General features: G+C 48.2%; 1 long non-coding RNA gene across 3 annotated transcripts; it reads right to left on the reverse strand.

The window, feature by feature from the left end:
- Positions 1 to 16450: 16450 nt before the first annotated feature.
- Positions 16451 to 36300, reverse strand: LOC105605025 (uncharacterized). Of its 3 annotated transcripts, XR_009598479.1 has the most exons (6): positions 30482 to 36300; positions 29421 to 30139; positions 28894 to 29012; positions 28711 to 28757; positions 24107 to 24172; positions 16451 to 22479 (listed from the first exon to the last, which is right to left on the reverse strand). It is a non-coding gene; the product is annotated as an uncharacterized LOC105605025 (long non-coding RNA). The 3 variants fall into 3 exon arrangements; XR_006058060.2 differs by lacking the exon at positions 28894 to 29012 and having other exon boundaries at positions 30070 to 30139; XR_009598478.1 differs by having other exon boundaries at positions 29421 to 36300.
- Positions 36301 to 72089: the final 35789 nt, after the last annotated feature.

Raw genomic sequence — 72089 nt, forward strand, 5'->3', positions numbered from 1 at the left:
TTAACATTTTAACGTACTTGACAGGGCCAAATAAAACATATCCATGCTGGAATCTGGTCCATGAGCCACCATCTTGAAACCTCTACTTCAGCAACCAGTTACTTCCCTCTGGTGAATGGGAGGTCTGGACCTCTCTCCTCCTGGAGAGAGGAGAGCTTTCCAACCATCTGCCTCCTGGTTTCTTCCCTCCCACTGCGTTTCTCTCCACAACCCTTGCCACAGGCACCGTCCTCATCTTCTCCTCTGTATCCTATCTCCTTATTAAACTTTGAGCCCCTTGACAAGCATGGATTATGCACCCCTGAATCTAGAGCAACTAAGGAAAGGTCCCAAAAGAACGGGCTCAAACAGTGATTGCTGAATGAATGAATAAATATCAGGAACTTTAAAACCTCTCTGATTTTTCCCTTTCTCTTCCTCTAACTCAACAGTCCCTATTTCAAAACTAGAAACATTCTTATACTCCAAACTTCTGTCCCCTCCATTCCCTTCACCGCATCCACAGCTTCCAAAACATATCAACACCAAGGAGGGTTAGAAATAGAAGGGACATACAGTCTGTGGCAGCCATGATTCAGAGGCAGGAAGCAAAGTCTGGCAGGAAGAAAGGATTTTCACAAGGCCAGACCATGGTCCGAGCTGAACCTTCAGTCTAGAGTGGGGCAGGGTGATATGGATGCCCCTGACATGTCCATCCTGGGCCCTCCTGCCCTCCCTGCCTCTCCAAGGACACTGCTTATGCTCTGGACACCAACCCTCCCTCCTGCATCCCAATCTGGGGACAGGCCTGAAGCAGTCCAAGTAGCCCAGATCCGACTTCCTCAGCAGAAGACCTGACAGCCACCATCACCCCCAACGTGCACTTGGCTCGAGATGCACCAGGAAAGCTATTTATGTACTATAAAACAGAAATTACTGTTTAGAATATGAAGTTAATGGATCTTATTAAAATGTCTTTTGGAGCCAGGTTTCATGGCCGTTCTACGTCTGCTGTTGGGCCCACCTGGGGACACTGATGCTTGTAGCCCAGCGCTTGGCTGAGGCCAGGGCTGTGACCCGCCCCATTCGAGGGCCGCTGCTTGCTGACATGGTGATAGTCAGGCTGCCATCTGGATGCAAGAAAGAGATTCACAGAAAGAGCACTTTTGTGCTGAGTGCTAACCGGCTTTCCTTCTTCCCTCCTTCTTCAAGGTGCAGACCCAATGGGAAATGGATGCAGGCGAGTACAGAGGTCAAGAATGTGGGCTTTGGAGTAAGACAGACCTGGATTAGAGTCCAGTCTCTGGTGTTTACTAATGTGTGACCTTGTACCAGCCTTTCTATCTCTCTCTGCTTTGGCTTCCTTCACTACAAAATGGGGATATGTGAGAAGAATATAAACCAATCAAGTTCCAGGTACTCACTGAAAGATCTCCCGTACTTTAGATCATTTAATCCTCATAGACATCACCAGATGGACAACACCAAAATCAGATCGATTGTATCCTTTGCAGCCAAAGATGGAAAACCTCTATACAGTCAGCAAGAACAAGACTGGGAGCTGACTCTGGCTCAGATCATGAACTCCTTATTGCCAAATTCAGACTTAAATTGAAGAAAGTGGGGAAAACCACTACACCACTCAGGTGTGACCTAAATCAGACCCCTTATGATTATACAGTGGAAGTGAGAAATAGATTTAAGGGACTAGATCTGATAGACAAGAGTGCTTTGTGAACTATGGACAGAGGTTCATGACATTGTACATGAGACAGGGATCAAGACCATCCCCAAGAAAAAGAAATGCAAAACAGCAAAATGGTTGTCTGAGGAGGCCTTACAAATAGCTGTGAAAAACTAAAGAAGCAAAAAGCAAAAGAAAAAAGGAAAGATATCCCATTTGAATGCAGAGTTCCAAAGAATAGCAAGAAGAGATAAGAAAGCCTTCCTCAGGGATCGAAGCAGAGAAATAGAGGAAAACAATAGAATGGGAAAGACTAGAGATCTCTTCAAGAAAAATAGAGATATCAAGGGAACATTTCATGCAAAGATGAGCTCAATTAAGGACAGAAATGATATGGACCTAACAGAAGCAGAAGATATTAAGAAGAGGTGGCAAGAATACACAGAAGAACTGTACAAAAAGATCTTCATGACCCAGATAATCACAATGGTGTGATCACTCATCTAGAGCCAGATATCCTGAAATGTGAAGTCAAATTGGCCTTAGGAAGCATCACTACGAACACAACTAATGGAGGTGATGGAATTCCAGTTGAGCTATTTCAAATACTAAAAGATGATGCTGTGAAAGTGCTGCACTCAATTTGCCAGCTAATTTGGAAAACTCAGCAGTGGCACAGGACTGGAAAAGGTCAGTTTTCATTCCAATCTCAAAGAAAGGCAATGCCAAAGAATGTTCAAATGACCACACAATTGCACTCATCTCACATGCTAGTAAAGTAATGCTCAAAATTCTCCAAGCCAGACTTCAGCAATACGTGAACCGTGAACTTCCAGATGTTCAAGCTGGTTTTTAGAAGAGGCAGAGGAACCAGAGATCAAATTGCCAACATCCTCTGGATCATGGAAAAGCAAGAGAGTTCCAGAAAAACATCTATTTCTGCTTTATTGACTATGCCAAAGCCTTTGACTGTGTGGATCACAATAAACTGCGGAAAATTCTGAAAGAGATGGGAATACCAAACCACTTGACCTGCCTCTTGAGAAACGTATATGCAAGTCAGGAAGCAAGAGTTAGAACTGGGCATGGAACAACAGACTGGTTCCAAATCAGGAATGGAATAGGTCAAGGCTGTATATTGTCACCCTGTTTATTTAACTTCTATGCAGAGTACATCATGAGAAACACTGGCTGGAAGAAGCACAAGCTGGAATCAAGATTGCCGGGAGAAATATCAATAACCTCAGATACGCAGATGACACCACCCTTATGGCAAAAAGTGAAGAATTAAAGAACCTCTTGATGAAAGTGAAAGAGGAGAGTGAAAAAGTTGGCTTAAAGCTCAACGTTCAGAAAACGAAGATCATGGCATCTGGTCCCATCACTTCATGGCAAATAGATGGGGAAACAGTGTCAGACTTTATTTTTGGGGGCTCCAAAATCACTGCAGATGGTGATTGCAGCCATGAAATTAAAAGACACTTACTCCTTGGAAGAAAAGTTATGACAAACCTAGACAGCATATTCAAAAGCAGAGACATTACTTTTTCCACAAAGGTCCATCTAGTCAAGGTTATGGTTTTTTCCAGTGGTCATATATGGATGTGAGAGTTGGACTACAAAGAAAGCTGAGTGCTGAAAAATTGATGCTTTTGAACTGTGGTGTTGGAAAAGACTCTTGAGAGTCCCTTGGACTGCAAGGAGATCCAACCAGTCCATCCTAAAGGAGATCAGTCCTGAGTGTTCATTGGAAAGATTGATGTTGAAGCTGAAATGCCAATACTTGGGCCACCTGCTGCGAAGAGCTGACTCATTTGAAAAAACTCTGATGCTGGGAGGGATTAGGGGCAGGAGGAGAAGGGGACAACAGAGGATGAGATGGTTGGATGGCATCGCCAAGTCAATGGACATGGGTTTGGGTGGACTCTGGCAGTTGGTGATGGACAGGGTGGCCTGGCGTGCTGCGGTTCATGGGGTTGCAAAGCGTTGGACACGACTGAGCGACTGAACTGAACTGAACCCTCATAACAACTCTACGTGATATGTACACTAATAGACTGTAGACTATAATAATAACAGTCTCCATTCTACCAATATGGAAACTGAGTCACAGAGAGGCAAACTGAGTTATGCAAAGTGATACAGCCAGTAAATGCTGGAACTGTTACGCAGACATAGGTACACATAACTCTGAAACCCATGTTCACCTTAACTTTAACAGCTTATTGGTCAGAGACATAATACATCTTTTGTTACGCAAACGTTATTGACTGGAGATGTTTTAATATTCACCTACATAACAAGCCGCCAGCCACAGGCATTAGCTTCTGCAAAATCCCCCAGTTATTAAGAAACTTAAGAGGACATGAACATGATGCAAAGCTCAGAAAGCATCAAAGACAGAGCAGAGCGTCCTTCTCACTATCCTGTGCCTTCAACCATCCTCTGCTTCAAAACTATTTTTCTACATCTCCTATTTTAACTTCAAGAGTTTCTTTAAGCATGTACAAGAAATATGATCACAAATCTTACCCCTCCCTTATACATGTTGTCCTGCATCTTGTTATTTTTATTTTTAAATAATTTAAGACTCACTTAGAAGTTCCAAAATAGTACAGAGAATTCCAATATACCCTTCACCCAACTTCTCCCAAAGATAATATCTTAAATAACCATAGTACAACTATCAAACCAGGAATTTGGCAGTGACATAATACAATTAAACCTATTGGGGTCTCCCTAGGTTTAGGAGTCATATTTTTTATGTCTTGGTAAATAGCTCTATGGGGTTTCATCACATATGTAGATCTGTGTGACCACCACCTCAGGCAGCATTCAGAACTGTTTCATTACCACAAACAACTTCCACAAAACACCAGTTTATATTTACACATGCCTCCCAACCCGAGCTGCTGGCAACCACTGAGCTGTTCTTGGTCACTACGTTTCGTCACTTCAGTAATAATGAATAATACACAGGGATTATAGCCAACATTTTTTAATGCCTAAAATGGGGTTTGATGTTTAAAAACTGTGAATCACTATTTTGTACATCTGAAACTCATAAGTCAGACAGTTGGTCAGTTCAGTCACTCACTTATGTCTGACTCTTTGAGACCCCATGGACTGCAGCACCCACGCCTCCCTGTCCATCACCAACTCCCGGAATTTACTCAGACTCATGTCCATTGAGTTAGTGATGCCATCCAACCATCTCATTCTCTGTCATCCCCTTCTCCTCCCACCTTCAGTCTTTCCCAGCATCAGGGTCTTTTCCAATGAGTTGGTTCCTCACATCAGGTGGCCAAAGTATTGGAGCTTCAGCTTTAGCATCAGTCCTTCCAATGAATATTCAGGACTGATTTCCTTTAGGATGGACTGGTTTGATTTCCTTGCAGTCCAAGGGACTCTCAGGAGTCTTCTCCAACACCACAGTTCAAAAGCATCAATTCTTCGGTGCTCAGCTTTCTTTATGGCCCAACTCTCACATCCATACATGACCACTGGAGAAACAGACCTTCGTCAGCAAAGTAATGTCTCTGCTTTTTAACATGCTGTCTAGGTTGGTCGTAGCTTTTCTTCCAAGGACCAAGCATCTTTTAATTTCATGGTTGCAGTCACCATCTGCAGTGAGTTTGGAGCCCCAAAAAATAAAGTCAGCCGCTGTTTCCCCATCTATTTCCCATTAAGTGATGGGACCAGATGCCATGATCTTGGTTTTCTGAATGTTGAGCTTTAAGCCAACTTTTTTACTCTCCTCTTTCACTTTCATCAAGAGGTTCTTTAGTTTTTCTTCACTTTTTGCCATAAGGGTGGTGTCATCTGCATATCTGAGGTTATTGATATTTCTCCCAGCAATCTTGATTCCAGCTTGTGCTTCATCCAGCCCAGCATTTCACATGATGTACTCTGCGTAGAAGTTAAATAAGCAGGGTGACAATATACAACCTTGACATACTCCTTTCCCAATTAGGAACCAGTCTGTTGTTCCATGTTCAGTTCTGACTGTTGCTTTTTGATCTGCATAGAGATTTCACTTTTATGCATTGGAGAAGGAAATGGCAACCCACTTCAGTGTTCTTGCCTGGAGAATCCCAGGGACGGGGGCCTGGTGGGCTACCATCTATGGGGTCACACAGAGTCCAACACGACTGAAGCGACTTAGCAGCAGCAGCAGCAGCAGAGATTTCTCAGGAGGCATGTTAGGTGGTCTGGTATTCCAATCTCTTGAAGAATTTTCCACAGTTTATTGTGATCCACACAGTCAAAGCTTTGGCATAGTCAATAAAGCAGAAGTAGATGTTTTTCTGGAACTCTTGCTTTTTCAAAGACCCAACGAATGTTGGCAATTTGATCAACTGGCAATTATAAATCAACCTTACCTTAATAAAAGTTGTTTAAAAAGAATAATAAATAACAAATGGAATGCATAGTATGTGCCTTTTGAATTTGGCTTTTTTAAATTCAAGATAAAGCACCCACCACGTTGCATTTATCAGTGGTTCACTCTTTTCCGTTGCTGAGCAGTATTTCATTGGGTGAATGCGGCACAGCTTATCCATTCACTTGTTGGAAGGCCTTTGGGTTGTTTTTACTTGTAACCATTACAATTAGAGCTGTTTGCACATTTGTGTATAAGTTTCTATATGAGCATAAGTTTTCATTTTTCTTGGGTAAATACACAGGGGGAGAACAGCTGGGTCATAAAGATCATACATGTTTGACTTTGTAAGAAACTGCAAAATTATGTTCCGGATCTGGTGTTCTAGTTTTCCTTCCTACATGTGTGTGGTGGTACCTCACAGCACATATCTTACTTTTTTAACTTTAAAGAGCTTGACTCTCTTTCTGTATCAGCACAGAAAGCTCCTTTTTTCTTTCTGCAGCTGCATCCTACTTCCTTTGGTGTATATATCCTTACAGACATTCACTAAAATGTATTTAACTGATCCCTTTCTGATTGATATTTGGGTATCTCCAATCTTTGTATTTCAGTTATTTAAGCCACAAACTCTCAACCACCACATTTAACTGCCTTTGCAAGTATCAAATGCTCTAGGCATGTACATCCCATGTTTTTCAGCAAAGGATTCTTCCCTGCTGGCTCAGACTGTAAAGCGTCTGCCTGCGATCCCTTGGAGAAGGAAATGGCAACCCACTCCAGTATTCTTACCTGAAGAATGCTATGGACAGATGAGCCTGGGTGGGCTGCAGTCCATGAGTCACAAAGAGCCAGACACGACTGAGTGGCTATCACACAAGCCACAAACTCTCAACCACCCTATTTAACTGCCTTTGCAAGTATCAAATGCCCTAGGCATATATGTCCCATGTCTTTCAGAAAGGATTCTATGAGTGATTCTTTTGATTATAAGTGAAAGAAACCTAAATCTATCTTAATTTGAAAGAGGTGGAAGTGATTGGATCACAGAGAGCAGGACTGAGCAATGAAACGCAGGAACAGTGGGGTCAGGACCCTCAGCACCAGATGGCACCTGATCTTGCTCCCCCTCCCCTGTTTATCCTTGCTTGTGTCTGGATCTTTCCCCCTCCCTTCACTGGACAGCAAGCACGGCCACTGACAACCTCCCCCATGCTGTGGGGAAACCGCTCGCTGCTCTTTGCCAGATCTAAATCAAAGGTGTCAGAGAAGGGTTCTGGTCCATCTGGGGAGGAGGTTCCCTTTAAACACCACCAAGGCCATCTCAGGTAGGTAAGATAGCTCCTGATAGTCCCTCCTGTGTGTGCAAAGGTTGGAAAATGAATCCCAAGATTCAGAGATTTCTCCTCTCTTAGGATTGACCATATCAGATTCTTTCCCATATCTCCCAACACAAATAGCCACGCTCAGCACACATTACATGCTAAAGGCATGAGGCTCATTCAGAACAAGATATGTGTCAATCAATCACAGTTTCTAGTAAATTGCCTCTTATTTCTTCGCATGCTGGGGAACCCACCATTTAAAATAATACCGTTAAATTCCTCTACGAAGCTGGCTTTCTTCACCTAAATGCTCACAGCAGGATTTGCTTAAAGTGGGGCATGCCTGTAATCTCAGTTCCTGGGGGAAACCTTTGATTTTCCTGACAACCCACTGAGATAGGCGAGGATGTTACGAGGGCAAATGGTTAATGGATGTGAAAGCTTTCTGTGACCTGTAAGTGGTACAGAAATGTAGGACCTCACCATGACTATTATGATTATCCTTATTTCATCTCTTCTTTGAAGAGCTTTACACTGTAATTTTGGAAGTGGAATTGAAGACACCTCTCCAACAGTTCAACCTCATACTTCTCTAAGTCTCAGTCCGGGTCTCAGAGCAACGTTTCCCAGCAGCCTATTGCTTCTATTAAATGCAACATAAAGAGGTTTCCACAGCCAGAGGCCTCCCTGGATGGGAATAAAAGGAGGCACTGAGGCACGTTGAACCGTCTCTAAACTACCCTACACCCGCTCTCTCTAGCCCCAGTTTGGGGATTTGGTTTCACAGTTTTCCTAGAGCACCTAGCTCTATGCCAAGCCCTGTGCTGGATGCTGGAGTCCCAGGCAGCCCCCAGCCTGGGGGAGGCAGTGTATCCCTCTAACTGTGTTTCCAGGAGGTAAAGAGAGACACAGAGGTCCCCAGGATGGAGAACTGGGAAGGTGATTTGGGAAGAGTGGCCTTCCCTGGTGACTCAGACAGTAAAGAACCTGCCTGCCAATGCAGGAGACCCAGGTTCAATCCCTGGGTCAGGAAAATCTCCTGGAGAAGGAAATGGCTACCCACTCCAATATTCTTGCCTGGAAAATTCCATGAATGGAGGAGCATGGTGGACTACAAAGAGCTGCAAAGAGTTGGACGTGACTGAGCAACTAATTTTTCTGTGGGGGGTTGGGGGGGGGGGCAAGTAGGTGGGGAAGAGCTCCAGCTCTGACCTTGACAGAGAGATGAGATGGATTTTAATGATACCACTGACCCTGGTAACTGCAATCCTTCCCCAGCTGTCCCTCTAATCCTAGGGCCCCTGCAGGTGCATAGTAGTCTCTGTCTCAACAGTCCACCCCCAAAGTTCTTCCTCTCCTTTTCTACATTTTCCCCTCCTTTTCCCCAGATTCCTTCTCAGTACTTTTCCCTCGCTTTAAAGTCCACCTCCATTCCCACCAGTCCCCTGTGCTCAGTTTTACAAAGAATCCCACCAGCATCCCCTTCGCTCCCTTGCTCTGCGGGGCCAGAGTAAAACGGATGTAGCTCCCAGAGCCTTGGTCATAAATAAGTCTCTGTGGAGGCTCGATCATTTTTACTGCCCTTCTGTGAGCACCCTGTCATTCCTCTCCATTTCAGATATTGGCAAGCTTGGAACTCACAGCCCTCTAACCAGATACATCTCATTAGAGACCTGCCAATGGCTGTGCCCCTTTGCACTGTGAGGCTTCTTTCTCTGGCCAACTATCTTACCCCATCATAACTTTTGGCAGACACCGCGAAAAAGCCAGTGTAGGTTGCATCTCTCTTATTAACTAGGAGTCTCTCAGGACCTCACAATGCCTGTTCTTCCTTCTTCCTCATTCCCATGAGGCAGCACATCTCTGGGGATCCCAGAAACCATGGCTGAGACTGGGCAATGATGTTGAGGACCATCCTGAGCCCCAGAGCCCAGAAAGAGGTTGAAAGGTTCTAACACGTTGGAGCAAACACCACCCTGCAGTCAAGAGGCTCTGTGATATTTATGGTGCATAGAAATGTTGATGAGTGGGCAATAGTGATCAAAAGGAAATGAGTTCTACTGAAGGGGTAATATATCACAATGGTTAATAAACACAGACTGTCTGATCAGTGAACTCAATGGAAAATATACAGGTCACTAGGACCTTGAGGAAGTACAGACAAAGCAAGGCGTGGAATCGCTGCAGACTGTTTATATCCTCGCCATCTCAAGATGGAGGTGAGCTGAGAACCTGCTGGAGCTTGGCCAAATGAAGCACAGGTTCCCACAGAGGCTGGTCTGTTCATGAGCCCCTCTCTGTCTTAGAAGGGAGTAACAGAAAGAGAAAAGCAATGTGTATTAATAAGTGTGGTTATTGGAACTTGGATGTGGACCAACACATGATCTAATTAAGTTCCACGGTTGGAGCTTGGGAGAGGTCTATGCTAGGGACAAAGAGGCCCCCGGGTCTGTGCTAGGGAAAAAGGGGGAGCATTTGAGAGCTATGTCAGTTTAAATGAGGTCTTTGCCCTCAAGACAGCATGATTTCTCCAACTGGCTTGGGGTGAAATCAGCCTAAATTATGTCATGGGACCACATGTCTGCATGGTCCTACCCATTCTATTGATGAGCACTGTTGCCTGAAAGAACTTTGGCCCAAGTGATGCCTGTCAGTCAATTTGGTTGTTGAGCACTTGTATCAGTTTGATACCTAGATTCTTTACCTACCTGCTTGATCTAGAAAGTTGGGCCCTTCTGGAGGGGAGTAGTTACAATAAAGCAAGGAGTTAAGGGACTTCTCTGGCAGTCTAGTGGTTAAGACTTTGCCTTCCTGGTGCTGGGGGTGAGGGTTTGATCCCCGGTCAAAGAGCTATGATCTCATGTTCCTTGTGGCCAAAAGCCTGAAACAACAAACAAACAAACAAACAAAACAGAAGTAATATGGTAATAAATTAAGTAAAGACTTCAGGAATGGTCCACATAAAAAATCTCTATTTGCTAAGTCATGTCCAACTCTTGCAACCCCAGGGACTGTAACCCTCCAGGCTCCTCTGTCCAAGGAGTTCTCCAGGCAAGAATACTGGAGTGGATTGCCATTTCCTTCTCCAGGAGATCTTCCCAACCCAGGAATCAAACCCAGGTCTCCTGCACTACAGGCAGATTCTTCACCAACTTAGCTGCAAGGGAAGCCCCCAAAAAGATAACAAGGAGTCAATAAACAGAATCAATTACTCCTTCAAATCTCAGTTACTGAGAGTCTACTATTGCCAGCACCATTCTAGGGGCTATGAACACAACAGTGAGCAAAACTGGCCCCTCCCCCCAAAATCTCTGACTTCATGGTGTTTACAACCTAGTTCTCTGAATATTTTCTGAAAATCAGATGACCCTGTGTGTGGTTAAAATGGAAAGATTTTTCTTCCTTAAATCTGTCCTCTTCCCCTTGCTTTCTCAACTACAGAAGGCTCTATACAATAAAAACAACTAAACCTTACTGTACAGTTCAGACAGAAAAAGAAATATGTTTCAGTTTAAGAGGGAACATTAAGCAAATCCACTCAAAATTTCATAGTCAAGAACTGAACAGCAGTCTCTATGTCAAGTATAAGCAAGATTAAAATAATCAGTATGGCAACCATGCAAACATTGTTCAGGGGAAAAAGAAAGGGAAAGGAAGAAGCAGGTAAAGAATCCAGTCTGGGGAAAAAATAAAAATAAAAATAATAGAAGCACTTGTCTCCATGATAATAAACCTTAAGTAAATAAATGAATGTACCAAAATAGGAAGATAAAGCACAGATGATGAAACAGAAAAACTTTCACTTGCAGCCAAAATGAAGAGATGGCCACTCAATTTACCTCATCACCTGAAACAAGCAAGAACAGGGACAAAATATTTGAAACAACAGTTCTCAAGACCAGGACAGGCCGCAAAGAATGGTGATCCCTTAGAGATGGGAAACAAAAGAGATGTCTTACAATTGTCTCAGCGTCTGGCCTGGGGCTTCTAAGCATCAAATGTGCAGGTGATCTTGCAGGCTAGGAAGGGTTCCTGTTCCCACAGGAACAGACAGAATCCACAGGCAAGAGACAGAGCACTTAAACTTTTCTTCAGGAAGTGGAGCAAAACTGGCCCAACACTAAATGTTGCTCTGGTCAGACTTAGCAAAGCTTAACAGCAAACATGAAAAGATTAAGTTTTTAAGGAATGTAAGCACATCCTAGAACAATGCTCAGTGTATATATATATATATATATATATATATATATATATATATGCATGCAAACTACATACGAAATATATATACATATGTATGTATGTATGTATGTATATAAGTATGTGTATGTGTGTGCCAGGTTGTTCTAGTCATGTCCAACTCTTTGCAACCCTATGGACAGTAGCCTGACAGGCTCCTCTGTCCATGAGATTCTCCAGGCAAGAATACTGGAGTGGGTTGCTATGCCCTCCTCCAGGGGATCTTCTTGACCCAGAAACTGAACCTGAGTTTCTGAACATCTCCTGAACTGGCAGGCAGATTCTTTACCACCATGCCACCTGAGAAGCCCTTATGTATATGCATATATATATATATATGAGTATCATATTCATATATTAAATAAGAATATATATTCCTATATATATAGGAATGTAAAATACACAATATATAAGGAATGTAAAACTATCTAACACCTAATAAGATAAAATTCAACAGCACCGACATGCAATAACAGATTATAAGAGAAGCAGGAAAAGCTAATCCATAATGAGAAAATATAATCAATCAAAACTGACCTAAAAATGACACAGTTAACATAATTAGTATACAAAGACATTAAAACAGTAATTATTATTGCATTTCACATATTCAAGAAACTGGGGGAAAGAGAAATGGAGACTGATGATATAAAGACCAAAATCAAAATCCTAGAGATGAAAATTGCAGTGTCTAAAATGAAAAGCAAACTAGATGAGATTAACAGTCAATAAACCCCCATAGGAAAATAATATTCATAAGCTTTGAATAAAGCAATAGAAACTATCTAAAATTAAATATAAAGAAATAAAATTTAAAGATTAAAGTCTGCCTAAGTGTGGTCATGTATGGATGTGAGAGTTGGACTGTGAAGAAGGCTGAGCACCGAAGAATTGATGCTTTTGAACTGTGGTGTTGGAGAAGACTCTTGAGAGTCCCTTGGACTGCAAGGAGGTCCAACTAGTCCATCCTAAAAGAAATCAGTCTTGGGTGTTCATTGGAAGGACTGATGCTGAAGCTGAAACTCCAATACTTTGGCCACCTCATGCAAAGAGTTGACTCATTGGAAAACACTCTGATGCTGGGAGGGATTGGGGGCAGGAGGAGAAGGGGACGACAGAGGATGAGATGGCTGGATGGCATCACCGACTCAATGGACATGAATTTGAATAAACTCCGGGAGTTGGTGATGGACAGGGAGGCCTGGCGTGCTGCAATTCATGGGGTCGCAAAGAGTCGGACACGACTGAGCGACTGAACTGAACTGAACTGAACTGAAGTGTGGAACAATCTCAAGCAACCTAAATAGATGTGTAACTGGAGTCATAAGGAAATAGCAGGACAATATCTGAAAGAAATAATGGTTGAAACTTTTCCAAATTGGATAAAAACTGTAAACACAAAGACCCAAGAAGTTCAACAAAGCCTAAGCACCAAAAATCATGAAGAACAATACACCAAGCCATGCAATCAAAAGATTGCTTTAAACTGGTGATAAAGAGGAATTCTAAAAGCAGCCAGAGGCAGGACAAAGATGCATCATGTTCAGAGAAACACAGATAACAACATATTTCTTGTCAGAACCAATGGGAAACGAAAGACAAGGAGCAATACCTTCATTTTTTTTAACTGGAATATAATTATTTGCTTTACAATGTTGTGTTAGCTTCTGCTGTACAACAGCACGAATCAGCCGTATGTATACACATATTCCCTCCCGCTTGATCCTCCCCCCACACTCCCGATCCCACCTTTCTAGGTCATCACAGAGCACCAAGCTGAGCCCCATGTACTACGCAGCAACTTCCCACTGGCTATCTGCTATACACGTGGTAGTGTATATATGCCAACGCCCGTCTCTATTTGTCCTGCCCTCTCCTTCCTCTGCCGTGTCTACAAGTCCATTCTCTACATCTGCATCTCTATCCCTGCCTGGCAAAAATGTTCATCAGCTGAAACTGGAGCCGATTATACAGAGTGAAGTAAGCCAGAAAGGAAAACACCAATACAGTATACTAACACATATATATGGAATTTAGAAAGACGGTAATGATAACCCTGTATGCAAGACAGCAAAAGAGACACAGATGTGTAGAGCGGACTTTTGGACTCTGAGGGAGAGGGAGAGGGTGGGATGATTTGGGAGAATGGCACTGAAACATGGATACTATCATGTAAGAAACGAATCACCAGTCTATGTTCGATACAGGATACAGAATGCTTGGGGCTGGTGCACGGGGATGATCCAGAGAGATGATATGGGATGGGAGGTGGGAGGGGGGATCAGGATTGGGAACTCATGTACACCAGTGGCGGATTCATGTCAATGTATGGCAAAACCAATACAGTATTGTAAAGTAAAATTAAGTAAAAATAAAAATAAAAAAAACTTATTCAAAAAACTAAGATCATGTCATCCAGCCCCATCATTTCATCTGGAAAATAGATGGGGAAAAAGTGGGAACAGTGGCAGATTAATTTTCTTTGGCTCCAAAATCACTGCAGATGGTGACTACAGCCACCAAAAAAAAAAAAAGTTCATCAGCACCGTTTGCCTACATTCCATATATATGTTTTAATATATTAATATGACGCTTGTTTTCCTTTCTGACTTACATCAGTCTGCATGGCAGACTTTCAGTCCATCCGTATCTCTACAAATAACCCAGTTTCATTCCTTTCATGGCTGACTGACGTCCCATGGTGCCTATGTACCACATCTTTATCCATGCACTTGTCGATGGGTATCTAGACTGCTTCCGTGTCTTGGCTTTTGTAAACAGTGCTGCCGTGAACATTGTTGTGCACGTGTCTTAAAGTACTGAAAGAAAAACCCTGCCAGCCTGTAACGCCATACCCAGCAAAACTAGTCTTCCAAAAGGAAGGCAAAGGGAAGGTTTTTTCAGATAAGTAAAAGCTGAAAGGATTCATCACAACTAATCACACAAAATATGGGAAAGAAAAGCATTCAATCAGAAAAGAAATGATACCATAAGGAAATGGAAATCTACACAAAAGAGAAATAAAGAGTGCTGGAAAGGATCACTATGTGAATAATCATAAAAGGTGTTTTCTTATTATTTAAATCTATTTATAAGACCATAGGCTATTTAAAATAATTCTAACCACAATGCATCTAAGGGAATATAACACATAGAGAAGTAAAATGTAGAGGAACAATAGCTCCAAGGCCTGGAGAGGAGAAAGAGTATATTGTTTTAAGATTCTTACACCATCCATGAAGTGATAAAATATCAGCTAATGGTGGACTGTGGAAAGTTGAAGATGTGTATTACATACCCTAAAAGCAAGACAAAAATAACTAAATAAACAGGTACAGTTAATAATTCAAGAAGGAGATAAAAAGAACACCAAGGGGTGCAAGGAAAGTTTGGGGGTGGAGTGTGTATTCACTATGGTGATTTCTGTTAATGCTCTTATGGTGAATTCATGTGCCCAAACTTATCAAACTGCCACTTTAAATATTTACAGCTTGTTGTATGTCCATCATATTGCTGTCAAACTGTTTAAAAAAGCTCTAGAACAATAGAGAAGTTACAGAGCCAGTGAAACAAAAGAACCATCATAATGCAATTACAGAACTAATAAATAAATCATCAAATGAAGGACAGGATAAATGCAGAGGAAAATTAATTCCTGATATTAAGTAAAGAGTTGTAGATGTGCTGCCAAGCAGTACAACTCCAGGGAGCTTCCGTGTCTTAGTCAATGATGTGAATGGGGCCCCCTGGAGTCCTGCAGCCATAGCCCTTGCCACCCCATGCCACCCTTCTGCTTGAGATGATACAGTGAATGCTCAGGAAAAATACAAGAAGATCAAAGAATATAAGGAGATTTTAGCGGACTTAGAGAACAAATCTGTGTTAGAATAACTGAAGCTTTCTTAGTGGAAAGCATCATAAATGAAATAAAAATGTAAGAATGCAAATAAAAAATTCCTAAAAAGAGAAATTATGGAATTGTTGGTTGAAAAGCACACTGTTCCCAAGGACTTTTCTGTGGGAGGCAGGGAGATGATACCGAAACATCAACATCCAGACATAAACTGGCAATCTGTTGAACTTTAAGGACAAAGAAAGAATGTTTCACACATCTAGGTAGAAAAAAAATTAAGTCATCAGTAAGCTATAATAAGATAGACTGACCTCAGAATCTTTGGTAACAATACATAATTCCAGAAGAAAATGGAGGAATATATTCAAAATTCTGATGTAAAGAAAATATAAGCCAAGAGTATTACATCCAGCCAAGATGTCATTCAAGAATTAGAAGCACAGGAAGATATTTCCAACTAGCAAAGAAATGAAAGAATTTCAGAACTCTTGATTCCTTGTTGAAAAGCTATTTGATTTTGAAATCTAGCCAGTAGTGGTAGAAACCCAGTGGTGGAGACTTATTATTAGCTCCCAATATCTACTTCTCCACCATTTTTGGTCATAAGAATCTTGATATTTCCCTGAAGACATTTCACCCACCTGCAAGACTACGTCCCCTAGCCTTCCTTGCTGCCAGTTATGGTCAAGTCACAAAGTTGAACCAATAACATATAATCAAATGTGATGTGTGCAACTTTCAGGAAGTCTAATTAAAGGGAAGGAAGACATCTATGTTCCGCCTTCATCCAGCCTGCTGCCTAAAACAGCGATGTGATGGGCAAAGTCCTGGCAGCCATCTTAAACCATGAGGACAAAGACTAACCCTAACAATGACAGCGAAATCGTCTGGAAAGAACCTGGCTGCCTAATAAATTTGTGGATCTGCCAAATCTTCCCTGGACTGCTGCTTCAGGTTTATTTTATATGAAAAAAAAAAAAAGTAAACTTTCATTTTGTTTAAACCATCATTTTTTATTGTTGTTTTGTGGTTGTTATATGATGTAGAACCAAATTCTCATATACAAGTCAACTAAGAGATATGTCTACATAAAGAACTTAGATATGGAGAAGCTATGGTTTTACATACAGAGTTCATTAAATTTATTTCTGAGACTTAAAAACTGGTATAATTATGCCTACAGAATAGAATAAAAATGTTGTAAAGCTTAAAATCTTTTGTTTAAAAGTAATAGAACTAACAACATCAGGCAGCGAGAAAAGGGAGGTAAGGAAAGTGGGAGAGTGCACATCCCTTCACCCCTTTCAGCAGGAAATCCATCAATACTGTGTAAATTTAAAAGATGTCATTTCTAAACTGACTCCCACCTCCTAATGCTTTTTATAATCCCTCAGAGGGGATCTGTTAGAAAATAGTATCTCTTATGCTGAAGAAATATATGTCTAAATGGAGCAATTCCTTCCATTTCACTTTAGAGTCTTTTTTTTCTTTTAAACGAAAATTAAATTAAATTTAATACTTTTATTAAAAATGAGCTTGTGTGGTATATGATTCCACCTTTTTATTTCTGTCTATGTAGACTGCTATCAAGATAACTCTTGATTTCTAGGGGTTACCTTTGGGGGGGATTATTTATTTTTTCCTTAGGTAGTTTTCTTAATTTCTTGAATTCTTTACAATGAGCATGTATTATTACTTTTTTTAAACATCAGTGAATTGATAGTGTACTTTCTGTTGTAGTCACGTAATAATTATCAAGGGCATCCCTTCAAGCCAGTGATTAATATCCTATAACATGGATATACATTAATTTATTCAAACATTTCCCGATGTATGAACATTCAAGATTTTTTATACATCTCACCCCACCTTCTCATATCATTTTTCTGTAGCCTCATTTTCCCAAACTGGGGGCTCTGATTAAAATAATATGCATATTTTAAACCTTAATAGTGAAAAGATTATGCCCTGATTACATTCCCACCAGTTATGAGAGTGCCCATTTTCCCTCTCCAGTATTGGATACTTTCAATTTGTGTCAATTTGCTGTAAAAATTGGCCTTTCATTATTTTCATTTTCATCTCCTGGATTCTTTGTTAGGGAAAGCCTTTTTTTTCCCTGTGTTATTGGTTATTTGTGGCTTTTTCTTGTTCATCTATCTATCATGTTATTTGTCTTTTTCTTATCCACTTGTAAAAAGCTCCTTTTAGATAAAGGCTATTAATTTTTCGTAAAACATCCTGTAAATCTTTTCTTCCAACATTTATCAAATGTCTTTTGTTTGTGGGATCTATTTCCAGACATGTATGCTTAATTTTTATGCAGCATATATCACTTTTACCAGAGCAGTGTGGTCCTTTTTTTTAATGCTCAGAACAAAACAAAAGCAATGCTTCTGCCCATTGCATCACTCCCAACTCCCGCTCTCAGCCTTTGAAACCCAAGCTCCTCCAGGGCAGCTTACAAAGCTCTCCATGAGGGTCCTATGTTCTGGTCTGGTGGGTCTGCCCCCTCATTCTTAGGAGACTGTGTCCTTCCTAAGCACAACTGCTCCCAGTTACTGTCTCATACACCTCAGGGAGCCTCCTGTCTCTAAAGTACTCCTCTGCTGTTCCCCACTCTTAGCCAAAGCCCAATTTCCTCCAAGACTCTCTCCTTGCCTAGGGAGTTTCCCCTGAATTTCCCATCTCTGTCCACCAGCCTAGAGAACTCTCTTCTGGGATATCATCATGCCCTGAGCCCAGTCAGTGTCCATCTACTGCGCACCTGGATGCCACCTGGATGCCCACCTGCCAGTCCCCGTGTTGACTGACCAGGGCTTAGGCCTTATATTTGGTTGTTGTTGTTGAGTTGCTCAGTTCAGTTCACCTCATTTCAGTCGCTCAGTCGTGTCCGACTCTTTGCGACCCCATGAATCGCAGCACGCCAGGCCTCCCTGTCCATCACCAACTCCCAGAGTTCACTCAGACTCATGTCCATCGAGTCAGTGATGCCATCCAGCCATCTCATCCTCTGTCGTCCCCTTCTCCTCCTCCCTCCAATCCCTCCCAGCATCAGAGTCTTTTCTAATGAGTGAACTCTCCGCATGAGGTGGCCAAAGTACTGGAGTTTCAGCTTTAGCATCATTCCTTCCAAAGAACACCAGGACTGACCTCCTTTAGAATGGACTGGTTGGATCTCCTTGCAGTCCAAGGGACTCTCAAGAGTCTTCTCCAACACCACACTTCAAAAGCATCAATTCTTCGGTGCTCAACTTTCTTCACAGTCCAACTCTCACATCCATACATGATCACTGGAAAAACCATAGCCTTGACTAGACAGACCTTTGTTGGCAAAGTAATGTCTCTGCTTTTGAATATGCTATCTAGGTTGGTCATAACTTTCCTTCCAAGGAGTAAGCGTCTTTTAATTTCATGGCTACAATCACCATCTGCAGTGATTTTGGAGCCTAAAAAAAATAAGGTCTGACACTATTTCCACTGTTGCCCCATCTATTTCCCATGAAGTGATGGGACCAGATGCCATGATCTTCGTTTTCTGAATGTTGAGCTTTAAGCCAACTTTTTCACTCTCCTCTTTCACTTTCATCAAGAGGTTTTTTAGTTCCTCTTCACTTTCAGTTGTGCCCAACTTTTCAAGAGCACATAGACTGTAGCTGGCCAGGCTCCTGTCCATGGGATTTCCCAGGCAAGAACACAGGAATCGGTTGCCATTTCCTTCTCCAGTGGATCTTCTTGACCCAGGGATCAAACCTGCCTCTCCTTCACTGGCAGGAGGATTCTTTACAGCTGAGCCACCAGGGAAGCCCTAGACCTTATATGCCACTACTTATTTTTATTGATAATATCACTGTGATCTGAGCATGAATCTACTGCCCTCGTTAGAATATATTTTAAATATCCATTTATAGTTATGTCTCCTAGACCGCCAGTTTCCTCAAGGCAGAATTATGTCTTATTCATCTTTGTGTCTTCCACTCCCGCCCAGTAAAATGAATGGATGAATGAACGGAGAAAAGTCCCCAGAGGCTTGTCAACATAAGAGGGTCTGGATAGGCCCAGCAGAGGGCAAAGTTTCGGACAAGATTGTGCCTAAAAATGAGTGACAAGTAGAGCTGGTACCTGAAAAAGGCCTTCCTTAGTGCTGAATAAGCACTAACTTCTTGATTTGGGTCCTTAAACCATGAGTATTTATGAAAATGTTGTTTTTAGGAAAAGTACATTCTTTAGTATCTAGCAGTAAAGGGGCTTTTGTCTGTAACAACTGAAAAACAAAATGCCAGGATATAACACAGACAAAGGGATCAAGCAAATAAGATGTTGACATTCTGGGGAACTGGGGTGAAGGGTATTTGGGAATTCTCTGTACTAGTCTTGCAAATGTTCAGTAAAGTCTGAATTCTACATCAAAATCAAAAGCAAAAAAATAAAGTTTCTTTTTCATGAAAAATAAAAATTTTAAAAGCCCTTCTTTTTCCTTCTCTGCATCTCCGCTTCCAAATATTCTATCACAAAAATGAATGGAATTAAACAAAATGAAGCGCACACAGACCATTATTTTTCTTCCTAGCGCCACACACGCTTGTTCTGAGCATTGCAATTTTCCAAATCACTCAAATCTATCACATCCTTGCAATCCCTGAAGACCGCTGTGAGGGGATGATGTAACCATTTTACAGAGGAGAAGACTGGACCTGGGAGAGCCAAGAACGTGGCTTAAATCTTGAGATCTGAGATAATAAATCACAGGCTTAGTTCTGGAAAGCACTCCAAGACACATTTTTTGTCCCACGCGATGCCTTCAGATTGATAAGGTACTAAATTTCAAAGGGCCATCCTATCACAGCTTACCCATTTTCTGATCTGTTATTTCAAGTACCTTGGGATGCGAGACATCAGCAATCAGGTACGCTCCAGTAATCAGCAGCAAATAATTCTGTCTCTGAACTTTTAGCAGTTGGCCAAATGTCTCCTGATCTGGCCACCTCAATATAAATTGTGCTAAAATATTATTTTATGAATATACAGGATCCAATAACAAATAGTATCTTTTTGTGAAATTAATTTCAATTTAGCCTTAACTAATACTAAATTGCTATGGAATTACATATTACATACACATTACTACAGAAAGAAGTTCATCATGATTAATGTTATTACAGTGAACACCAAAGGAATTAATAATGATTTGCAGTTATTATAAAGTGGTACTGGTGTAGGAAAAAAAAGGTTAAGTCTAATTAAATTCTGGCAACCACTTAAGGGCTCTATAGCAATGAGGATGCTGGGGTTTATGTTAATTAATTCTATATGAAAGGTTGCTGAAGTGTTTTAATATAATTCAAAGAGCCATGATTTTACTACCAGAGCGTGTTTTGATTTTTTCCCCACCGTGACCTCTTGGCATGGGTCAGGTGTTAAATTCTTGGGAACCACCGGGTGTTAGGAGGCTACGGGTTTCTTCTCCTGATCTCAGGTAGCCATGCCTGATGGTGAGACCAGTGACTCTGGGGAATGGCACGTGCTGGAAAATGGGTGACCTTTCTTGGCAAGTGGCTCATGGGTTTCCTGAGTATCTTTCTGGGTAAAATGCAGCTCCATGCTTGCCCCTACACACGGGTGGCATGGGTCACCTGGATATCCTGGAAGGGTCCCACCTTCCCCAAAATGGAACTCGGGTAACACAGTGCCTGATCTACTATTATGAATAGAAGTCTGCATAGTGAGTTCTGGGTTTGGGAGAATCTGAAGATTCCATTTCCTCACGGTTCTGTGGCTTATTTCCTTTGTAGCTTGGGGCACATTATTTAAATTCTGAGTCTGAATTTCCTCAGACTTCACAGTATTGTTTTCAGGATTAAATCAGAAAATGAATAAGAAGGAGAGGTGGGAAACTCTGAAAGCTAAACAATTAAGGAGCTTATTCACAACCCTCCCCTGGGTGATGTTCCTCTGACACTTGTCTAATCCTACACCTAGCCTTCCAAGCTCTTCAAAGAGGGGAATGAACCTTAAATTTAAATATTGTTCCTGTCTCATGCCACACAGAAATATTTAATCTTACATTTCAGATAGTGATGTTTGGTGGGAACTTGTTTTCATTAAAATAGATGTTAAATCACAACTTTTGAAATTAGTCAGTGAACACAAGTTAGTATCCCTGATTGTCTTGTGTATGCAAGCCAAGGGCATAGCTGAATGTTTGGTACAGAATAAAAGTTCAAATAACATTAATTCAAATAAATAAATTTTGAATTGAAAGAGAGGATGGATGATGGATGGGTGGGCATCCTGATTTCTCTTACCCAGTATAGACAGCATCTGTGAATATTCAGTCAGGGGCAAATCTGAATCCTGGTCCTGATTTCAGTGCTTACTCTCCCAGTTTTGTGGGCATTGGTGGGAGCAGGTCAGGCTTTGGCAGATCTGTCTTCAACATTCCTGCTCCTGATCACCTTTCTGGCACCTCAATGCCTCCTAGTACCCAGCAACTCCTCACCCTCCAATGTCCGTTTCTAATGCCTTCTTAGGAGATGGTCCATAAGCGCACATCCCCATCCACAATGATCCTCCTCTGGGTGCACAGAAATTGAAAAGTCTAGCCCAGAGGGTCTCAAACTTAAGAGATATGAGAATTGCCTGGAGAGCTTGTTAAAATAAAAATTGTTGGGCCCCACCCTCAGAATTTTGGTTGAGGCTTGCAAATTTGCATTTTAACAAATTCCCAGGTGATGCTGTTGCTGTTGGTCCAGGGACCACACTTTGAGAAGCTCAGGTTGAGTCCATCAGTCCTATAGAACTTACCATAACATTTCCTTAAAAATAAAAGGTTATTTTGAGTCAGGAGTTTGTTGAACACTGACATGGTACCTCCTTTCTGCCTTCTTGCAGGGAATCCAAGACGGCAGCATTACCAGCACCCTTAGCTTCCAGAAGAGGAAGCTGGCCTTTGGAGAAGGAGCAGCACGATGGAGGTTGTGAGGTCCAGATCGTCTCCCGCGACCCTGGGCTGGCAGCCAGGCTGGTAAGGCAATTGTCACAAAAAAAGCCATGTGTTTCTTTTGGAAACAGACTCATACAGTAAAATAGACATGCTGGGAGCCCCACCGTGTCTCCCAAGTAGTGGGTGGGCACTGACGGTTGATTGATTAAGGGTCAGTATGTAAGGGACCCCGGGAAGAAGAGTCTAGCCTGGGTCATCTGACCTGATCTGTGACCCTTGGCAAGTCAATTAACCTCTCTGGGCTTCTCAGGTCATCTTGTCCAAAGTTCTCACCCTCTTCCTCCCTCTAACTTGCATGCACCTACAAGTCTGAGTCTGCAAGGCCCAGAGTGTCTGAGAACCCAGTGGAGTGGGCTTTCCTGGCAGTTTCATGCCCTCCACACCACCCAGAACAGTGGGACAGAGGACCAGGGCTGCCGCTGTGGCCCCTTGCCAGCCCTCAGCACCCGGGGCATCTAATTGATCCTTCTGTGGTCTTTTGGGGCCAAGGAGGAAGTTACCGGAAGCCAGAAATGCAGACAACCAGTTCCTGATGAAAAGGAAACGTATTGTGTGGAAGTTATTAACAAAAAAAAAAAAAGCCACTGTGACTCCTCCAGCGAACGCCACATTTCAGGGCTGTGTCATCAGCCCTGAATCCATTCTGATCCATTAGCAGCCTGACTGCTGGCACTGAGGCCCCCAGACTCCTTGGAACCTCGAAAGTGATTCCCTGTGGAGCTGACTCAGCCCTTTATCCTCTCAGAAGTAGAGAAATTGGATTCCAAGCCACAGAGGATGGCAGGTCAGCATCCAGAAGGCTGGAGAGACCAAGGGCTTCTGCCAAAGATAAGGACAGCCCAGAGTTCCTGGCTGCAGCAAGAGTGGGGCAGAGGAGAGAGAGGGAAGCGGGAAGGGAGGGAGCAGGGGCTGGGGGCAGAGATAGAGGGATGGAGGAAGAGAGGGGGCAGGGAGGGAGAAGAAGGAAGAATTGCTTGATTTCCCACAGCTCCACAGCACGCCATGTCATTAATTCTAACAACAAGTTTTCAAGGTCAGTATTATTATCCCCAGTTTACAGTTGTCATAACTGAGGCTCAGACCATGGAGTGACTTATGTAGTTCGGGCAAGATGCAGCATAAATCAAGATTCAGATGTTTCAAATCTTGAAGGCCAAGCCCGTTTCATTGCCCTACACAGTGCTTTGGGGTTGGCTTCCAAGAAAGCTAGGGGAGAGAGGAGAGAGAGGTGCTCTGGTAAGTGGTGGTAGAAGGTGTCTCCCAGACACCGAGTTAAGTACTCACCAGACCCGAGCCCAGGAATACCTGGTCCCTATAGAGAAAGATAATCAACAAACCTTACAAAGTCTTCTGTGGCTGCTGGGGTGAAGGACGGATATGCTGTGTGCCCACTGGGCTCACGGCTAACCCACCAGTAGTAAAGTTGCCATAGGCTCAGGGGCACTGGTGGCCCACTCTCATCTTCCTAACAAGTGCAAATGTACACAGACCTCTAATGGAAAAGTCCCTGCACTATGGGAAGCCTGGCTGATTCTCTGACTCCCCAAGTTGACCCCCATGGTGCAGGTAGCCCTGCTAGTTAGTCTAGTCCTTGGACCCATCTTCAACTATTCATAACTATGCTGAAGTGTGATAATTCTCTCACCTGACTATGCGCGTCCTCGAGGGAGGATTCTCTCTTTCTCAACTCCACATCCTCTTTACCCTTGGGCTGATGAGCACAAGATGTAACAGAGAGAGATTAGATCACAGCTGTCCAGTAGAATTTTCTGCACCGTCCATTGTGGCAGCCACTAGCTGCATGTGGCAAGTGGGCATTTGATACCTTACGTTGCTAGCGCGAATGAGGAAGTAGCCTTTTCATTTTACTTTATTTCAACCAATTTACATTCAAATAGCTCTAGGATTATACGCTCCATAAATAAATGTTGGGTAGAAGAGAAAGTGGAGAAGAAAGAGAAAAGGGAGGAGAAGAAAAGGAAGAAGATGATGAGGATGAAGAAAATGCACCCAAAACAAGAAAGGAGGGTAGGAGGGAAAGAAGAAAGGAAGAGGGAGGGAAGGAGGAGAAAAGGTTGATTACGACTCCTATCAGAAAATATCAAGGGAAGCGGCAGGTGTCTGGCTGACATTTGAGCACTTAGCCAGTTTGCCTTAGAGTAAAGGAGAAGCATAGGCCAGCCTTGCCCACCCAAAGCTCTCTTCACCCTTGGTTAAGCTCCTGACAAAGCCCAAGTTTCCGGATTTGAAGGAACATCCAGTACCGATCATCCTCCAAAGCCTCAAAACTTAGAACCATAAACTCAAGAGTGTCAGACAGAAAGGGCTCTCGGATCTCAGCTGGCCCACCCTCCTTGCTGCCCAGAGAGGAGTTGAACCCAAAGGCAGGCAAGAGAGGGGACTGAGAGGCGAGACCTGCCGGATGTCAGGTACGGATCTACACACTCCTGCTCCACCCCTCCACCCCTCCCCCACCTCCCTCCCTCCCTCTGCCTCCATCTCCACATTAGCAATATATTTCCAGGACACTCTAATGAAGTACATCTTGAGTCTCCTTTTCACGGCTAATGAGGAGACAACAAGAATTTGACTAATACCAGTACAATTACTGGAGCAGTGAAGCAAGGGCCTCTGATTAGACGTGATAATTTGCAAGGCTGGGCTCTTCACATTAAGTTTGCAAACAGTTTAAAAATCACTTCCTCTATTTATCCAGCTAATCCCTGTTTAATGACTCCAGACCCAAGAAAAAGAAAGGGGAAATGTCTCTTTAAAAATTAATAAATAAATTAATTAAAACACTAACAATCCCAGCCTTATTTGCCCAGACAGGAGAGATGGCAGGAGTGTGACTCGATTGCCGTCTTTTCAGACTCAGCCAAGATTTCATAGCTCCGAAGGACTTTTCTACCCTCGAAACCTTGGTCCTTGCATTCCCTGCAGCTGCTAACCCAGCCTAGGCTCCCCCTCATAGGACAGCTTGTCCAGCAGAGAAAGGTCACGTCCCTGGTGATTGCGTCTAATGGCCTGATTTGGGGACTTCTTTGGCAGCCACCAGTTTCCAAATACCGTTGAAAGGATGGACACAGGTGAAATTCCATGGTAGCAGAGGCCTCTTTGTAATCTTACCAAAGTGTGGTCCTGGGCCCAGCGGCAGGGGCATCACCTGCGAGCTTGTTACAAATGCAGAACCTTAGGCCCCATCCAGACCTGCCACTTGGAATCTGCCTTTTCCCCAGCTCCCAGATGACATGTGTGCGCACTGACATATGAGAAGCATTGCTTTATGACATATCATTTGCCTGACTGGAAGGGTGACCCAGAGCCACGTGGCTTTGTGGATTTCCATACTATTGATTCTGCGAATCTGTGCTTGTCAGGGTGCATTCCGCAGAGATTTATAGCAAGGATTATGCAAAAAGGAAAAGTGCATTTGGGAGATGCTAGGTTAAACTAAGTTGAAATTACTTGTTTACTGCACGTTTTACAGCATCTTTACAATACAAGTAAGCATGCTGACGCCCAGGGGGTCTGTTTGCAATGTTTTCCAAACTCAGTTGAGGATAGAACCCCTCCTGGTGAGTGTGGAGCACCGCAGTTTTCAAGAGCAACTAGAGACAGAGGAACATTCTGTAAGACGTGTGTGGTTCTCTGATCCCAGCCACAGGGCTTCTCTTCTGCAACAAAGGTAACATCCAGGAAAGGAAAGCAAGGGCCTCTGTGGCTCTATCCAAAAACTTCTTTCTCCCATCAATTGCTTCCAGCACTCTCGCGCTCAAGCAGAAAAACCCACCCCAAGTATCAAATAGTTAAGACCGTCAAATCCAGGCTTTTGGACAAGGCAAAGGATCCGAGAGCGGGAGCTGGAGGATATGAGCCTCCTTTCTATAATAATTCGCCTTAGAGGTGATGGCATTCATACTCTTTCTCCTCCAGTTCTTGTTGAACTGAGAACTATTACTATGATCTGTGAGTTTCCCATCGTGTCAAGAGCATTCTGAGCTTAGTCCATCAAAACTCCACGAGACCCTGTAAGTGGCCACTCTCACAGACCCATTTCACAGATGAAGAAACTGAAGCCCACTCAGGTTACCTGGCTTATTTAAGCCAAGCCAGCCAGGAGTCAAGGCTAAGCTGACCCGCCAAATCTTGTGCAGAGGGTACGCAAAGTTAGGTAAGGAAATCCTAATCAACACACACAAGCACCTGCACACTCAAGCACATGACCCTCGCCTCCAAACATTTCTATGCAGAGTTAAATTCAGGCTTATTCATACGCAAGTATGCTGCTGCTGCTGCTAAGTCCCTTCAGTCGTGTCCGACTCTGTGTGACCCCATAGATGGCAGCCCACCAGCCTCCCCCGTCCCTGGGATTCTCCAGGCAAGAACACCGGAGTGGGTATATGCAAGTATACATCTACATATATAGGACAACACTGTAGTGAGATTTCTTGTGCCTGCAAAACTTGGAAATCACAGAACTGGGAAGAAGTTGCTACAGTTCTTGGTACAGGTTCATCTCCTCCTCATAAGGCCCTGAGAGTAAAACAAAGCAGGCCTTATAGCCCCACTTTATGGGTGGGCAAGCTGAGACCAGAAGGAGGAAGCGATTCCTCTAAGAACTCATGCTTACTAGAAGTGACCCAGCAGGAATTTGGTGTGCTCTTAAGTTTCCCTGGGGCCTGAACCCACACCCAGACCACCAGCAGAGGTGGCTGCCCGCCACAGGCTGTTCCCCGCCTCCAAGTGCCAAAGGAATTTCCAGGCCACTCAGGACCTGTGGGTCTTACAAACTGCATCTCTTGGGAGAACACAAAAGGCTCAACATCAAGCTCTCATGGGGTGAAGGCTGCAGGTCTATGTGCTTGAGCCTTGACTGCCATACACGCACGCACACACACACGTGTGCATGTAAACACACGCGCGCACATGCACATACATGCATGCAACACATACATATACACAATACACACACATGCATGCACGCACATACACACATACACAGCACTACACAATACACATACACACAAACATGCAGAATATGCGCACCCACACATGCGCACAACACATACATATACACAATACACACATGCCCACGCACGCACACACGCACTAGGCACAATACACGCACACGCATAAATGCGTGCACACACATAGACGTATGTACAGAGATGCATGCACGCACGCACAATATACAAGCGTACACACATATATGCACTATACACGATCCATGCACACAGACATATTGACACACATATGCAATGCACGTGTATACACATACGTGCACATATACATGTGTGCAGACATGTGTGCGCGCACACGTGTGTGTCGTGTGCATACAGACACATAGCGCATGCATGCACACTGAGATAAAATACACACATACACAGTTAACCCTTGTGTTTTACACTGGTGAAGATGTCACTTCAGCTGCCAGCTTTGCCCAGATTTCATGCACAAGCCCCTTGGCTAGTGGAGGCCGCCATAGCCAATGAACACTAATGGGAATGAGGTCTCCTGACACATGGACGAGGATTGAGAGAAGGCAAGAAACGGTCATCTTGAAGGAAGCCAGGAGGAAGCTTGGGAGGGGAGGTGCATAGACACGGCCAGGTCAGGAGGGTACTGGATGGGGGCAAGCTGGGGCCTGGACAGAGGCCCAGACTACCAGTCCTGGGACCTGGAACCCACCTCAGTTCTGCTGCAGTTGGACTGTGTGACCTTTCCCCTTCTCCCTCCTGCCTCCCTCTGTCCATCTGTGCAATGACTCTGTTGTTTAGTGGCGAACTTCTGTGAGACTGACATTAAGCCTGGTAAGTGGGCAGAGGAGCCACCAAGAACTTGAAGCCTAGGAGTGCAGAGGAGAGATGTCCTACCAGGGAGCCCGCACAGACATGTGGGGGAGCATCAGGTACCCAGTAGTGACCAAGGGATGCTTCCCCTCCAGGAGCTGATGGTGCATAGCTGTGTGACCTTGACCAAGTCCCCATCCCTCTCTGGGCTCCATCTGGTTCTTGAAGATGTGGGATCAGGGAATTCTATCTTCCCCAGCGGTGTGACATCACCAAGAGGAAGAATTCTAGACCCAGACTGCTCAGGGTTCAAATCCCAGACTTCATCACTTACTAGTTATCCCTTTGGGTGCGTTACTTGATTTCTCGATTCCTTAGATTCCTCCCTTGCAAAGCGTGAACAATAATACCGCCCACCTGGGATGGAGAGACAGCACACAGGAGACCATAGCCTTACCTGGGCTGTACAGAGAAGGGAAGACTCGCCCGCCTTTGTTTGGGGTCCTGGAAAACAATTTTAAAAAGCCAAGCCGGAGAATCAGCTCACTGTTTGTAGGCATCTGGGTTTTAAAACTCAAAAGCCTGAAATAATTATGGCTCAACCCCTCCTAACTGAAGACCCTGCAGGTCTCCATGTTACCTGTGTGGCTAGATCTCCGGGTAACACTGTTCAGTGGAAAAAAACAGGGTGCAAAGCAAGGCACACAGAATGCTTCTGCTGGAGTAAGAAATGGAGGAGATCCAAACGTAGCCATGTAGCTGCGTATTTTGCAAATAGAAACACTGGGTTAATAAACAACAAACAGGGGCTGGGGGCAGTTTATTTACTGGGGCCCTGAGGGCGTATTCAGAAGCAGAGGGTTGGAGGTTTATACCTTTTCATTCGTTAATCACTTTGGAGTGGTATTCAAAAACATTCAAAAATAAAATGAAACAAGGCTCAAGGTACCTTAGAGTAGGCAAAGAGTTTAGGAGACTAGCCTGAACCAGCCAGCTTTTCTAAGCCAGGTGGACAAGCAGACACACAGAAAAACAGCCCGAAGACCGCCAAAGTCCCTGAGGGCTGAGGACTCGGCCAGCCAGGCAGCCAGCACCATCCCCTGCCCAACTCACCCCCCACCCCAGCCAGCCCCAGCCCAGCAGGCAGCCCTGCACCCTCTCACCCACACCCCTGCTGGCAGGAAGCATTCCACTCCCGGATTCTTCCCGGAATGAATGCTTTCTCCAAACTCATTGCAAAACATCCTGGCTGGAGCTGCAAACGGGAATCCAGACGCACCCCCGGGAGAGAGGTAACCCGTTTCCTGAGGACATTCCAGCCTGGTGCATGAGAGGGCCTGCAGCAGGAGAGGGCAGAGCAGGCCAGGCTGCCATTTGCAGCTGGGTCCCATCTGGGACCATGGTGGGCAAGACCACACGCTAAATGAGTCTGGACAGGATCGGCCACCCAGTTTCAGGCAGTATTGGGTGTTAGACGGGTTTTCCCAATCCCCATTCCATATTCACTCCTTGGAGCTTGCCCAACTGAGACCTCTCACTCTGAACAGCTTTGGGGGCTGTGCAGGGCTTGCTGAGGGAGAAAAGAGAAGGGACCCCCTTTGGTAAGTTCCTTCACCACCTACACCCATACCCCAAGGATGGGAGGCAGGGTGTCACACAGCAGAGCCTAAGCTAGGGTCAGGGGTCTGAAATCATCACACCGCCTCCATCATCAAATCATCACCATCTCATCATCACCAACATATCCATCGTCATCATCACCCACCGTTTTCACCATCCTCATCACTGTCTCCATCAGTAACAACATTGTCCTCACCTCCTTCCACGTCTCTCATCCTCTCCATATGTCCTTCTAATCAGCCTTCTATCTGGCATGGATGTTCTTCCTAAATCACAGATAAAATCATGATCATCAATGGTTTGTAACTGCTCACTGTCCTCAGAAAAATTCCAAGTACCTCAGCACTTGTCCACTCACAGTCTGACTCCAACGTAGTGTTCCAGCCCCACCTCTACCAAGCCCACCCTGTGCCCCAGCAACGCAAGGCTCAGCCCCACCACTTATGTGAGCACACCACACCTTTCTGTCTCAATACATGTGCCTCCCTCAGCCTGAAATCAACGTTCCCTTCCCTGACTCCTGATCCTAAGTACCTTCCAAATTCCCGCCTCTAGGAAGAAAGGATCAGCCTCCCCACCTGGGTCCGATCCCTGGTCCCAACTCCCACCTGAGCATCCAGTCCCCTGACAATTCTAAGATTGTGGTCACCTCCCTCCCAGACAGTGAGTCCCTGTGACCCATGACTGCATTTCTCTCCTTGGTATCAGCCTTGTCACAGTTCCATCTCAGCAGTGGCCTGGGACTGGGCAGGAACCTGCAGGAAGTTTGAGAAAGAGGGGATAGGTAAGAGAGTTGGCCAAAACACGCACAAGAGAAATGAGGGAGGAATTCTGTGTCTGTAACACACCCAGAGCTCAGCCCAGGTCCGAATCAGCCTCTTCTCTGGTGCCAGTCTTCAGAGGATGGGAGGGATGTCCGTGGAGACAAGAGGTCTCATCTCTCCCGGTTCCTCCTCACACACAGCCATCCTACCCACCTCCCAAGTCATGCCTGGGGGCAGCCCACGCCACGGTGCTGGCTCCAACCACCCATGCTTCCCAAGCTCTTCACACACTGAGACTCTCAGCGCAGTGGGTGAATTCATTCATCCGTTCACAGACATTTACTGAGCACTTGATAAATGCCAGGCCTTGCACTGGGGAGCGGAATTCAGCAGAGGTCAACTCAGGCTCATCCTGCTTTCTTTTCTTTTTTTTTTTTTTTTGAGTTGAATTTGAGGCTGAAGACCAGTCACCATTTCCACCATCATCACTGTCATTATCATTATCACCATAGCACCATCATCACCGCAATCGTCACCATCGCCCCCTCCAATGCCACGCGGAGGACTGGCTGCACTCAGCACCTCCATAGGTCATTCCTCAGGAAAGGCGTACCATCTTGTTGAAGCAGACCCTGGGAACGAGCCACTTGTCCCTGACACTCTCAAGTCAAGAGACCAGCATTTCTGCCCTGGTCCTGCAGCCTGACCTTGGACAGGAGACCTCTGTACTCTCCATAAAAGAGGAGGCCCTCCTGCCTCGAAAGCCAGCTGTGTAACTTGACTCTTACACACAAGACTCCAGCCAGTGGCGCTGCTGCTGGCAAATCTGGGGAGGTTCCGGATTCTGGGCAGAGATGGGTGAGGGCAGCTGGCACATCGCTCCACAGCCCTGCTCATAGGACTCTGGGCAGGGAGGGGGCTCCAGCTGAGGGAAGAGAGGGTAGGGTGACTTCATCTTACTCTACTTCACCCAAGGCACCCCCACCCCCGACTTTTGCCGAGCGTGCCAGCCCATTGTGGATTCATGATTCGGATTCTTCGCTGAGCAGGGGCCTCCCCTAGAAAAGAAAATGCTTTGTGTAGGTCTCCGAACGCCCTAAACTCCTCTCTCCAGAACCTTAGGGCCCAGACAATGCCATTTAGCTGTCTTGAGTCTAATTCAGCTCCTAACAATGTAATCCTGCCCCACAGGGGGTAGTCTAGGGACCCGGCTTTACCCGAGCTATATATGGGGAGGAGAGAGCCAGTCTAGGGATTGGAGGGACTGGTGGGCGAAGGCCATGCACACAGAGAAGAGGAAATGGAAAGACAGGTAAATTCAACTTTAAAATAATCCTCCCAAAGTAGAAAAAGGTTGCGGCTGCCCTTGTTCAAAGGGAGGGGGAGTGATGCCAGGCTGCTTGGGTTTCTGAACTCAGAGTCAGGACCCTGCGGGAGCATTATCTTCCAGAAGGGAAACTGAGGCTGAGAAAGGGGTGCTCTGCTGAGGGCACTCAGTGGGCATGTTTCAGGGCCAGCCAGCATCCAGGACCCTGCTAATGGATTCACTTCTGAGCAGGGCCACCCATGCTGGGCAGCCTGGAGCCTCACTTCACAGCTCAGTGCTCCTTGCAGGGCCTCCTGCGGGCAGAACCTGGGTGCATCCGCTGGCCATAGCAGTCTCAGGGGCACCGCGAGACTTCTGGCCCTCAGGTAGCCTGGGGACCTGGCTCCATGCTCTGAGCATGCCAACCAAGGGGTCACCAGCCAGAGGCTGCAGCACCTCGCTCAGGAGTGAGGGCCAGCCAGGCCCCCAGTCCAGGCCCCTTTCCTGCCTCCTGCCCCCTCCCTGTACCCCCCACTCTGGCCCTCTGGCCCCAGGCCCAGACCTCACTCGCCCACCTCTGCTCATTCCTTCTGTTGCCCTCTTTCTCTACTCCTTTTGAATTTCCCTATTCTTCCTCTTTTCCTCACCCCCGATCTCTTCTCTCTGTCTTTCTGTTTCCCTCTCATTCCTTATTCCTCTTTTTTTCTCTCTGTGTCTCTGTGTCTGTCTCTCTTTGTGCCTTTCTGTCGGGTATGTGTGCATGTGCGCACTGGATTTGTTTACCTCTCACGTGGCGTTTTAGTACAGTTGAGAAGGCACTTTCCCATTTGTTACCTCATCTGCTCTCAACAACAACTCTGTAAAGAAAGCAGGGAGGAAAGGCAGTGAGATCACTTCTCTGGGTGTCCAGGGGGAAGGCAGAGGCTCAGAGAGCCCAGGAGACTTCTAAAGCCACACAGCCTTCAGGGCCGCCTCCGGACAAGAGCATCAGCCAACGCCGGTGAGAGCGTCTGTGCAGGTGAGTTCTGGCCTCACCGAGCTCCCAGCCATGCCCAGCCACGTCCTTACAGCCACTGCAAGAAGCTACTGGAGCCCTGAACCTCTCTGGGCTTGTTCTGACTCATATTCTTCCAGATCCGCCAGCCTGACTCCAGAAGGACCGCCCTGTCATCCCTAGATGACCCCAGAGGCCCTGGGACATGCCAGTGACAGTCAGCGTGGTGATTCCTGGAAGCAGCTCTCTGGGGACCATGGCCTGGCCCTTCAGTGGTAGGAGGCAGTGGGCCCCGGGTGGGACAAGTGTACCCTTGGCTGTGTTGGAGTGGGGCCCTGGGCTGGAGTGGATAGGGATCCTTTGTCCAGGGACTGGAGGAGGGCTCTGCACTCGAGGAGTCACAGGGGAGGTAGGCAGGCCAGTGATGCTTCCCTGCAGGGAACCGCTGCTGGCTGGACCTGTCCCAGGGGTCTCCCAGGCACCTTCAACACACCACGTCACATCTGGGCTCAACATCCCCTGTCACCACCACTGCTGACGCACCTCTTCTGGATGCACCTTCAGGAAACCAAGAAGACCACCCTCCACCCTCCAGGGACATCAGCAGATCCTCAAAATCCCTCACTCCCTCATGAAAGCCACCCCCAAACTGATCTCCGCTGGGCCTCTCGCTCCCCACTCCTGCCACCGGGCTCTGTTCTGGAATTCCACACTGCCTCCTGCCTGAGCTTCTGTCCCCTCCTTCCCCCACCCCACCCCACCTCCTACCACCCACAACACCCTCCTTGGATGAGCACTGTGCTTGCATTCCGAAGCCAGACCGACCCAGACTTGAGTTCCTGAGCTACTTCTATTAGCTTGACTTTGGACAAATTACTTACTTTCTGAGCATCTTGACATCAGTGAGTTAACTCCCTTGACTCTGTTCTCATGCTTACCAAGTGACCTACTAATTATAATTTGCCTCCCTGCTGGAATCATCTACCAGAAAAGAGTACGCCGAACTAAGGGATGAGGCCATTCTACTCAACATGACAACCGTAGCTCTTTTTGTAAATTTATTATTCGATAGTCTTGTTTGCCAAAAATAGAAGAGGATGTAATGTCCACAGTAGATGGAGAAGTCTGAGAACATTCATACTAACAACAACAACAAAAATGATGAAGGCAGTAAAAAGATGAGTACGTGTCGACTAAACTGCCTTCAAATGCCTGGAAAGCTGCTAGTGAACAAGGCTTACATTTGCTTTCGCAGCTTTAAGATGCACATCTGGACAGATTTAAACTGAAGTAGTTCAGTTCAGTCACTCAGTCGTGTCCGACTCTTTGCGACCCCATGAATTGCAGCACGCCAGGCCTCCCTGTCCAACTACTAAATGTGAAACAGCTGTGTAGTGAGCTGCCTGTGACTGGAGGTATGCAAGAAGAGGCCAGGCAAACCTTGGTGGGAATGTTGCAGAGAGCTGCCATTCTTGAGCCTTTTCTCTTCCTTTCAATTATTAACACATTCAATTATTAACTCAGTCACGAAGCACTAAATGACTGTTAAATCTGTCTGTCCCCGTCTATCCCCAGACACTACCCTGGGTCAAGTCACCATTTCCTTCTTCCTAGATGAAACAGCAGCTCTAGGATGATCCCTTGCATCCAAGCTGGTCCCCCTTTCATCTTTTCCAGCTGTGATCTTCCTAAAAGCAGGAATAAGCTCATTCGATTCACCTACCACAACCCCTCCCCCAGGTCCCCACTGCCCTTGGTGTAGAATCAAATGTCCATAGCATGGGGATTTGCCAGGTGGTCCAATGGTGAAGACTTGGCCTTCCAGTGCAGGGGATGTGGGTTCAATCCTGGGTCAGGGAGCTGAGATCCCTGTGCCTCCCTCCTGGCCAAAAAACCAAAACATAAAACAGAAGCAATATTGTAACAGATTCCATAAAGATTTTAAAGATGGTTCGCATAAAAAAAATCTATAGGTGGCTCTCAAGGCCTCCTCACCTCTTGCTGACCACCTCTCCAGTGTACCGTCGCCACCCACCCTGGCACGTGTGATGCCCAGCCAGGGGGAACTACATGCTGCCGGCTGTTGCCGCATGCCCCCTCCTCCTGACTCCCCACAAGCCACCGTCCAGCTCTGGCTTTGCAGACACCGCTGTCTTTGCCTGCAACTCTCTCTATTGCATGCTCCTCCTCTGTCTGACTGACTCCCGTTGTCCATACCTGAGCTTCCACCTCTCCCTGGCAACCCCTCCAAGGTACCCCGTACACACCCCCAGCCCGGGCTAGGCTCCTGTAGAAGCAGCTCACAGCCCACGTCACACTGCATTACCCATGACTTGTACCCTTCCCTTGAAGAAGGACTCAAGGCCAGAGGTCACGCGGGCTTCACCACAATGGCGCCCCCCGCGCCGGCCACCCGCGCCTGGATCAGTTCAGCAGGGGCTCGTTTAAGGCAGAAAGGAAGGAGGGCGAGGTGAGCATGGGGCAGGAGGCCGAGCAAGCCAACTGGACACTGCCCTTAACGTCCTGGCCCAACCTGGTTTTCCAGAGCTTAGTTATGAATACACAGAAAGGTAGGGCTTGTCACTAAGTTAAGGGCCCCAGAATAAATTCCTGTACTGCCACTTGGGCCGCTGGCTGCCCAGAGGGCACCATGGAACTGCCTGCCAGAGACCAGGCTGAGAGGAGCTCAAAGAGCTCCTCGGGGTCTCCGGCCGTGTCGTCTTGATAACGGTTCCCGGGTCCAGGAAGCGCCAGTTTCCCCAGCTGCTCCCGGGCACCGAGCCCTCTGCACCATTTGGAATTCATCACAACCAGAGCTGTGTTGAGCCCCGGATCTGGATAACATTATCTTGGAATTTTCAGGGTCTCATATGTAATCCCCAGCTGGTTCCCAGGAACCAAGGACAGAAATGCGTGCCCACCACCCCATCCCCACCTCCTGCTCTCCACGTACCCACCAGGGCAGCCAGACAGGAAAAAGAGGACGGGACAGACAGGACCCTCAGGCCACAGCTCCCCATCTGGACCCCAGCCCTGGATATTTTGGCAGGAGCCAAAAAAAAAAAAAAAAAAGCCAGAGTAATGGTCCAGTCCCCTCCTCAGACCCAGTGTATCCATTTCCACCACAGCTACCACGAGTTAATGCTTACTGCCACTAACCACCACTAAGTTCTGTGCATCTTAAACATACAAATTTATTTAATCCCTGCAGCAACCCTATAGAGGAGCTACCATCAGCCTTACTGGCAGATGAGGAGACCAAAGCACAGAGCGGTTTACTTGTCTGGAGTCCCACAGTTACATTGTACAGGGCCAGGATTTAAATCCAGAGAGGCAAGCAGGCTAGATTCAGACTCAGCAGCTTCCAGAATATTCTTTGAGCAATATAGTCAAAATTAGAGGCCGCACTCAACGCTGAGTCCTTCAAGCTTGGGCAATGAGTACCTTGGTGTCCCCATCCTGGATGGCTTTCTCTGCAGCCCGTCTTTGGGATCGTCACCTTCCTAGGTGCTAAGAACTGAAAACCGGTATTTCGGACACGAGAGGTTGAAAAGGAGTTTACAGTCCAGTAGACACCAGTGGAGGCCGTGCTGGGGTAAAACTGAACAAAAGGATTATGAGGAAATTATAAGAATGATGAGAAAAGAAAGCAGTCGATCTGGTCCTAGCCTCGACTCCGTCTCCCACCAGTTCACAGCCCCACACATGCATCTCATCCCACTGACTCTCAGGTCTTCCCTTGTTAAATGAACTAATGCATTCAGCCTCAGATTGAAAAAAGAGAAGGTAGGAAGTGCTTGGTTCAAGGCCTGGCACCTAGTGGGCCCTTGACTGATACACTTAAATCCAGATCTGAAAGCAAAAGTGAGCACAGCCTGTGTCCTTCACCCCAAGGAGGGGCTGGTGGCTTCAGAACAGACAAGAACTGATGGACATCCGCAGGCATAGAGAGCAGTGTGGAGCCCATGAAAAAAATGTGTAAGCTGTGGGAGGGAGCAGACAACCCTCGAGGGAAAAAGGCCCACGGTCTCCTCTTGGCTTTAAGCCACCTTCCAAGGATCGTCCGAGAGCCCATTCAGCTGAGCTGTTTTATCCCATGACAACAACGGAAGGGGCTCCTGCTCGGTTACTCTCCACCCACTCTTGATTCACAAAGAAAATACACTTGATCTGGTTTGTAAATCAGGGCTGGTGACTAGGGAGAAAGTCTGAACCGCTATTCCCAAGGAACATTTTCCAGAGCCCATGGAGAGAAGTCATTCTCCCCAGCCCTAGACAGCTGGCCCGCAGAGGAGGAGAGGCCAGAGATGGAAGTGATTATTGTAAATATAAAAGGGCCCCACACTCAGCATAGAGCACACAAGGAAAGGGGACCACAGTAGAGGGAAGGGTCTGGCCAGGGTCCCTGGGTGCCCTGGTAGCAGAGCTGGGTGAGGTGGAGTCAAGTCCAGGGTTGGGGAGGACCCTGCAGCAGAGTTCAGAAGGTCTGTGAGTGGAGAGGGTGCTGAGGGTCCCCTTCTCAAAGCTAGAAGCTGCGGGGACCAGCAAGAAGGAGACTGTGCTCTGCGGTGGAGAGATGACGGAGGCGTTAGGCCACCCAACTCAAACGCAGCTTCCTCCCCTACCATTGGCAGGGCTGAGCCAGAGCTGAAGCCCTCTGCCCTCCACTTTCACAGCTGGCAAAGGGAAGGAGGCTTTTTTGCTTCCAAAAGTTTCTGGGAAGATTCACTCAAATAACTTGTACCAAAGCACATCCCATGCCTGGCACCCAGCAGGTTCTCAGCTGATGCTTGTGAAGTCCCAAGTACTTTGTGGGGACCAGAGCATCCTACGGAGTGTTTGGGCTGACTTAATGTTTGGGCTTGGTGTCTGCCGAGGCTTGACAGAGCACTTTCTCTGGAAGGTCAGAAGAGCCTGCCTCCCAGGGATGTCACCCCTCCTGGAGGATGGGATGGTGCAATGGAAGAGGAGTCAGGACACGTTTTCCATCCAGGGAGACTGGATCGGTGGCTTCCCCTCTGTGTGATTCTGTTTCCTTATCTGTAAAATTAGATCTTTGTTTTTGACCCTCTCAAAGTGCTGCTGCTGCTGCTAACATCACAGTCAAATCAGGAAACATCACTGCTCACTCCTGAGCCTCAGTTTCCTCCTCTGTGAGATGAGGCAGCCTCACTTTCCTCTGAGTTCTGGCCCTGATCTGCTGTTGATTCCCTGGGGGAGGGCTATGTGTCTCTGGCAGCACAAGGCTTGTTAGGGGCCCCTTTCCTCTATGTGATGCTTTTATAAAGATATAAGCAAAGAGATGTAAGTCACACAGGGGAGGCTGCAAAAAAACAAGGCCTCGCCAAGCCATTGGATCCTCATGGAATTCATGCGAAGTCCCTTTAGTCGTGTGCGACCCTATGGACTGTAGCCTGCCAGGCTCCTCTATCCAAGGGATTCTCCAGGCAAGAATACTGGAATGGGATGCCATTTCCTTCTCCAGGGGATCTTCCCAACCCAGGAATTGAACCTGTGTCTCTTACGTCCACCTGCATTGGCAGGCGGGTTCTTTACCACTAGCCCCATTAGACCCTAGTGATCTGGAAACCAGCACTTTTCACCTCTGCCTCTCAGGTGCTCCTAAAACCAGAGGGCCAACAACCAGGATGGAGCAACATCTTGAGGAAAGAGGTAATATAGGATGGGAGCCCAAAAGTCAGAGCTGGCACTGCCTTGACTCCTATCTGGGGGGGACAGGAGAGTCAGCCCAAGACTCCATGCCACCTCAGTACTCTGGTGCCATCAATCTCAGCTCAGACCCTCCCTGTAGGCCAGAACCCTCATCCCTCTGCCAGTGGGCATCTCTTCCTGCCTGTGCCGTGGACAATTCAAAACTCACTTCAGCCCAAACTCAACTCCCCACCCTCTCATCTGATCCCTAACCTTCCTCTCTCTCTCCAGTCTCCCTCTTAGGGATAATCCCACCATCCACACGCACATCAGGAAACCTGACCATCACGCGGAACTCCCCCCCTCCCTTACACCTCTCCCAACTCAATTAGTCCCCAGCTAGGATCCACCCAACTTTCCCTAAGCCCCGCTTCTCCACACCCACTTAAACCTTCATTCAGGCCTGCTCATACAGTGGTAGACTGTTTCCTCTACTAGATCGGGAATTCCTTGAGAGGTGGGTGACTTCACACAACACTCTACCCCTCGTCCTCCAGAGCTCAGAACACTGGTACCTCATAGGTCCTCAATAAATGATTCTGAATTTTAAAAAAAAAAAAATAGGAAGACTTCCCAATGGCAGAGCCAACAAGAAATCTATAAACATGAGCAGAAGCTAATCTGATGGTCCCCAAAAGAAGAAGTGTTTAAATGACACCCTCTACTTGTGTCCCCCCAGACCCATGGGCCCTCCTGGCAGAGATTCAGAAGTGTGATAGAACGCTGAGGCACTGAGGCAGGAGGAGGCACTGAGGCAGGAGAAGCTGTGCAGCCAGAGGCTAAAAAGCACTGGATGCCACACTAAGGAACGTGGCTTGGGGAGGGTTGGCTTCATTTACTTCTCTTTTAGATTTGTCTTTTAGGCAAAGAGCTCTCTGACAGCACTTGAGGAAGACAAATTGTGAGACCAGACCAACGTTTGGCTCTGAGAACCTTGCCCTGGCCTCTCAAGAGATCAGATTTCCTTGCTTTGGGCCAAACTCTTTAAAGCATTTTGGCATTGGGTGAAGGGTTTTGGGGGCCAGAGGGCTGGCAGGGAGCTGCCAGGATGGCACCCAGGATCACTCCAGTGCTTTGCCCTTACTTGCTCTTACTCCCCATCCTGATGGCTCTTCTGAAGCAAGGAAATGGACCAGAGGTATCCCAGCTGGGCACCAAGGGTGGGACGAAGACCTGGGCTTCCCCCTTCCAAGAGCATCTGTTGCTACAGATGCAGGTCTGTGGCCCCATGGCAGCTGACGGCTCCTTTCTTGAGACCTTTGCAAAGCCCAGTCTGGGCTTGTGGTCTTCAGAGTTGTCCATGCATTAGAGCACCTGGAGCTGGGCCTCACCCCAGAGCTTATGAGGCAGCGTAAGCTGGGGCCTGGGAACTGGAATTTTTTAACAGGTTCCAGCAGTGCTGAAGCTGTTGGTCCTGGGATCATGCTTTGAAAACCCTTCTTGGTTGAATGAAGGTGAAGCCGAGGGCATAGAAAAGGATGGAGAAACCAAAAAGAGGAGATGGGCTGGAGTCACACCATGCAGGACCGTCCACCGTGGGTCAGGGAGTTACAGTTACATAGGTGAAGGTGGAGCTCTGGAGAAGCAAGACACGGGGAGTCAGAGGCGCCCCTGGCAGTGCTGGACCTGAGTTCTCTCTACCCGACTCTGTGCGGCTTCAGCCAGCTCCCCCCAGGGGCCCCAAGTCCCCTCCTGTGTGAAAGGCACACATCCCCCTGCCCGCCCACCTCCTCAAGGGGCAGGTGTGCCTGGTGGGGCGATGGCCTTGAGAGAGGATTGCAAACTGGAAGGCCCTCAGCAGATGTGAGAGTGATTATTATAATCCCCCTCCCCCAGATGGCACGGTCCGGGTTGCCCCCACCTCCGCCTGCCAGGCCCGCTCCCTGGTCCCTGGGGACTGAAGGGCGCGCAGCTCCCTGGCTGCCTCCAGGGCCCCAACCCGGGCTCAGCGTGAGCCAGCCTCCAGCTCGCAGGGTCTTTCTTCAGGTGCAAGGACCCAAGTAGCTGACAGCGGGCGGCTCCTCGGCAGGGCACCTCGGGTGGGCGGGGGTGGCGCTGAGCAGCCGGGAACAAAGGCCGGCTGGGAGCTGGCAGGGCGCCATCAGGGTTCAATGCACAATGGCCCGGGGGCTGGCGGATTCGCTCCTGGCCGGCATTTGCATAATGTCTGGGGCAGGAACAGGTGCCCGGTCAATAGGCAATTGTGAGGCTGTTCTGTCAAAAGAGAAGGGGCCTGTATTGAAGGCTAGGCTTGCCTATTGCAATGCAAATAACATTCAAAGCAGAACAGCCCAGCACAGGCTCCGGGGAGCTCCAGCTTCATGAAAGCCACCGAGCCAGCCCGGCTGCTGCCTCTGCTGGTGCCCGCTTTGTCTGAGACCAAGGGGTGGCATTGGCAGGGGGGGCTGGGACCTCGCGGCAGGGAGAGGGAGTGGGTCAGCCCACCCATCCAGGAGGGCTTCCTGGAGGAGGAGCTGATGTCACTGAACTTTGGCCAAGTATCTGAATACAGCTTTGCAGCTTCTTTGAAGAAAGGACCCGAATAAGGGTGCTAGCCCACCAGTTGGTGTGCCCTGTGAAACCTGCCAGGCCCCCAAGCCACCCCTCACCTCTCTCTGCATAGGCCCAGTCCCTGAGAGTCCAGGTCCTTGCTGCCTCTGCTAACACTGACTGGTACTGTTACACACGGAGCAACTCATCCCATCTTCACAGCAACCTACGAGGTAGGGGATGTTATTATTCTCATTTAACAGATGACGAAATTGAGGCACAGAGAGGTTCAAGGTGGCACAGCTAATATGAGTCAAAACTATGTAGAGAACCCAGGCAGGCTGACTCCAGAAGTCACCTCCTTAGCCTCTGTGCTGGAGTTGCCAGGAGGAGCCCCTCACTGTTTAACAAAGGCATTGCAGTCCAGAGAGGGCTCAGAACTGCCTGCTGCCTAGACAGGAATCCAGTGCTCCTGGCTCCCTGTGCAGCCTGGTTTTTATCTCTGCAGCCGCAAACATGTCAAAGGCAGAAGGGGCTTACGTCTGACTGTTAGGGGGGCAGTGACACCAATGGTGGGGACGGACTGGATGATAAAACCAAGATACTCCCCACATTAATGATGAGGAAAACTTTTCTTCATAGTAATATTCCAAACACTGGGGACTTTCCCTTGATGGGTTTTGTAGTTTCCCCAAAAAAAGTGGGGACCTAGCAGCTGGGTTCAAGTGCCTGCTTTATTACTCACAAGCCAGATGACTTTGGACAGCTCACTTCTGTCCTCTAGGTCCATTTCCCCATTTGTTAAAGGGGGGACTAGGATCATTCAAGTTCTACGGATGTGAGACTTGAGTGTAAGGCCTCCAGAGAGTAGATCCTATTAGCATCAGCTTGCTTCCCCACGCTGTGTGCTTTTTGGAAGCCAGTGCTTCCAAAATATTCTACCCCGCCCAGTTTCATGTTGAGTTGAAGAAGCACAAGCATTTGCGTGGGTGTGAATTTATTAAGTCACTTGCTCACATTCCATTGACTTCGCGAGAGTCATTTCTTTTATTTTTTTAAAATTCTTAAAAATTTTCAGGGAACTCCCCATTGGAAGCCATTATCTGCTGCACAATACTTGAGATTCCAGAATCAGATGAAAGGAAACTCCCTATGAGATGGACAAGCTGAGGGACTCTCCAAACTTCTCTCCCAGGGCCTGAACCCCGGGACTTGCTCCTCCAGAAAACATCAAAGCTCATCTGGTCATCAGTGGACAATAGATTCCTTTTCTCGGCCACCCGGATGGATGGTAGGCTGTGCTGAGCGAGATTCAGAAGCAGCCTCCAGGGACACCAGGAAACGATGCTGCAATCCACGAGAGAGGTCCGCCACGAGCACAGGATGGAAGCGGGGCCGAGTACGTGTCGCGTGTTCGTCACCTCTGATCTAGTGGCTACTGGAGGAAATCAGACCCAGAGAATGGCTTCCCCCAAGTCACGTGATGACAGTGTTAAAGGTGGACGTTTTTTTTTTCTTTAAAAAAGATGTTTTACAGTGCATCTGTACTACTTTTGGAACTGGAAAAATAATACAGTATTGTTAGTTGAAAAGTTAAACAAGATCAAGATGACCCTATATCACCAAAAGAAAAGAAGGCATGGGGCAGTCTGGGTAAAGCTGGGATGCTGAAGATGTTCTAAAGGTGGGGACAACTATGTTTTCATCAGTGTCCCTGCAAGCATTATGCAGTGCTTTACAATTTCCACACTGCAGCTCATCTACTTATCCAGTTGGTTTTCTCCAAAATGCTGTGGAGGCAGGAAAAGCAAGCCTTATTCTGCATTATTCCATTCTGCATATGAAAAACTTGAGACTTAGTTGATAAGACATACCCAAGGTCACAGCTTGGGTGAGTGGCAGAACAGAGATTCAAGACCTGGGGTTAGGCTTCGGGAAAAGTCAGAAGGGAGCCCAGAGGGAAACTGAGACCTTCTATTCATAGCCAGGGAGGGTCTCAGCATCTGAGGAGGTAGCCAACCTAGTCAGACACACTGCAGCACGTGCCCACTAGCACCCTGCACAGATCTGCTTGCTCAGGGAGCCTTGGCCGTTCCCAGAGGTAGAAAGAGCAGACAGAACGTCTTCTGGTTCCCAGGCCCCTCCTAACTCCCCTCAGCTGACCTCCTCAGCTCCCGGACCACAATGCACCCTTCTTCCCCTAGCTCTTAATTAAACTAGCCAGTGGCAGTCTTCACAGCAGAGGCCCAACCGAGCAAGCGCCTGCATCCTGAGCCGCCATTGTCTCCCCAGCCAGCGGATCCAGCCTCCTGCAGGCACACATTTTGCCCCAGGGCCCAGCATCTGATAGGCCCCACTCCTGGCCACAAACAGTGAAAACACCAGCCTCACAACAAGGAGAACCTAGATTTCTGTTTACTGAACGTCTCTGAAAGAAATCACAAGATATTTCTGGGTTTGTATCATGAGACTCAAATAAACCCCTATTAATTAAAAAAAAAAAAAATCTAGTGTCCCAAGGCAAGTGTTTAAGGCCTGATTCCCCAGTTGACAAACCAAGGGAACTTAGGTGAATAGTTGCCTCTTTGAGTCTCAGTTTTCATTTATAAAATGGGAGTCGTAAGGAAAATGCAGGCAAAGAAATGATAGGAAAATGCAAACCAAATGTCCAGAAAATGTAGAAGGCTCAGCTTAACTGGAGCCAAATGCATCTCGCCCAGACCTCATCTGGAGGGAATCTCCTTCCAGGCTGTCCTGTTACAGCTGTAAGAAGTCTGACCTTCACTATACCTGCAGAAGAAGAAAACTGGTTGTTGTTCAGAAATGCACTGCTTTTCTTCCATGAATAAGACCAGGGACTTCAGTCACTTGGACGGTGACTGCGGGGTGGGAAAGGGACCAACAAGTTGGTGGAAACTTGATGATAAGTTCTTGCCATTGCATCCTGACTTCGTCAGCCACATATTTGGACCTGATGCTTGACCACCACTTTGCAATTCTTACCCAGCAACACAGAGCCAAAATCAGAGCTCAGGCTCCAGAGTCATGGGAACCTGAGCTTGAATCCTGACTCTCAGTGGGAACTCAGGACTCAGTTTTCCTCAGCTTCAGTTCCCTATGTGCAACAGAGTTCACTCCACCCACTGGTCAGCATCACTAAAGATGAGCAAAGGCTGAGAAAGGTGAGGGGAAATCAGGAGTGTCCACTCTCCCCAGAACCCTCCCCACCCTGCCTCCAGGAGGCTCTTCCCAAAATATAACCCATGTCTGGCCCCATTAAACCCCTCAAGAGCCTCTCACTGCAATAAAAGCCTGACTCTTTACCATGATATATAAATCTGTCTTCATCCATCCCGTTTCTCGCCAGGCGTGTTCTTATCAAGACTCCCCCAAACTGTGCTCCAACCATAGCCAGTTACCTGGTCCCCAGATTGTGCCTCACTGTCTCCAGGCACCTGCCCTTGCAGGCCCTGCCTTCATTCTCCACCTGACCCACCCCTAGACCTCCGCCCCGGCTAAGATACTCAAGAAGAAAATATCCTTTGCATCTCTCTTTTTGAAAAAGTTAACGATAGCTACTTTTTGAATAGGTAATACATTCACAACCAAAATCTGAAAGGCACAGACGATGCGCTACAGTGAAAAGTCTCCCTCCTACCATGGGCCCCAGTCTCCAAGTTCTTGGCTCTGCTCCCCAGAAGCAGCCACTGGGTCTGTGTGCTTTCGGAGGTAAATGTACAGAACAGTTTCCATATAAATGTGCGTTGGAATACGTAAGGCACGTATATAAGGTGCTACTTTCATTGGTTTTTCCTATCATTTCTTTGCCTGCATTGTTCTCACAACTCCCGTTTTATAGATGTGAAAAGTGAGACTCAAAGAGGCAACTATTCACCTAAGGTGCTACTTATATTGTGTGTACATAATACAGACTATGCTACTGTTCATATTAAAATGAAGAAAATAAACATATAGGCACGTTAAATACAAATTTGTACATCATACACATACATGTATGTTGTATATATATGTGTATACACATATTCACGTTTTTTCTCCTTTATACAAATAAAAGCATTGTTTGTATTCCATTCTATGGAATGCCTTGCACTTTCACTTAAAAATGTATCTTGGAGCTCAGTGCACATCAGTGCGTAAAGATACTTCCTATTACCCTTTCCCCTCCCCTCTTCTTCATGATTGCATAGTGTTCAGTTGTACCAATCCACCATAAATTATTTAGCCAATCCTTTGGTGAAGGACACTCAGACTGTTTCAAATCTTTGGTGATACTGAAAATGCTTCAGGAAACAATCTGGTACGTGTGGAGTAGCCTTGTCCATGTAGAGATGGGATGACTTGCTGAGTAGAGACAGTGCTAAATTATTGCCAGGTCACCCTTCAGAAGCGCAGGGTCAAGGTGATCTCTGTGGTATGTGTACAACTGCACTCCGTGCTCACGAGGCTGCAGTATGTGCCCGCTGCACACCCTCATCGGCAGTCTTGAGCGATCTGAGGGTGGGGTTGTGTCGCAGTGACATTTTATGTGCACGGCTCCCGTGATGAGTGAGAGTCAGCCTTTTTCACACGTCATTGGCCTCAGAGCCCTTTGTACTCTCTTTTTGTGAGCTGTTCGTTCATAACTTTGCCTGGATTCCTATTGGATTGTTTATTTTCCTTAATGATTGGTAGGAGCTCTTTATTTACCAGGAAAATCAATCTTTTGCTCTGACTTGAATTGCAAGTATTTGGGATCCTTTGTGGGAAGGCTTCCTCTAAAAGGTCATACTCCAGGGGAATCTGGTCCCTCTCGTCCATGCTAGGTGACTCGCTGAAAGAATTGGTGGAGAGGAGATCGAGTAAATTAATGAGTGAATGAATGGCTGTGGGTCCTTCCACCCAGCTCGTTGTCAGCCAAGACCTGGCCCTGGCCATGAGCAAGTTGATAAATTACTAAGATCCTGCCTGGCCTGAGCAGCTGCCCACCTGAACCCAGGGTGGGCCCAGAGGGCTCCTCCTGGAGCTTCCTCTGCCTCCTCCCCCCTTCCCACCCAGTACCTCTTCCCTGGACAGACCTGAACATCAGCCAAAGCTCCACAGGGCAAGCGAGTAGGCCTGCATCTCCCACTACAGAATTTATCTCTCTTGTCTGCCTGTCCGAAACAGAGAATTTATTACCTCATTCACTTTGAACAAAACCTCTTTCTAGAGATTTTTATGATGGAGGAGTAAGAAAAGGAGTGTAGTGAGGGAGGAAGTGTCAATGGAGGGGATGTGGCCTAGAATGTGTAATCTCACGGAGAGAAGCGCTTTGGCAAAAGGCCAAACGGACGGTCCGGGCATCTCTCTGGTTTCCAGACAACCTTGTTCCCGGATACACGGAGAGTTCTCATCAATGTGCGTGTTAGAGAGACGGGTCTTCATCACACAGAAAACAAGGGTCCTGCCTCTGCCCCGCACTCAGGTCTCCAGGCTGCGGTCCTCCCCAGTCCTGTCACCCTGTCCCCTCTCTGCTCAGCCCAGCTCCAGGGCTGTCCACTCTGCTCCCCGCTAGATGCGCTTGCCCACCTGTCACCACCAGGCTCCTCCACGTGTACTGGGCAGAGAACAAGGCCAAGGGGGTCCCTGGCCTCACAGAACGCCTCCTCCCATCCCCTGCAGGAAAGACACATCTGCCATCGAGGACTGAGGCTCATGAGCACCTAATGCAAGCCTGGTTCTGGGCTGGTGCTCCATGTGGGTTAGTTCCGTGAATTTCTCAGTACCCCAGTGGTTCAGGACAGTTATCACCCACGCCTCACAAAAGAAATGGCCGAGGAATGACAGAAAAGACAACCCACTTGCCCAGGTCACAGCTAGGATTCAAACACAGGCAGTTTGATCCAAAAGCCATCAGCTCAGACCCTGAGCCCTGCTGCCCAGCAGGCCTTACAGTTGCAAGGAGCTTTAGGCAGGGCAGAGTTGGGCACTGTGGGTGCTCAGCAGGGCAAGCTCCTCCATCCAGAGGATACTGAAGGATACCTCTGGGCAGAAGCAGGGAGAGAGGTAAGGACAGGGGCCACCAAGGCAGTAGGAAAGGCAAGCCCAGGGTGGACAGAGGGTGTGAAGTCAGGCCAGGTGGTGGCGGAGGAGGTCACAGGAGTGAGCAGGTGTGAGTAGGTCCATGTGGGCAGGAGTGGGCAAGCGTGGGCTGGTCAAGCATGGCCCTCTCCTCTCCTTTCCCTTGGGCAGTGCCCCCAGCCCTCAAGATCTGCCTCGGCTGACCCTCTCCACAAAGCCCACCTGTCCCGATTCTCTGCCCCCTGCAGCTCCCACTCGGCATCTCTTCCTGCTTCATTCGCTCATCACGCCTGTGGTGAGCCTTGCTGCCTACCGGGCCTGCACCCGCCACTGGGAATAGGACCATTAATAAGGCACATGAATAAATCACGGCGTCTTCTAAAGAGAAGAGCAGCTCTAAGTGCTCTAATAAAGTGGCGTGTGAGTGCAGAGGAGGGAGCAATTAAAACTGTCTGGGAGAAGGAGGCCAAGGCTCGCGAAGGCACTTCTGAGGCCCTGACACTCCAGCTGGGCCTGAAGGGCTGGCAGACAATGGCAGGAAGGACGGTTCCACGGAGGGCCGGCTGCCTGCACAGACAGAAGGGGCTGTATTTCAGGAGCTGCAGGACGGACAGAGGTGGTGGGATCCAGACCATGAAGAGCCTCAAGTACACAGGAAGAAGTCAAGCTTCCTGATAGAGATGAAAGATGTACATGGTCAGGTGAGGATGCAAGAAAAGCCTTTTTCACTGCAGAATGGTAAAAGCAATGCCTACTAACTCTAGGCTCCCGAGCCCACCCACTTTTGGCTTTATTTTTCTTCATAGCACTTAACACCAGTTGGTTAAACTGAAATGGCTCTTTTTGTGGGTCAGGATAGTGAAATATTAACAAGCCTAAATAGTTTTGACATATTGTATTTGTTGTTCATCCCTCCACTTTCTCCTCCACCCTTCTTCCATGAAGTAAAGGATTTTAATTGTTCTTTTGTTCATTGCTACATCCCCAGTGTCTGGAACAGTGCCTGGGAATGGGGATCAGTAAGTCTTTATAGAAAGAATGAATGGACAAGCAGCAAGAGGCTTGGGGGCAGAGCTCCACTTTAGTCTCCCTTCCTCGACAAGGAGGCTCCCAAAGACAGAGATCTTTCCCTCAAGATTCTGACTTGAAGCAACAGATCCAGGTCTGTTCTTCCTTTCTGAGTCACTTTGAGAAGGAACTGAGCTTTTTTAAAGCTTTTGTTTCTTCGTCTGTAAATGGGAACGAGGGCAGATTCCGCAAGTGTGTGTTAGTAAGATCATATCAGCAATCATGGGAGGGAATTCCCTGGCAGTCCAGTCATTGGTGATTTAGTCGCTCGGTCATGTCCGACTCTTTGTGACCCCCTGGACTGTAGCTGGCCAGGTCCTCTGTCCATGGGATTCTCCAGGCAAGAATACTGGCGTGGGTTGCCATTTCCTACTCCAGGGGGATCTTCCTGACCCAGGGACTGAACCTGGGTCTCCTGCGTTGCATGAAGATTTTTTTACCAACTGAGCCACCAAGGGAGTGGTTAGGATTTTCAGGAAAAAAGGAGAGAGAGAAAGGAATCCTGGGAAACACAGCACATAGCTCCAGGCATGCAGCAGGAGCTCCATAAATGCTGTTTCTTCCTCCCTCTCTTCTTAATATACCAGGCCCTGTTTTACCCTGTTCATATGTAAAGACCTACAGAATCAAGAGTTTTTTAACTATGAAAATGGATATGTTTTGAGTTTGATGGGAGAGAACTTACCGCCTTACAATGAGGGGAGGGGTGTGCTGTGGTGGGAAGCAGTGAATGCCCAGCAAGGGGACTCAGGTCCCCTCTGCCTCGGCCCCTCACTGGCCTCACTGAGAAAGTCAGCCTCTTGACTTCTGCTCTGTCATAAGAGGGAGGTGAACCCGCCCATCTCAGCGTCTCCAGCCCATTTGCTGGAAGTGTCCCCTGAAAACCTCCCCATGCTCCCTAGAATCCAGGCTCCCACCTGATCTTGCGAGTGGAGAGCACCGTGCCCTCTCCAAGGGGGATGCAACTGATGACAGAATCAGGATTGTCGCTTCTGCCCCAACCATCCGCCTCCCTTCCTCAGGTGAGTATCTTACCCACCATGCTATTGCAGGGGCAGCAGGCTCAGGACTCCAGGAGTCTGAGCTCCCACGAACCCCAATCTCCACCATGGTGGCACCTCCACCTCGGTGGCACCTCCACCTCTGCATATCCTGTAGGTCTCCAGCATTATGACTGCTTTTGAGTTCCTGTTTTAACGCAGCCATGTTAATGCAGAGACGTGTTCAGTTCAGTTCGGTTCAGTTGCTCAGTCGTGTCTGACTCTGCGACCCCATGGACTGCAGTACACCAGCCCTCCCTGTCCATCACTAACTCCCGGAGCCTACTCAAACTCATGTCCTTAGAGTCAGTGATGCTATCCAACCATCTCATCTCTGTCATCCCCTTCTCCTCCCACCTTCAATCTTTCCCAGCATCAGGGTCTTTTTAAATGAGTCGGTTCCTCACATCAGGCGGCCAAAGTATTGGAGTTTCAGCTTCAGCATTAGTCATTCCAATGAAAATTCAGGACTGATTTCCTTGAAGATTGACTGGTTTGAACTCCTTGCAGTCCAAGGGACTCTCAAGAGTCTTCTCCATCACCACAATTCAAAAGCATCAATTCTTCAGTGCTCAGCTTTCTTTATAGTCCAGCTCTCACATCCAGACATGACCACTAGAAAAACCTTGACTAGACGGACCTTTGTTGGCAAAGTAATGTCTCTGCTTTTTAATATGCTGTCTAGGTTTGTCAAGCTTTTCTTTCAAGGAACAAGTGTCTTTTAATGTAATGGCTGCAGTCACCATCTGCAGTGTTTTTGGAGCCCCAAGAAAATAAAGTCTCTCACTGTTTCCATCATTTCCCAATCTATTTGCCATGAAGTGATGCGACAGGAAACATGTTAATTCTGCCTAAAAACGTAAGATTTGAGTTTCAGCTCTCATTTTCTTGTTGTCAAGTAAGATGTGGAAATGACCACTGCCAACTCCCTCCATCCTCATTTTTCTGCAGCCGTCACTTGGCCCCGCTCTTGGGTGAGGACCAGCAAAGGGGCACGAAGCTGGGATGAGATAAGGTGAAGAGAGATGTACAGGATGGTAAAGAGTCAAGGGAGGGGGTCAAGGATGTCTTCTAGGTACATTCTTGGAAATAACGGATGACCATATTTACTTCTACATAGGGCCTTAAGTTAAGAAAAAGTCGATTAGTCGTGTCTGACTCTTTGCGACCCCACAGACTATACAGCCCATGGAATTCTCCAGGCCAGAATACTGGAGTGTGTAGCCTTTCCCTTCTCCAGGGGATCTCCCCAACCCAGGGATCGAACCCAGGTCTCCCACATTGCAGGTAGGTTCTTTACCAGCAGAACCACCAGGGAAGCCCTGGGGCCTTTGATACAGCCAAATCAAAATGCTCCCCTTAACAAAACACCCCCTTCTGTGCCTTCCGGGAGACGCGACCCCTAAATTTCTGGCAGAGTTGCAGCCTAGCTGCCCAGGGAGGGGGATAACAGGCAGTGGCTGGGCCTGAGGGAGCAGACAGGACAAGCCAGGCCCAATACTGCTAAGCAGAACCTCTGAGAAGCCTTCCTTGAAGTACTTGTTGTTTTTCAGTCTCTAAGTTGTGTCTGATTCTTTGAGGCCCCGTGGACCACAGCACTCCAGGCTCCCGTGTCCTCCACTGTCTTCCAGAGTTTGCTCAGATGCATGTCCATTGAGTTGGTGATGCTGTCTTACCAGCTCATCCTCTGCTGTCACCTTCTCCTTTCATATATGTGCTCAATCACTCAGTCATGAATGGCTCTTTCCAACCCCATGGACTATACCCCACTAGGTTCCTCTATATCCATGGAATTTTCCAGGCAAGAATACTGCAGTGGGTTGCCATCTCCTTCTCCAGGGGATCCTCCTGACCCAGGAATCAAACCCATGTATCTTGTGTCCCCTGCTTTGGCAGGAGGATTCCTTATCACCGAGCCACCTGGGAAACCCTTCTCCTTTTGCCTTCAATCTTTCCCAGCATCAGTCTTTTATAATGAATCGGCTCTCTGCATCAGGTGGCCAAAGTACTGGAGCTTTAGTTTTGGCATCAGTCCTCCCAATGAAGTGTTTGAATCACAAAACCCCACACACTCCCCAGTTTTACTTAGTCTTCAACAATGGTGGAGAAACTGAGGCCAGAAAACATCCACGACATTCCCGAACTGATGGAGAGGGGAGCTGGGGATGAAGCCTGAGTCCCCTGATGCCACATCCCAAACTCTTTTGATCCTCTTGATACGCCCAGAAGGTGAGTTATACTGCTACACTAATGTCAACCCCATTTTACAGATTAGAAAGTGGAGGCTTGGAGACTAAAAGAAATCCTCTGAAAGTGGTCCTCTTCTCCGGTGATGGAGGAGCTCCAAACCCAGGTCTCTGGACTCCTGACCCAGGATGAAAGCGCTTTCTGGTATCCTGAAGCAGGCATGGCCATGACACATAGGGAAACCCGAAATGTTGACACTGGTGAGGACAAGGAACGCAGAGAACCAGGGAGCAGGAGGAGGAAGACCCCGAGGGATGCAGAGACCACTGACACATGTGCCCACCACCTCCCCTAGCAGACAGAGCCCCTAGTGCCAGGGGACAGCCCCCATCCAGTCAGGCCGGCATGCACTGGTGACCACAGCGCCTGCCGTGTCCACCCAAACCCCACATGTTACACTGCGGGCCCAGCCAGCCAGCCGGCCGGCCAGCTGCCCAGGCGCTCCTGCTTCTCCTGCCCATCAGACAGATTGATCAGAAGCAGCAGCAGGGCCCAGGGGAGCCCCATCGCCCGCCCCCCATCAATCCCAACACAGGCGCGGGCGGGAGATGGAATATATGTAAGGTCATTTGGAGATGGAAAAAAAAAATCATTCACCACACTCCCGAAATAGCCCATCTCCGCTTTGCAGCGATTGCCACCTTCTCGGCTCTAAATCAAATTCTGCTGCGAGAAGCGAACTCAATCTCTCTCTCCCAAGTTTTGCTTTTTATGAGTTTGGCAATAAATTGGGGCATGGATGGAGAAAAGGCACCAAAGGTCGCTGGAATCAGGATGTGCCTACACAGCGTGGAGGAGATAGAGAGGTAGACAGAGGCGAGAGGACAGCCTCGGGCGTGAAGCAGGGCTGGGGATGGACAGGAGTAGCCTAGCACCTCTGTGCTCAGTCAAGCACCCGGTGAATGAATGGATGAAGTGCATACCTAGAAATACACAAACTTCCTGACTTGGAAAACTTCTTACTCAGGTTAAAGAGAAAGTGTCTTGGTTGCCTTGTTACAGGCAAACAATGAGGACTACAATACCAGCCTGTGGAACTGGAATTATGACAGTCTTGGGGGGGGGGGGGGGGCGGGAATCAGCCTGTGGTGACAGCCTCCAGGTGTCAGAGAAGCTCCCTGAGATGAGGAGACATTCAAGACCACTATATCCCCAAAATGTGGGTGCTTCTCTGGCTCCATCTTTGGGGCTTTCCTCCTTACACTCAGCTTTAGGGTTCTCTACCTGGGCACAAAGACATTTGGGGCTGGATATATATTGTGAAGCTGTCCTGGCTGCAGTAAGACCTGTAGCAGCATCCCTGGTCCCTGCTTACTAGATGCCAATAACACCCGCCAGTCAAGACAACCAAAAATGTCTCTGGTGGTGGTTTAGTCACTAAGTCAGTCACGTCTGGCTCTTTTTGACCCCACAGATTGTAGCCCACCAGGCTCCTCTGTCCATGGGATCTCCTAGGCAAGAATACTGGAGTGGGTTGCCATTCCTCCTCCAGGGGATCCTCCTGACCCAGGGATCGAACCCAGGTCTCCTGCATTGCAGGCGGATTTTTTATCAATTGAGCCACCAGGGAAGCCTCAAAATGCCTCTAAACATTGCCAAATGTCTCCTGATTGGGGCTCACTGCATACATGGTCTCTGTGGTCTAAATCCCCTAAAGATGTCCCAGCTCTCTCTCCAGCCCCGGGCCCACCTGCTAAGCTGCTTACTCAGCCCGTAGGGCCACCTGCCTCCTGGCATTGCTCCCTGGATGGCTGCTCAAATGAGTAAGTCCTGTTATTAGAGGCATGGTGTCCCCCACCCAGGAAATCCCACCAGTGCCGTCACCACCCCCGACTGCCCCCCACCTGCCCACAGAACCTGATCCTCCTCCTCTTCTCCTAGCGGACAGACCCTGGAGCAACTCTTGTTCTAATAGAAAGCTGGTGATTTCTACTCACCTCTGCTCACGCTCTCCAATCAGTCTAGACCCGTGGACTCTGCCCCCAAACTGGTCCTGCTCCCCAGTTTTCCTGCCACAGGCTGGTGAGGGCCGACCTGTCACCGTCTCCCCACTGCTTGGCATCCCCCTTCCAGTCCACCATCCAGACCTTCACCACGGAGAACTTCCTAAAGCTACAGACTTGGTCAGGCCTCTCACCTTCAGGCGAAGGGTCCATGGCTTCTCAAAGTCTCAGAGTTAAATCCAAACCCTGGGAGCCCACAGGGATGGTACACCCTGCGTACACACACACACACACACACACACACACACACACACACGCACGCACGCACACACACGCATGCACACATATGCACACACACACACATCACACGGCTGAATTTTGAGCCATAATAGAGTAGTAATACTCCTAACAGCTCATATTTGTTAAGACCTTCGGCTCCTTGGGGACTTTCTCACTGTTCTAAGTAATCCTTTATTTATACTTCACAATTACTCCGTCAGAAAATACCCCTACTATTTTCACTTTATCTACATGGAAAATGAGGCACAGAGACTGTGGCAGGAAGTGAGGGGCCTAAGCAACTGCTCAGCCGCAGTGTAGCATTGTATCTCCATCCTCCATGCTCAAGGACCTCAGTCTGCCTGAACACCCTTCCTATCGAGCCCTTTCCCTGGAATATCCTTCACTCTTTCAGGCTCACCTCAGCTCAAGTCTCCCGTATCAGAGAAGCTTTCAGTCCTGGCCAGGGCCCATCACCAGAAGCCCAGATCTCCCGCTAATGGAGCCCGGTCAGGGCTGGCTGAGCCCAATTAGCCCACCAAGGGTTAGTCCCCAATGACAAGAGCAGCTCAGCCCAGCACACAGCATAGACTCACAGATGGCTCCCCCACTCTTGCAGAGCCTAGGCTCTGCCGCTGCTCCAGGGAGACCAGCCTTCTGAGTCCAGGGCACCTCGCCTTGGACCACAAGCTGGCAGGTCTCAGGCAGTCTGTTCAGGATGAGCCTCTCAATGACAGGTCAGTCTAGCGTCTATACCCAGTTCTTAGTACTGTTTTAAATTTGAATTAGTTTGAGTCTCATCCTACTGCTTGCAACATAGAGTCACAACAAACCTTTTCTTCCCCTTGCCTGTGTTTCCAAGTCTCCCCTCTCTATGTTCTAGAAGGCTCCATCCTCTTTTCTCTACTTTTCAATCCTGTCAGGTCCAGCTCAAAGGCCACCCACCTCCAGGATACCTTCTCTGACCGCATAACATTGTGTCTTTGGCAGTGAGCTGAGTCCTTGCCATTTCCTGAAGCAAAATACATGCAGGCCTCACATCTGAAAAATGGCAGTAATGATAGTAACCAACTCCTAGGACTGTGGAAGGAACAAAGTGACACCATACAGGAGAAAAACGTCTTTGGGATCATTTATCTGCCATATGGGGAGATTTCCATAGATGTTTATCTGAAAATATTAAAATAATTAAGCAACATGCACATAGATAGGAAAGCATGACCCTATCACATAGGCAAATGAAATACTGCATTTCAGTGCAAGAAGTACCATGTACTACAGGTCTGGTTTGGAATGGACATGCACACACTGTTATATTTTAAGTGGATAACCAGCAAGGACCTACTGTATAGCACACGGAACTCTACTCAATGTGGTGTGGCAGGCCAGATGGGAGGCGAGCACAGGGGAGAGCAGATACATGTATGATGATGATATGTTAGTTGCTCAGTCGGGTCTGACTCTGCAACCCCAGGGACTGCAGCCCACCAGGCTCCTCTGCCCATGGAATTCTCCAGGCAAGAATACCGGAGTGGGTAGACATCCCTTTCTCCAGGGGACCTTTCTGACCCAGAGGTGAAACCCGGGTCTCCTGCATTGCAGAAAGATTCTTTTATCCTCTGAGCCTCTAGGGCCCTTGGATACATGTATACACACAGCCGAGTCCCTTAGATGTTCACCTGAAACTTTCACAGCAGTGTTTGTTAACCAGCTATTAGCTCAGTCCAGTCCCTGAGTTGTGCGCTACTCTTTGGGACCCTCTGGACTGCAGCATGCTTGGCTTCCCTGCACATCACCAACTCGCAGAGCTTGCTCAAACTCCTGTCCAACAAGTTGGTGATGCCATCCAACCATCTCATCCTCTGTCATCCCCTTCTCCTCATGCCTTCAATCTTTCCCAGCATCAGGGTCTTTTCCAATGAGTTGATTATTTGCATCAGGTGGCCAAAGTATTGGAGTTTCAGTTTCAGCATCAGTCCTTCCAATAAATATTCAGGACTGATTTCCTTGAGGATTGACTGTTTTGATCTCCTTGCAGCCCTGGGGACCTCAAGAGTCCTCTCCAACACCACAGTTCAAAGGCATCAAATTTTTGGCCTTCAGCTTTCTTTATGGTCCAACTCTCACATCCACACATGACTGCTGGAAAAACCATAGCTTTGACTATGTGGATCTTTGTCAGCAACGTAATGTTTCTGCTTTTTAATATGCTGTCTAGGTTTGTCATAGCTTTTCTTCCAAGGAGCAAGTGTCTTTTAATTTCATGGCTACTGTCACCATCTACAGTGATTTTGGAGCCCAGAAAATAAATCAGCTATACCCGAATACAAAATAAGAAGTTTAAAAAATAATCAATAAATGGATGAACAAATGATAAGAGGCATTCCCTGATTACCAGGAAATTAGGATATTTGTGGACAAGGACCCACCCCATGCTGAGCCCACAATGACCTCCTCTGCATCCCTGCCACCGTCCACCCAGGCAAGCTTGTATATGGCAGGTATGGGGTGAAGTCTTACTGGTTAAACACTACGGAGAACAATCATTCCTCCCCACAACTAACTGAGAAGGGAAATGGAGAAAGAGGAAGGGATGCTTATGGAGTAAAATGGAAGCAGACTGCAAGGACCAAACTCCAAGAAATCAGTCATCCACCTGGCAAGGGTGTTAAACCAGAAGCAGCTCAGGGTATGAGGACACCATTCTCTGGGGCAACTTTAATCCACAAGTTTTGCCAACGTGGAGGAACCAAATGGATAGAATGGATCTGGTCCCATCCCTTCATGGGAAATAGATGGGGAACCAGTGGAACCAGTGTCAGACTTTATTTTTGGGGGCTCCAAAATCACTGCAGATGGTGACTGCAGCCATGAAATTAAAAGACGCTTACTCCTTGGAAGAAAAGTTATGACCAACCTAGATAGTATATTCAAAAGCAGAGACATTACTTTGCCGACTAAGGTCCGTCTAGTCAAGGCTATGGCTTTTCCTGTGGTCATGTATGGATGTGAGAGTTGGACTGTGAAGAAGGCTGAGCACCGAAGAATTGATGCTTTTGAAGTGTGGTGTTGGAGAAGACTCTTGAGAGTCCCTTGGACTGCAAGGAGATCCAACTAGTTCATTCTGAAGATCAACCCCGGGATTTCTTTGGAAGGAATGATGCTAAAGCTGAAACTCCAGTACTTTGGCCACCTCATGCGAAGAGTTCACTCATTGGAAAAGACTCTGATGCTGGGAGGAATTGGGGGCAGGAGGAGAAGGGGACGACAGAGGATGAGATGGCTGGATGGTATCACAGACTCGATGGACGTGAGTCTGAGTGAACTCCGGGAGATGGTGATGGACAGGGAGGCCTGGCGTGCTGCGATTCATGGGGTCGCAAAGAGCTGGACACGACTGAGCGACTGAACTGAACTGAGAGACCAATTCTGAGGACATGTCCATCTCCTTTTATTAAACGTGATTTGTGGTACAGGCATCATTGTCTAAAGCGGGTATCCTTGATGGAGACTGGATCTCTGCGGAAGGCAACACAGCCCTTTTGAGGATAAGCACAGCCTGGCAGGAACATTTTGCTATGGACAACTGTTGGTTGCGGGCTTATTGGGATTGGATTCAGCCATCAATTCCCTTAATGGGATTCCCTTTGCTGAGTTGCCATCTCTAGGCTGCAGTGAGCCCCTTCTATATAAGATGAGGGGTTAGCCTAGATGATTTCAAAACCCTTTCCAGCAGTAACATCCTGGAGGCAAATCATGGCTCAGTGGTAAAGAATCCACTTTCCAATACAGGAGACTCAGGTCCGACCCCTGATCCAGGAAGATTCCACTTGCCAGCCTGATGTTTAGTTCCAGGCTGTGGTATGTGCATGGACATGTGTGTGCACATATGTGCGGTGTTGGCATGCATGAATGTGCGCGTGTCTGCAGAATGTGACATGCTTATGCAGACATGCTCAGGGTGCCTGTGTGCGTGTTTTCAGAGTCCTTTAACTTGATCATTAATGCCTCACATCAGACGCCAACAATAAACACAGACCATAGAGACTTCATTTCTAGCTGCTGCTGCCTTTGAAACAGATAAGGGTTCTGGGAAAAGCATGATGCCTCTAACATGCATAAATACACCTGGCAAGCTTTTGAGCCCCGAAGGTGTTTTTCATGCTGGCAGGTATGCTAAATGTGTCCACATAATTGTGTGACAAAAATTGTATCCAGCTTTCCTTAACAAAAACCTAGTGCCTCATTTACCTAGGAAGGCTGATGTACCACCTGATAAACAAGGCTGAGACTAACCATTTTTCTCAATAATTATATTCTGATGGCTGCAGGGACAGACCATGAGAAAATCAGATTATTTTTATACAGCAAAGAGAAAAGTCGAGTTAAAGACTCACGAGTATTACCACTCGAATCATAGGTGAGCCCTTCCGAGAAGATAGCCTCTTTGATCCTAGATAGACGACAGAATAATTGGAAAACCGATTGTTCTCCCCATCATGTTGTTTAGTTTAGCTTGTCCCTTTTCACTATTTGGAGCTACATTAAATACATATATTTTAAAGAGGCTGTCACAAGAGTCTCCCAAATATTCTAAATAGTCTGTTTCTCGATTACTCCCCCTTTGAGTACACATTCTATCCACACTCATAGTAAGTGACTTAAAAATAAATAAACTACCGTCATTCCCTTTCTCAAAAACCATCCCTGGGGACTTTCCTGGCAGTCCAGTGCTTAAGACTCTGGGCTTCCACTGCAAGCAGCAGGGATTCAGTTCCTGGTCAGGGAACCAAGATCCCACAGGCTGCATGGTGTGGCAAAAAAAAAAAAAAAAAATCACTACTGACCTCTATCAGGTTCAAGTCCAAACCCCCCAAGGCTTCTCGGATTCTTCAGCTCGTCCTCCTTTACCGTCAGTCTTAGCAGCAGCTCTGCTCCCCAGGCGAGCTCACCTGTAACCACATGGATCCTCCTCCCAGCCCCCGAGACCCAAGTTCTTCCTCTGACACCCCGAAACCTCTGACATACCATGTCCTCAAACGTTCATCCTTCAGGGAGCCTTTCCCACATGTCCTCACTTACTCATTCACAAATATTTGCTTTGGGTCCTTGGGCCCAGGTGTCAATGATACAGAAATCGATAGTGAGGGCAAGACAGAGGCACACTGAGGTCATTTGGAAACCAGAAAACGTTACCAGGGCAGTGGAGCAGAGGTCCCCAACGTAGCTTCCAGCATGTGGCGGGCGTTCCTAAGGGCTGGTAGAATGAAGGGAGGCTCTAGGGACAGATGAGCGATTCACCCGGGACACGGGGAAGCTGGGAGGCCCTCCTGCCGGGAGCTAGTGAATGCAGCTGCAGGCTGATCCCATATGGTGCCATGAGAAATGTCACCCCAACCTGGGCAACTGGTCTGGCTACTGGCGCTGCCAAAGCCCAGGGGAGGATGGAGCCCTGCCCTGAAGCTGAGCCAGGTCAGGAGCTGGCCAAGGAGGTGGAGACAGGGAGAGCCAGGGTTCCTGGGGGTCGCTGAAGGAGGCAGGCTGGGTCTCACCCTGGGGAGACAGGAGGGACTCCGGCAGAGCTGTGGGCGGGGCAGCCGGGAGGCCAGTCCACCGCATCCTAAGGAACCAGCCAGTGGACGGGGGATGTGGAGCTCCCAGAGAGCCAAGCCTCCACTCGGCCCCACATTGCCCCCCCCCCGCCCCCAGAGCTCTGGAGGCCCCTGGCATTCGGCGAGCATTTCGTGCAGACCTGCCAAACCGCTGAGTGAGTTCATGAGCAAGGAAACACGTGAACCAAGTGTGCAACACCTCCCCACGCGTCGAAGTAGCAGCACTTTTCTCCGGGACCTCCCTCGGTTCCCCTTAAAAGAGAGACCTCGCAGGGCTTGTTTCTGAAAACAGTGAGACAGAGGAAATGGAGTCTCCTGAAGAAACAAAGCAAGCGCTGTTTTCTCTCACGCCTCTCCGGGTGCTTCACAGACTCTCAGGGACATCCAAGCCTGGCACCGGGGAGGCACTTGGTAAAGAAGGGTCAACTGCCCTCAGTGGCGCCTTCAGCTCTGCAGGTGAAGTTCTAAGAGCACGACCTCTCCCTCCACCCCACTCTGGGCCCCAGGTCACGCTGCCCTCCTGAGACCCCCACTAGCAAGCTTCTGGCTGAGGTGGCTGCCTTAGTTACGAAATACTTTTCTCAGTAGGAAAATCGCATTTTTAGGGAGACAGAAATCAGTAAAACGCAGCCACAACCTAAGGCTCTGCCTGGTTGGATTCTGCTACTGGGGAATCTCATTTCTCTCCCCCATCCAAGGAGTCTGGAAACGTCCCGCCAGGCAGAGTGCACAGCTGTCAGGAAGGGATGGATCCAGGTGGACCCAGGCAGAGATGAGGGAGGAATCAAGCCCAGCCTGGACCTCAGACCCTGGGAAAGACTCCTGCTGAGCAGAGAGTAACCACAGTGCCCACAGACCTGCAGGGGGTCCACAGCACAAGCAAGGAGGAGTGAGGGGGTGGGGAATACAGAGGATGTAACCTGAGGAGAGCTGAGATGTCTGCTTGAAGAGTCTGACTAAAATCAACAAGCACGAGGGTATCATGGAAGCCTCTGGAACAGGGGAAGTGCCAACCCAAGGTCAGACAGAAAAGCAGGGGCGAAACCAGAGCAGCAGAGCAGCTGGAGGCCTTGGGACCATCCAGAGTGGAGGGTGCGCTTGAGGCAGGAGAGCCAAGACCCTCCCCAGCTGAAAGTCTAGGATGCCAGCAGGACTGTCTGCAGACAAGGGCTCCGTGGCGTGTTTGGAGAAGGGTCAGGAGGCAGTCCTCTTAGGCCTTCGCATTGTCTCCAGAAAAACAAAACAAGACAAGACATTGTACACAAAGGGTGAGCAAGCCGTGCAGGGGGCGCAGCAGCCGAGGCGAGGATTTGCCTGGATTGCAGACCGTGTGGGTTGGAGCATGGCTGGCGTCCCGTCAAGACTGTGCAGGCGAGGATGGGGTTTGTCCGAAGTCCCTGTGTCAACTGTGGTCTCATTTGACATCATACTATAATTCTGTAAGATGTAACCACCAGGGGAAGCCAGGAGAAGAGACCACTCTGTACTGTCTTTGCAACTTTCTGTGAATCTAAAGTTATTCCAAAATGAAAAGATACAAAACTTAGAGTCATGACATTGGCCTTGAGCCCCTGATGCCACCAACCTGACGATCTTTGACAACGCCACCCAGCATCCAAGCAAAGACTTTGGCCTGCTAGGACGTTTTCAAGAAGAAACTGTGCCCAGACTCTGTCCCTCCTCCTTCACACCAAAGCTGCTCTGAGCCAGACTTGCATTTCCTCCACCCGGACTCCTGACCCCTTCCTCTAGCCCCTGTCTCCACCTTCCCCTCTAATATCCATCCCCTACGTCACTATCAGAAGGTCATCTCTGAATCTCAGCTCTGCTTCTCACCCTCCAGGGAACCCGAATCCTTTGGGATTGAAGTTAAGCTCCTCAGCAAGTTCTCTAAAGCCCATTACAATGTGATCTCAATCCACATACCTTTCTAGCTTCATCTCCCCACACAGGCTCCACCATCATCAAACCCCAAACCCCAGACACCAGTCACAATAGACCACCAGACCGTCTTCAAACTCACCACCAATTTGCCCAGCCTCTTCCTTGCTTAGTTTCATCCACCTGGTAGTGTGTGTGTGAGTATGTGTGTGTGTGTTAATTACTTCAGTTGTGTCTGATTCTTTGCAACCCTGTGAACCATAGCCTGCCACGCTCCTCTGTCCGTGAGATTCTCCAGGCAAAGAATACTGGAGTGGGTTGCCATGCCCTCCATCAGGGGATCTTCCCAACCCAGGGATTAAACCCAAGTTTCTTATGTCACCTGCACCGGTAGGTGGATTCTTTTCCACTGACACCACCTGGGAAGCCCCCACCTGGTAGACCCCTTCCAAATCAACTCATTATATCAATCCTCCTCTTCCTGAATACTTAGCTCAAAACCCTTTACTACCTCAACACCCAACCCTCAGAACTCCCACAGCTCCTAAAAGGGGCGCAGATGGGCTCCTGGTCCTCTATTGGTGGTTGAATCCTTGCTACTGGGAGTGTCCTGGGGATGGGGCCCATGCCTGGCTCACGTTTGGTCCCTCTGGATGTCTTGCCCATTGAAGATGCTGGATGGACATTTCTGGAATGTACTTGTTGTTGGAGGAGGCTCATTCCTCAGTACAGAGAATCAACATTTGGGTCCCAAAAGACCTGGGCAGCTGTTTTGAAAAGGAGTGGAAATTACTGACCTTCAAAGCAAATTTGAGCTGAGGGTGTGTCTGAAGCAAAACACAAAAAGGAGGTTGGAGCAGGGAGGGGACACAAAGACCTTCCAGCTTTGGTGGCGCACCCGCGAGAACATCTTCCAGAGCCAGGAGGAGGTGGAGGTCAGGCGGGCTGGGCGCACAGCCTCCGTCCCTCCTCCTTGCGCTTTTCAGGATGCTGCAGGGTAATTAGTCATGTTTTTCTCAGGATAGGAGCAGGAGCTGGCTTCCTCTGAGCAGGTTCTCCTGCAAAGGGAGCCCTGGGTCCCTGGAGGAAGGCAGAATGTGAGCAGGGCTCCATCAAGCCAGGCCAGCAAAATGGTGCGCGGCTGGCTGGCCACATCGATCCGCCACGGGTGGGAGGAGGGCTGGCGGGGCCAGGCCTGCTGTGCTCAGCGGGTATCTCATCTGCTCTCTCCTTGGCCGTGCAGCCTTGAGAGTCTGTTTGCAATTACAGCCTGTTTTGATTATTAGGTCAGAATATTCATCTCCATGGGCTTATGATAAAAGGCCAAAGCAAGACGGCATTTCTTATTTCAGACTAAATCTCCCTCTGTGTGTGTGTGTGTGTGTGTCTGTGTGTCTGTGTGTCTGTGTGTCTGTGTGTCTGTGTGTGTCTGTGTATAATTTTTGCCTTTTTCTTGTTAAATCAATGTATCCATTTCTTGACTCCAGGAAGGTGGTAGCTGCAAGAGGCACCCCAGAGGCTGTGCACACAGTGGCCCTGCATGGTGGGAGTGGGAGGCTGGGGCCACTCCCTTGGAGCCCCACCCCAGCGAGGAAGCCACAGCTGATGGGGCTTGCAACTCATTCAGAAGGCAGCTGACTGCCAAAAGCAGAGGCTAGTGTTGGGAGAGTCCCAGGCCTAGAAGGGAGATTGAAAGTCAACTGTCCAACTTGAGGCTCCTGCTTTGCTGCTTCTCCACATCCCTTCCAAGTAGTTAGGCAATTTCTGCTCCCATTCCTCCAGGGATGGGAAAATCACTACCTTCTTGGGGCACCTGTCTCATTGAACATCAACTCTAGAAAGGAGAACCGCTCTTTTATTAGAAGATCAATAAATCCTTGGCCTCTAAGTCTTCTCCAGGACAAATATACCTCTCTCTTCAACACACTGAGTTTGATATGGCTTTGAGTCTCATTATAATCCTGAATAAATGCAACCGCCCCCTGTGGTCTGAACACCCAGAGCAAGCAGGGCTTCCACCTCCCTCCTTCTGAAAGAACTTCCTCTCTGTGCACGGAGCCTATGTGGGTTTTTTGGCAGCTATGGCTCTGGACCTTCTTCCAGAAGGTCTCAGAGGACACAGGTGTAATCACTGCCACTCCCTCCCCTGAAGCTCAGTCACCTGTCCTCCCCACCCAGGCACCTTAAGCTGAGTCCCAGGAGTCTTCACTCTGTGGCTTCACAGAACCTCAGGAATCCTCAGGACAAAGAAGAAAGAGGGCAGAGGAGAGAAAAAGAAGTCATTTTCCTCTTGGTCCCAGAGTAGTCAGCATGCTTTCCCTGCCTCAAGGATGGCGTGGCCTGATTTCTGGAGGGGGAGAGAGACAGAGTGATGGCATAGTCTCCTATGAAGCCCTTGAGAGCTTACAAACATCTTTTTCAGCCATGTTAGTGTCACAACAACTGTGCAAAAGAGACACTTGATTTATTTGTGTGATGACCATTTCACAAAACTGAGGTTCAGCAAGCCAGAGATTACCAAGCCAATGAAGGTTGGCACTGGAAGAAGAGGCAGAGACATTTTTCAAGACAAAGGCTTGTTGACAGTCTGATGGGCAGGCCCACAAAGTACTGGGTGATAATCAAACATTATCAGTGCTCATCCAAACTCAGTCTTTGGGACCAATGAGGGGGAACTGAGTTCATGTTTACAAAGAACATAGATACAAACCAGGTCCCTCCCTGGCAAATCAGGGCATATGGTCCTCTTGCCACAGGGGTGTCCAGTTCCAGGTCCCCCAGCCACCCTCTTCCCCTCCACAACCTTCACCTCAGGGAGGCTGGCAACACCCATTGTGTGTGTGTGTGTGTGTGTGTGTGTGTGTGTGTGTTAGTCGCTTAGTCGTTTCCGACTCTTTGCAACCCCATAGACTGTAACCCACCAGGCCCCTCTGTCCATGGGATTCACCAGGCAAGGACACTGGAGTGGGTTGCCACTTCCTTCTCCAAAAGGAACTATAGAAAGAAAGTGAAGTCACTCAGTCGTGTCCGACTCCCTGCAACCCCATGGACTGTAGCCGACCAGGCTCCTCCATTCATGGAATTTTCCGGGCAAGAGTACTGGAGTGGGTTGCCATTCCCTTCTCCGGACAAAATCCATTATACAGTGGCATCTCTCAGGATGCCATAGAGTTCCTCCGTCCTAGCTCAGACCTTCTCACTAGGATGCAGACTGTTCTGCTCAATCACCCTCCTAACACCTCCTCCTGGATGACTCACAGGCCCAAAAATGCAGCCTTGTGAGTGTTCTGTTTATAAGCAGGCATCTGATCTACCCCACAGCATGTACAAGGAATCGTAATAAAGACCAGTTCTCAGCACAGACACAGCCTTGAGCTCAGCTTCACCCCTTGACACAGCGATTCTGGTTGCTCTATTCATTTCTGCCAGACTCATGGGATTTGTTCTCTAATCGGAGATGGATGCCCATCCCCCAGTTAATTCTCCCCTTTCAACTTAATTCTGAATTTAGATCTCTGTTTCCCTGCCCTGGCTTCTCTGAGGAGCCAAGCTTCTGTCTGACTCAGGTCTTGGTTCAACTTAAGCCAGCGCCAGCCCCCATCCTGGGCTCTGTTCCATCGCATTCACCCCACATTCACTGCTCGCCAAACACAGACCTGGCTAAGTGAACCCACAACCTCTCTCTCCCCAGAACTCATCTTCTTGCTGGATCCTGATGTTAGTAGAAGCCACCACTAGGTGTCCAGCCACCCAGGAGAGCCATGGTCTGCAAAACCATAGCCATGTTGTAGTGATTGCCACCCATGTCCTCTTATGCCCCACAAGAAAAATCTCACCCATGTCTGGGATCACCACTTCATTCTTTACTGTCTCCCCTTTCCTCACCCAAGGTGCCTAGCAGAGCGCTGGCCTGTTTCAGCTCTCAACCACTGTTTGCTGAAACTAAAGACAGGATGAATCAGTGAATGTCACAAAGCCAATGGAAGCCCAGTCGGGAAATTTGGCTTCATTCTGTTCCAGTTGTTCCGAAAGATTGGATTGATTTAATAGAAATGCTTCCTAACGCGTGAACAATTATTATTGTTTTAAATTAGCAGGAATAAAATTCCACCATCTTTCTCCCTGAAGCTACTTTCAGAGATGCCGAGCTGTAAATTCACAGCACCCGCGAGGAGCTAGACAAACATTCATAGGAGCTGCAAGGAAGTGCTGCAACTAAAAACATCTCCGATCCATATTTTTCCCTTAAGGGAAGGAGAGAGAGCTAAAGAGATAGGAGGAATTTTTTTCCTTTTCCTTTTGAAAGGGAAATCTTATAACTCTCTCCTGCCCTTCTTTCTGGCTTCACGAGAGATGCCTGAGGTTGAACGTGCTTGGCTGACTGAAAGAGGAAAACACGAAATAAATTTAACTAAGTGAGGCAGCTCGTGGGTTTCATGGCAAAAGCTGACAGCATTATGTAGTCTCACACCCACATCGCCCCATCCCTTCCCTTCCTCCATGCCATGCGCACGCTTACTCTTCAGGCTTTGGTTCAAACTGCAAGACTGGGCTGCGAGTCCAGATGACCAGCTCTGCCCCCACCCACGGTGTGAGCTCGTTCCCTCTCTGAGCCTAGGTTCCCCCATTTGTCCGTGAGTCATGGCTGTGAGTTTCCCAGCAGATCGTGGCGCTGGTTGACTTTTCTCCCTCTTTGGTGTGACCGAGTCTTAGAGGGCCTTCTCCCACCCTATACTCAGCACTCCTGGAGAAAACGGAGCACGGCATGCATAGCAGCCCCGCAGCAGCCTGGTGTCATAATCCCCTGGAAAAGCTTATGTACAAATGCATTCCAGGACCCCAGGGCTGACGAGCAAGGGGAAGTGTGCAGCTTGTTCTGATGTGCAGCCCAGTCCAGAACCGTGAAGAATGCTGGGACCAGGTTTTGCTGCAGCTGCACCAAGTCTCCTCCCTGCGGAGCACCCTCCTCTGCTCCGGGGTGACTGAGCACAATCGCTTATGGATCCATCACATGGCTTTGACTCCTTCCCACATTTCAGGGCCTGAGCCCCATACGAGTGCAACAAAGACAAAGAAGACACGTCCCTGAGTGTGAGGAGCAAGGGGCAGACTTGGGCACACAGCTGGGCCCCTCGAATGCAGTGTGACAAGAGCCAGCGTGGAGGCAGGTCAAGGTGGGAGCACAGAGGGAGGATTTCCAGTTGAGGTGTGTGTGATGTCGGACAAGACACTAACCTCCGAAGCCTCAATCTCCTTGTGTACAAAGTGGGAATATAAAGAGTGTGCTCCTCTTAGAGTGACTGGGATAAAGATCTGTGGTCAAATGGATGTAAACGTGCCTGGCACAGTTTCTGGTATACAGTTGTCTTGGGAACATGGCCAGTGAATCTAGATTTGTTTACCAACTCCCAACTCCTATGCCCACGAGTCAAGTGTGGATGGTATGTATACACATACACACACAGGCACACACATGCACATAGGCCCCAACTCCAGCTTCACCAGGGTCACCCCTGATAAAGATTTTCCTCTAAACATTCCCAGTTCATGGACCTGTCTCTGCACTGTTCCCCCCCACACACCCTGGCCCCCACCACACCCTTCCTCCCTGGCCGTCCTGTTGGAAACTCTTGCTCGGCCTGGGGGAGTGGGCCACACGTGCAATGAGCTTAAATAAGCAGGCCAGTGTTGTTTGTGGTTTTATAATCAAGTTTCCTCGGGAACGGAGAGCTGAGGGGTGAGAAAGGGGTGGGAGTAGGGGAAGGGAGGGGGCTGCTGGGGAGAGATGGATCTTGGGCACCAGCCAGCTCGGGGGTGTGCCCCAAGCTTCCATTGAAACCACGTGTGGAACACAGGGGAGGTAGAGGATTGCTCAGCCAAAGAAGAGTCCTTCCAAGGACTGCCGGGCCATCTCGAAGGTAAGGACGGGGTGGGGCCCAGCCCGCCCCATGGCCTCCTGCCTTCTCCTCCTCCCTGGAGGCCCAGCAGCAAGCCCCTTGAGGCCCCTCCTGCTGTGGTGCCTCCCACCCACTGCGGGGAGGAGGCTCAGCCACCCAGGGCTGGTCCCGGCTGGCCAAATCCTGCTGTCCTCCCTCCCTGCCCAGTCCAGTCAGGCCCAACCTCTTCCATGGGCCCAAAGGCATCAACAGTAGATGATTACGCATGACATAATTTTTCTGAACACTTGGAAGTTGTGGGAAGTGAGTAGAGCACAGAGCATGTGCTAAGTTGCTTCAGTCGTGTCTGACTCTTTGCGACCCCATGGACTGTAGTCCACCAGGGTCTTCCGTCCATAGGATTCTCCAGGCAAGAGTACTGGAGTGGGCTGCCATTTCCTTTCTCCAAGCACAGAGCATGATGGGAAACAAAAGGGATGATCTGACAGGTTGCAGGAGAGACTGACTCCCAGGCCCTTCTTTCCCACTCAGAAGAGGATCCGTCCACCCTCCCCTATCTTGGAATCCCTACAGCCCCAGTCCTGAGCTTCCAGGGATGAGAGTTCCGACTACAGAGAGGAAAGGAGGGGGACGGGAGGGAGAGAGAGGAGGAGGGCAATCAGAAGCCATTATCTCTGTTCCACTGCAGCCAGTCCTTTCCCAGAAACCCAGGGAGCAAATAGCCTCTCGACAGGTGAGGAGTGTGAGGATCTGAGAGGTAAAAGGGGTTGCCCGAAGGTCTAGATTTAGGAAATGGTGGGGTTGGCTTTCCACCCACTTATCCACCCATTCATTCAACAGCTTGGATTGGCCTGCTCAGAAGCAAGAGCTCGGGAAGCCCCGAGTCATTTCACAGCCAAGCGGGAGAAGCATGGGAGTTGGGGCGGGGGGCTGAGTGGGGGTGTTGTTCCCAAGGTGCCAGCAGGGGCCTAGGCCCCGGATCATTCCCTCTCCAGCTGGTTCTGACTGACTGAGCCGTCTCAGGGCGCCCCGAGCCATGGGCACAGTAAGCTCGGGGAGTTTAACAAATGTTTATAAAACCTTTTCATATGCAGTTAATGATCCTTATTAGGACCTGAGAAAGCAGTCGCTCATGCCACATCCCAGCTTTAAGGAGCGTTTTATTATTACATGCCACTCTGCAAATTAATGAGAGAAGCCGTGGCCCATTTGTCAGTGGGGCCAACACCTGGGGATGCTGGCAAAGAGGGCTTTGTCCCAGAGCTGCCTGGGCCCCATTCCCTGCTCCACCTGCCCTCCCCACTACCCCCAGACGCCCACCACTGTCGAGTTGCCAGCCCACCAGCTGCCACCGCTGAAAAGGGACCACCTTGAGCCTTCCGTAACCTCAGATCCCTTTGCCCAGGCCTGAGTCACCGCAGGTCCTGGCTATCTCTTCCCTGAGGTGCTGGGATCAGGTCCTTCCACATTCTGGGGGGACAGAGGAATGAGAAATACAAATGCTGGGGCCCTGCCCCTAAATCTGAATTCCTAACCAGGTGCCCAGCTGGTCTGAAGACCAACACCTGGGCCGGAGACATGAGCTCAGATGTCTGTGTAAGAATCCTGGCCCTGGCCCTGGCCCTGGCCCTGGCCCTGGCCCAACTGTGTGGCCTTGGACCACAGAGCCCTGCAGTTTCTCTCAGTGTCCCCAAGTGTAAAATGGGGATGTCATATCTATCGCAAAATGGTTTTTGTAAATATGATGTCATCCTGTGTGACCAATGTGTGTTTTGTCTTGAAACTGCTCTGCTGTTTGAATCATAGAATCATAGTGTTTAGAACAGGAAACCACCAAGGTCGGGGTGACAAACAGCTGATGGAACTGGGCAGAAGGGACTGGATGCACGAAATGCTCATAGATTGGCTGATTTTATCTCATGTGAATTTTACCTCAATACAAAAAAATAAATCGATCTCCTCTTCATCTTAAGTGGATTCTGTCTAGCAGGGTCCGAGGCTGGTTCCCTCTGCTCACTGAGCTCTTACTCACATTTCAGGGTTCAATTTAGAAGTCATTTCCTCCAGGGTTCCTCTGCTGGCTCTCAAGGAGGTGTCCCCTAATACCATGCCCTCCCCTCACCCCCAGGAGGGAACACTATCAGATGTTCAGGGTCCACCTGCTGGTACCACAATAAAAGATGGGGCAGGGGGTGGTTCCCAATCACAGACACCCCTCACTGGGCACACAGCAAGCACTCACTTTGGTCGGAGCCCAGTATTCACAACAGATGGCCTCCAGGATCCCCCACAGATACCAAACTCCATGAATGCTCAAGTGCCTTATATAAAGTGGCGAAATATTTGCATTTAACCTACATGCCTCATCTCAAACACTATAAATCATCTCTAGATTATGTACAAGACCGAATACAATGTATGTTGTGTGTTCAGTCGCTCAGTCGTGTCTGACTCTTTACGAGCCCGTGGAGAGTAGCCTGCCAGGCTCCTCTGTCCATGGAATTTCCCAGCAAGAATACTGGAGTGGGTTGCCACGCCCTCCTCCAGGGGATCTTCCCGACCCAGGGATTGAACCCTCGTCTCCCTCATCTCCTGCACTGCAGGATTTTTCCCGCTGGGCCACCGGGGAAGCCAATGCAAGTGCCCTGTAAATAATTATAAACAAATGTAAATGCTACATAAATTGTCGCTGGAGTGCAGCAAATCAAGTTCAGTTTTATTTGGAACTTTCTGAAAATTTTTTCCCCAAATATTGTCCATCTGTGGATGTAGAATCTGTGGGTGTGGAACCCAAGGATATGGAGGGCTAACTAATTTACTTGTAGAATGGCAGCTCTGGCTCTAACCCAGCCCTGATTTTAGAGACAAAGCTGGTGTAGCCCAGCGGAGGACCAAGCCTAGCCCCGGGGCACACAGGTGCTTAGTTGGTGGAGGAGATGGAGGCCAGGCCTCCCCATCCCTGAAAGAGCCCCAGCGCCACCTCCTTCCTGGTCACCAGCTCCCGTGGGCGGGAAGCACAACCCAGGCACGTGAGCCTCTCCTTCCAGCCGTTAGCTCATCTGGCCATGGTCTGTGTGCTAGGGCTCTCTGTCTGCCCTTCCCCAAGCCACGGCTATGTACGTTGTCAAGGGCTTATCACAAACAGGCAGGCAAAGACCCGTATCCTAGGAAACCTTGTCCCCGGAACCTCCTACCAACACAAGGCGTGGGCCACAGGGACCTGCGACTTCCATATGGTCCTGATGGAAACGGCTCAGTTTCCCCACCTCTAATGTAACAGGTGATAGCAACATACTGATTTAACGCCACTTGGGGTGATATGGCTGAGAGCGGAGCCCCCTGGGTCTAGCCCCGGTTCTGCTCCTTCTTATGGGACCCTGCCCATCAGGGCACGCCTGGCTTCCTCTCTATAAAACGGCTGTGGTTCTTGCACTTACTTTTCAAGCGTGTAGTACCTTGCGTGTATTTAGAACCATGCCTCCTGCCTGTAGCAATGTAAGCACTTAGGGATGCCACTTATGATTTTGATAAGTCCTTTCCCTGCCCATCATGACCTGATATCTGATTGCCCTCTCCTTACAGTGTGGAGTGTAGTAGCCCATCATAGTGCTTCTCACTGAGTGACCATCAGCCCCTGGCCGGCACAGGTCACCAGAACATACATAGGGACATGCAGGGAAAGGCTGGATCCGAGCCCTGGTTCTGGCATCTTTGAGCTTGGATGCACCATAAAAACCACAAAGGGAGTTGACAGAGGAAGATCAAGGTCTGAAGATCAGAGCTCCAGGGAAGGCTGAAGCTGCCTTCACTCACCCAGCGATGTAGAGGAGGTCTGGGGATAACCCAGGCCTGGGGACTAGGCAGAGTCTAGTCCCCTAGCAGGGACCACTCACTGCCCTTGTTGGGCCTCTGTTTCCCCAGCTATAAAATGGGTGCATTAATCCCTGTCCTGCCTAGTCCTCAGAAGGGACACAGTGAATGTGGGGGGAGGCTGTGAGCTGCACCTCCTGGCAGGTGGACAGGACAAGGCACCTGCCAGTCACCAGATGTCATTTCCAGACAGCCAGAGCAGCATCTCCAGGTGTGGCCTCTCCCTAGGACCCCAACTTGAGTCACCCGATGGGCAGCTCCACTTGGCCGTCTCAGAGGTGTCTTGAGATCAGTGGAGCCAAAGCAAAACTCTCTGTTCCTGCTCCAACCTCCAAATCTGCTCCTCTCAGTGACCATGACTCCCACCATTCACCAGAGGTTCGAGGTCACAAACTTGCCCTTTCAATCTTCTCCTACATCCACTCTTTCAGCAAAGCCTATGAACTCTGCCTTGAAAACACACCCCAAAGCTGCCTCCTCTCTCCATCGCCACTGCCAACCACCAGAGTCAGCAGCAGCCACTTCGACCGGGACTGTACAAGAGCCTCCTAGCTTTTTTTTCCAGCTCCAGCCCTCGGGCCCCTACTTTAATTCATTTAAAAGTAATGGATCCTATTGTTTCTCTGTTTAAAAACCCTCTTAAGTCTCCTCGTCGCCCCACAGGCAATCTTACGACTGCTCTTATTTCTTGCTTCTCTCTTCAGTCTTGTCCCAGACACACAGGACATTCTCCTTGCCTGGAGCAACCCAGTTCCCTCCTTCCTGCATGTTCTCCCCCTGGTCTTGCAATAGTTGCTCCTTCTTATCATTCAAATCTCAGAGAGGAGTCCCCACCGCCCCAATAAGCACCCAGGCTGGGACTCAACAGCCCATCGGACTCTTGCCATCTGACATTCTTCCTATCTGCTTGCTTGTTGTCTCTGGTGCTCCCCACAAGACTGAGGGCAAGAAACACCCTTCTGGCTCCCTAGCATAGGCCTGACAGAGTAGGTGTTCAGTAAATATTTGCTGACTGAATGAATGAAGAGAAGAATGGGTATATGAGATAAAGCC

Source organism: Ovis aries, chromosome 25 (assembly GCF_016772045.2).
Source record: "Ovis aries strain OAR_USU_Benz2616 breed Rambouillet chromosome 25, ARS-UI_Ramb_v3.0, whole genome shotgun sequence".
NCBI lineage: Eukaryota > Metazoa > Chordata > Mammalia > Artiodactyla > Bovidae > Ovis > Ovis aries.